The sequence below is a fragment of the Ostrinia nubilalis genome, chromosome 15 (assembly GCF_963855985.1).
Source record: "Ostrinia nubilalis chromosome 15, ilOstNubi1.1, whole genome shotgun sequence".
NCBI lineage: Eukaryota > Metazoa > Arthropoda > Insecta > Lepidoptera > Crambidae > Ostrinia > Ostrinia nubilalis.
The window spans coordinates 190,008-261,633 of record NC_087102.1 but is presented as its reverse complement, the minus strand read 5'-3'; the positions used below and the strand labels follow the sequence as shown (position 1 = coordinate 261,633).

The 71,626-nt window shown below is 37.7% G+C and overlaps 6 protein-coding genes and 1 non-coding gene across 10 annotated transcripts; 1 reads left to right on the top strand and 6 right to left on the bottom strand.

The window, feature by feature from the left end:
• Positions 1-18,853: 18,853 nt before the first annotated feature.
• LOC135078619 (uncharacterized) lies at positions 18,854-56,978 on the bottom strand. Of its 4 annotated transcripts, none has more exons than XR_010258647.1 (6): positions 56,441-56,978; positions 54,372-54,550; positions 53,817-54,017; positions 53,446-53,618; positions 50,822-51,331; positions 18,854-18,937 (listed from the first exon to the last, which is right to left on the bottom strand). XR_010258647.1 is itself a non-coding variant. In XM_063973148.1 (5 exons), the coding sequence occupies exons 1-5, from the start codon at positions 56,651-56,653 to the stop codon at positions 51,019-51,021; spliced, it is 888 nt and encodes a 295-aa protein (XP_063829218.1). In that variant the 5' UTR covers positions 56,654-56,668; the 3' UTR covers positions 50,821-51,018. The 4 variants fall into 4 exon arrangements, 1 of the variants encoding a protein (XP_063829218.1); XR_010258646.1 differs by having other exon boundaries at positions 56,632-56,978; XR_010258648.1 differs by lacking the exon at positions 56,441-56,978 and having other exon boundaries at positions 54,372-55,124.
• LOC135078405 (uncharacterized) lies at positions 25,638-27,166 on the bottom strand. Its single transcript, XM_063972973.1, has 3 exons — positions 26,800-27,166; positions 26,518-26,712; positions 25,638-26,064 (listed from the first exon to the last, which is right to left on the bottom strand). The coding sequence occupies exons 1-3, from the start codon at positions 27,040-27,042 to the stop codon at positions 25,726-25,728; spliced, it is 777 nt and encodes a 258-aa protein (XP_063829043.1). The 5' UTR covers positions 27,043-27,166; the 3' UTR covers positions 25,638-25,725.
• LOC135078404 (uncharacterized) lies at positions 27,781-29,361 on the bottom strand. The gene is made up of 3 exons (XM_063972972.1): positions 28,982-29,361; positions 28,713-28,889; positions 27,781-28,196 (listed from the first exon to the last, which is right to left on the bottom strand). The coding sequence occupies exons 1-3, from the start codon at positions 29,207-29,209 to the stop codon at positions 27,891-27,893; spliced, it is 711 nt and encodes a 236-aa protein (XP_063829042.1). The 5' UTR covers positions 29,210-29,361; the 3' UTR covers positions 27,781-27,890.
• On the top strand, positions 31,196-45,508 carry LOC135078621 (uncharacterized). Its single transcript, XM_063973149.1, has 3 exons — positions 31,196-31,525; positions 32,321-32,480; positions 44,877-45,508. Exons 1-3 carry the CDS (start codon positions 31,201-31,203, stop codon positions 45,145-45,147), a joined length of 756 nt encoding a protein of 251 aa, XP_063829219.1. The 5' UTR covers positions 31,196-31,200; the 3' UTR covers positions 45,148-45,508.
• On the bottom strand, positions 39,934-43,784 carry LOC135078617 (uncharacterized). The gene is made up of 2 exons (XM_063973146.1): positions 43,205-43,784; positions 39,934-42,288 (listed from the first exon to the last, which is right to left on the bottom strand). Exons 1-2 carry the CDS (start codon positions 43,621-43,623, stop codon positions 39,969-39,971), a joined length of 2,739 nt encoding a protein of 912 aa, XP_063829216.1. The 5' UTR covers positions 43,624-43,784; the 3' UTR covers positions 39,934-39,968.
• Positions 46,432-46,504, bottom strand: Trnaf-gaa (transfer RNA phenylalanine (anticodon GAA)). Its single transcript has one exon. It is a non-coding gene; the product is annotated as a tRNA-Phe (tRNA).
• A 487-nt stretch (positions 56,979-57,465) lies between the features above and the next one.
• LOC135078615 (uncharacterized) lies at positions 57,466-62,008 on the bottom strand. Its single transcript, XM_063973144.1, has 2 exons — positions 61,837-62,008; positions 57,466-59,806 (listed from the first exon to the last, which is right to left on the bottom strand). The coding sequence occupies exons 1-2, from the start codon at positions 61,935-61,937 to the stop codon at positions 57,520-57,522; spliced, it is 2,388 nt and encodes a 795-aa protein (XP_063829214.1). The 5' UTR covers positions 61,938-62,008; the 3' UTR covers positions 57,466-57,519.
• Between the last annotated feature and the right edge of the window lie 9,618 nt (positions 62,009-71,626).

Here is a 71,626-nt window from a genome sequence, read left to right as displayed (position 1 = left end):
TGCCTCTACAATTTAAGAACAACTAATATTGTTAAAGCCACAAATTAAGACTGGACGATAAAGCCATGGGTCGATGTACACTGCCCAGCTAAAGCATGCACTTCATTAGGATATGCCCATGAAAAACTTACACATGTAGCAAAGATTCATATTCATTTATTTACTTATTAAGCATCATCATGACTTATTACCTAACCTTCGCCCATTGCTATATCTTAAAGCACTGAAGCACTGTGTATCTTTACTCTTTTTGCTGCTCTCATCAGTCACGTAGAGCTATTCTTTCTAAGTTTTAGTAGTTTGTAGTATCTTTGGTACACGATTAAATGGCTGTTAAGGATGTGCTGTGCTTCCAGTTTTAGTTCGCTTGTCTCTGTTTGTTTGTTCACGTCGCGGTCCCGGAGGCGCGCCGCCGATGGCTTTTATAGCTTCTGATTTTGTTTTGCTTTTCCCAGATTAGTATTTGCATGGGTATAACAACTCACGGGCGTATAATGGGATGTACGGACAACGGCACATCGAACTGAACAACTGGCAACTTATATTGATAGTAATAGATGCGATTTTGCAACGAAAATGTCTGATGTGGAACGACTGTACATGTGAGTTGTTAGTAAACGTATACTTCATGGTTATTTGGTTCGCGATCGTTATTTCGGATACTCAAATAACCATTGTAATGCGTGTTTTAACTGGCGAAAATGGTTGGTTGGATTTGTATTCGGTTCGTTAAGCTATTTTGGACTCTGAAATAACTTCTAAAGCATTTTAAGCGGTTGAGGAAATTAATGTTTTGCTAAAATGCGGTTTTTTGGCACTGCTATAATAGACAGCTTAACTGTTTACGAATCACTTATCTGGGCTTGTAAGTTGAATTTAGTAAAGTGATTTTTAAGTACTTACATATAATAAGGATTGAAGAAACCATGTCGTATGCGATTTGAAATTCTAATGCTATTAAAATACCCCCCAGTGCCTCAATACTATTAAACATTTCTTATAGGCTTTCATTAGATAAAATCTTAAACGGCTATTGTTTTGTGCGTAACTTGGAGACGTAGCGAATCGATCACGATTTCACGGCCCAGATGAAATCGAATTTTGCTCATATATTTATTCTTAATTATTAATAAGTCGCAGAACATGTCTTCCCAGGAAAATAATACTAAAGTAGTTATTTTTATCAAGATGTCTATCGCGTACAGCCTCGGTTTTTCAGGCTGTAGATTTTTATTGAAAAATAGAACCTATTGCAACTACATAAGATGGTACAGTCTGCAGCTGCTATTTAGCTGGATCTGCCGTGTTGCTAGTTGAATATTCCGTTTATTCTATCTTTAGACAAGTCAAGACAGCAATTTCGCGATACATCATCCGAGCAGGATGTACAGTTCGCATAATACCTAACATAATTATAGGCAACAGTAAAAACAAGTTTGTGATTACCAAAGGAAATGTTCGTCATTAACATAACGTAGCTATTTTCAGTAAGTTTCCTCTAAGAGACAAATAGTTTAATAGATTCTAAAGCACACAGCAGTGATCGTGATCGTGGCGTAACCATACTTTTTTAAACGGGACTATACGCACCTTTGCTTACCATCCGCACTGTAAACCCTTTGGAGCCTGCCAAAGAATTCCAGGAGAAAGTTAATTGCGGTATGAAGCGTTCTCTGCCGGATACCTTTTTTTTTTTTTTTTTTATGTGATAGGAGGCAAACGAGCAAACGGATCACCTGATGGTAAGTGATTACCGTCGCCCATAGACACCCGCAGACCCAGGGGCGTTACAGGTGCGTTGCCGGCCTTTAAGGTAAAGATACGCTCTCCTCTTGAAAGCTTGCAGGTCGTATCCGTCCGGAAACACCGCAGACGACAGTCCATTCCACAGTTTGGTTGTACGGGGCAGAGAGTTTCTAGAGAAACGTACTGTTGTGGACTGCCAACCATCTAAGTGATGGGGGTGGAAGTGCTGTCGGGTAGATCGGTGGCGAAAAGTGGCGGCAGGAATAAGTCCGGATAATTCTTCGGAGCACTCCCCGTGATACATGCGATAGAATATGCACAGTGAGGATACATCTCTACGCAGCGCCAAGGGGTCAAGCCGATCCGAAATGTCCTGGCAGTCAACGATTCGAGCTGCTCTCCGTTCAATGCGGTCCAGAGGGAGAAGCTGGTACTGGGGCGCACCTGCCCAAAGATGAGAACAGTATTCCATATGAGGCCGAACCTGCGCCTTGTAAAGTTGCAGACGATGGGCTGGAGTGAAATACCGTCTCGATCTATTGAGCACACCAAGCTTCTTCGAGGCTAATTTAGCCTTACCCTCTAAATGACCACGGAACTGGACTTCGCTCGATATGTCGACACCAAGGATTCCGATATTGGCTGAGGCAGTTAGGGGAGTGCTCTCGAAACAGTGGGATACGACAAAAATACCTTAGAGAAGGATAGGACAGTTTTTTTAGGTGTAGGTGAAGAAGGAAGCTCTAATATTAGTTAGCTGTCTTAGTGCTAATACTATATGCTTGGGGGCTGGGAGTGACACCCAGTATGTTTAAAATGTTATCAAAAATAGATCGGTCGGTTATAAAACCCTAATCCATTACATTTGTTCATCTGTGCCTCTGCGTCTTGGTGGCACAAAAATCTACGTCTGAAATATTTTACAGTTTAAAAAAAATGTACCGAATATTAAATTAAAAGTCTACTACACCAATCCCTATTACATTAACATTTACGTCCACTCGGTGAAAAACATTCGCGAAACTTTTTCTGTAGCAGCAAAAAATACAAATTTAAAAAACTCACCGACATTCACTGTGCAGGCCTTTATGCTCAGTGACTTAGAGTCGAAACTGGAAATACAATGCGTTGGGTAACGGTTGAATCAGAAGATGGTAGATCGCTATTGAAGAGTAGGCACACAAGTATGACATAATGCAACAAAAAACCAAAGTCAAGGCTTCTCGGCAAAAAGCTTGGCCATAGCAACCGGAGAGTGGCTTTTACGCGCTCGGGGAGTATTACTGGAGTCGTGATTGATGACGCAGAGGAAGGCCAGTTCGTTCTATCAAATCGGAAGATTATTTGATGTCTTAGTGATTGGGTTTCTTGAAAAAAGTCACGCACCCTCTCTCTCAATCAAAGATCAATCTTTCTTTGGAAGAGTTAAGTTGTCTTCACGATTCCGGCTTATTTTCTTGCAAACGTAGCTTTTACGTGGCGTCTTGCATCCTTTATCTCTTAATTTCATTTATCTTGCAATCTGGAAGAAGTAGATGGTAATGATAGAGAGGATCAATCCTAACCTAAGTTACTCGTGGCTTGAACGCAAGTGGAATAGAATAGAATACTTAATTCATTTGATGGATCTCTTCCGCTGCAGATCGATGATGGTGACTTCAGAAATAGATGTCAATAGACCGGCAACACGATCGTCCACAATAGCATTCTCGATTCTGTGCGATGATTATGTAACACACAAGGCGATACATTGTGTCGGCGATCGCTCCCCTGATTGCGGCTCCGCGAATGTTATCACGAATTCATTATCAGGAGTATGCTTCGAGAAAACTAATGTGCGAATGCGAGTATGGTTCCTGACAAAGAGATGACCCCACATAGATATTGGCGATACAAAGTAAGTGCTCGATGGGGAATTTTCCATAAGGCTACGTTGATTACAAAGATAGTCTTAACGTGTCTACGAGTATGTTACATACACTCAACATCAAATAAACCGCACCTTCCGCGACGCGAACTTTAAAGATTTTCTTCTGACACAATTATGGTACCCCAACAATATTGGTGTTATTTGAAAGCCCAATAAATATCCTTAAAGAAAAATACATTTCATTTCTAAATAAATGATTAACATATACCATAAATGTGACTTGAAAATAGACCTCACTTTGGGCTCACCTCTGGGATCAATTAGACCAATTTTTATGGTTATAATACCAAATAAAGATCTCACGTGTCCTCTTTAACAGATGGATAGCGATTAATCCTAACTTAACAGTTTTATAGTCATAAAAAATGGCTATAGCGTAACTACCTATTTTTTGAAGAAGTGACTCTGGATCCTTGTAAAGACACATTTTTGGGGTAAAAACCTTTCCTTTAATGAAATGAAGTTTAGAACTAGGCTTTCAAATGGTACCAACGTTGGTGGGAAGTGGGGATGCATACGTTTGATAAGTGCTTGTCGCGGGAGGTGCGATTTATTTGATGCCGAGTGTATTAATAACATTTGCACCATGATAATTATAATATGCGTATCGTCGTATTAGAGAGACTTTAGGTCTGTATATTCTGTGCTTTAGGGCTTAAAATAAATTTGAACGATGTCAGGCCCACTTAGTAAGGTCGGCTGCTCAGATTTTGACCCAAGCATTTGAGCAGACATTTAATGTCGAACTAAAATATAGGAATAATAACAACTAAAATTAATGTCCCAAGCGTAAGATTTGTTGCAGTTTGATCTGACTTCAATCAAAAATGTGTTTACTAAAATTTTTACGACTCGCCTATGAAGCAAGGGCATAATTTATTGAGTTTACATTTCACCGAGTATATCTATCAGATGTTTACTCGTGCCGAATATGTTTAATGGTCTTTGCTCGTACCTACTCGTGCACGTGTATTTCATTTCGTTAATTTATCGTGTTTATTCCATGCTAGCCTGGGAGTAATAATAAAACCTGTAATGCCAGTATTTTTGATTTACTTTTGCCCGATCTATCCTGAAGGGTAGAAGCTGGATTTGTCTTTTAACATTTGAGCTACTGGTTGGCTACAGAAGAGTCAATCTCACAAACAAATGTTTTTGTCCGATTGAAGATTATATTACGAAAGTACCACCTGTGTGTGCTGGACACAGCTGACTGCATCTGACGGACAGTGTCGGGTTCCGTCACGTGCGTGATTAATACCACGATATCAATAGCAATTTCAAAAGTCACGTTAAATCCTAATGTCTCTTAATATTTGAGTAGGATAAAGCAATGAACCGTGGTCAAGTGAACTCTCACGACGCGAAGGTCCTGGGAACTCCTGGGATCCTAGTTGGAGTAAATTAACTTTTAGTTTTTATCTCAGACTACACACAGTTTCAATGAAGCAAAAATAAATTATAGAAGCATTTTATTGACTAAAATTTATTAACTACTAGCTTTTGCCCGCGGTTTCACCCGCGTGAAATTTAGTTTGTCACAGATCGTCATAAATTATAGCCTATATGTTATTCTGGGTTAATATAAACAGTAATTAATACTGTAAAGTTTCATCAAAATCCGTTCAGTAGTTTGTTAACATCCAGACATCCATACAAACTTTCACATTTATAATATTAAGTAAGACTTATTTAAGTGGAAAACTAAATTTTCTTAATATACAATCCGGAGACTTTCCGTCACTGAACTTTCTTTGAATTCAGAAATAAACAAACGTATCATTTAATTCGATACGCTCTTCATTAGATTGAAATGAGCGCTGTAACCGGATCGGGAACGGAACCCGGGCCCTAATTGAAACGGGATCCGCTGCCACTCAGCCCGCGTCACGTATGCCTCGTTATGGACACTTGTGAGTTGTGATGGATTTTATTTATTTCGTTTTAATTCGAACGCCTCCACACTCTGGTCAAGAGAAGCACTCAATTTGAAGTGAATATCTGAAGTGATAATTAATAGGTACGAGTAGATTTAGCCACAGAACAGATTAATGTACGGGTACAAACTACAAATGAACAAAAGCAATAAAACTTCACTTCATGTTTCATAGCTCAAATGTAGCCTTTTTCATGCATAACCTTTTGACTTTTGAGTGTTTGTTCAATGTGCAGTCATCTATGGCCCGTTTAAATAAAACTAAATTGTACATTCAAATATGACTGTACACAAAAAATTTATTCAAACCTGTGACTGGTCTGAATATTGAAATTCTACCAATAGCAGGAACGAATCAATGCTGGAATTTGAGTTTCGTTTTAGAAGTCAAGTCTTAAATAAAAAGTCTAGATTTAGCACATCAAGCACATCTTACTACACATTGTCATCAAACACGTTTGTTACAAAATAGCCCCAATCACAACTACTAAGATGTCACAGCGTCTAGCTTGATGATGTGGTGGTGTCGTCTATACTTACTTGACTTGACCAGCTGTCCCCGCGACTTCGTACCGTGAAAATAGTTTGATTTCCCGTTTCTGCAATATTTTTCTTTAAAGCCTTCTTCAATAAATGGGCTATCCATCCAACACAAAAAGAGTTATTTTAATTCGAACCAGATTAACGCGTTCAAGCAAACAAACTCTTCAGCTTCATAATATTGGTATATTTATACTTGATTGGCAGAGTTCGGAACACGAACAATCCACGAGCATGACTGTCGACATCCAGCGGAGTGGGATGATGAGCCATTGTTTGATTGTATGGTAACGAGATGCCAGATAACATGGCAGATCCACTGATAGCCCAAATTGTGACCGCATGGACTCATGCCTCGCGTATTCTAGGAAAACTCCGGTTGTAGATTCAAATACCGCAAGGGGCAGGGTGATAAATATGAGATTTTATAACCAAAACATACAAGAATGAAATCATACATAATGTACCGAATTCCTGCGATTTTATCAGCCGATCGAAAGCCGGCACGAATCGATCGCGCGGTTATGTCACCGCGCACTTTCAAGGTGAAGGTGGAGACTGAGGTTTGAATCTATTGTTTATATTAACTGGCTGTGCCTGCAACTTCGTGTGCGTGACAATCTCCAGTCAAGCAAGATTTCTTATTGATATAGAACTACGTGCCCTAGAGGGGTCAAATCTTATACTTAAATGACATTGAATCCAAGTAGGTACCTACTTTATGTGAATAAAATTAACACCTACTGAGTTAGTTTTCGGGTTAGCAAACCAGATTAAAAATGGTAACTAAAACTGTGCTAAAACCATGTTTGTAAAATTGTAACCATAGACAGTAACCTACCTACTACCTAGTTAATTCTAAAGGAGAGGAAGAGCTTAGGGGCTCAAGCGCTCAGCATCAACAACTTATTAAAGGCTCTTTCCACAAGAACCTTAATAAGTAATTTTAAATTGCCTTATTAATGTGGATGACAAGAAACCTGCTTGGATTTTGCTCCATTTGTTTCTTGACTAAAGTTGAACTTGTAAAGATGAGTAATGCCTACTGTATTTAATTTTAACAATAAAGGTGACCCAAACATCAGCAGTGTCCTGAGGACGACGGCTGTCACGAACTCAAGTCTAGGTTTTTCCGTTCATTATGTTTTGCATACGAAAACAACATAGAAGAACCCTTAAAAAAAGATTTTCTTAGGATAGGTAGGCTGCAGCAAGCAAACAACTGCAGATCTTTGCTGTAAAAGATAATCTTTATATTGTTTCAGTTACGGCGTGATCATGGCGCTTGCAACAGTGCCGAAATATCGGAGACTCGAAATCGCTCACCTAGCAGTATAATGACACATCTACATTTTTCTTATTTTACAGAAATGAGGGTCAAAGATTTTACAAATGTTTGAAACGAAGTTATGAGTTCATTTTACATTTTATCATGGATTTTATGGTTTTAGCAACTAGTATAGACCTTAATAGATACTTAGGGATAAAAAAATCCAGTTCAGGTTTCCAGGAGTTACTTCATAGCAGTCAAAGAAGAAGAAGAACCATGCAATTGTGCCGTTATACTTTTTGACAACTACCAAAAATGACATATATGCCCCAAAGCCATAATTAAACAGGATGTGAAAACTAGAAATAAAGACAATTTGGTTGATAGAAAACAAAAGTTTTTATTTGAAATCAACATACAATAAAAAGTTTAACTAAAATATTATAATAACCTATATTTCGATACCTCTGGGCTCAAAGTACGACTTTTCAGGAGAAGCAAAAAACGATTTTTTATTTTTTTATTCGACAATAACTTTTTTGTTTTTTGAGCTATTAAAATATGACCTAAGAAGAAAGTGCTTAGAATTCACAGCATTTTCCGAGGAAGTATTGAAAAACTGGACTAGGGTAGTTTTTACTGAGATAGATTTCCTTTACGCCCTCAAAATTACAATAAAAAGACCTTTACGCCCCGCAAATATTCGTCCTAGGCAAGTTACTCAGGGCGTAAGTCTATTTTTATTTTACAAAACTACAAAACCAAGGTAATAAAGGACAATTTACATAATTTTATAGGTTTTCATAGGTCATAACGGAACACCCAGGTAAGGTATTATGCAAGGGAAAATTGATAATTTGGCTTAAATATTTAATGTTTTATGGTATTTGATATGTAATATACCATTTCTTCACATATTTTTAATGAATTATGGTATTTTTTAATGAAATAAAATGATTTTTCGTGGCCTCAAAATTTAATGCACACAATTTATGAAACTATTATTTAAGCAAGCAAAAGTTTTGATATCTTCGAACTAGAAGATGCCATTTCCGATATAAGAGCGAATTTAAAAATAAATGTTATGACGGTTTTAAATAAAACTTCATAATAATGTCTACTTTACACGATTATAATTGATTTTATTTATTTATTTAATCATTATTATTGTTTCGAAAAACTACAAATGGCGGACTTAATTCCATAGGGCAGTCTGTCATTTAGTTGACCTTATGATACTGCAGATAGGATAGAATTATTAAGGACAAACGAAAACCAGACTATAATTATTCTAAATTCTAAATAGATTAAACATTGTTATTCATAATAGCTTGAAATTATGTCATTGTACTTGGTACAAAAGTAGAAAGGTTAGGTAAGAAAGATTACAAGTAGGAAGTTTTTTATTCCAGTAAAGTACATCCACTTAATTTGCTCTTACATAATACAGTTTTATAAGCCAATTATTTTTAATATAAAAATAAACTTCGAAAAAAAGTGCATTCACGCTTTTTAGTATAGTCTCAACTGACACTATAAAATATATTTTCCCATGTTAAGCGTAACTTTAGAAACTATACTTATTTATTATAATTGTTACAGTCAACACTCAAAAGATCGTTAGTCAAAATTACTAGGAAATCATTAAAAACAATTGTAAAGCGTAGCATTTGTGTGATTTATGCATACAAAACATACATACACTCGAAAAAACACAACAGTCGGGTAATAATGACACCTTATGGTACTACACTACGGTGACTCCTTTACTCATCTAGCTTTTTTATTGTTCAAATTTGTATGATGACTATCCTAACTTAATTAGGTAATACGTTATTAATTTATAGCATGTTTTCATTTTGTTAGATCTTCTTTTAATTATCTTTTACCTGACAAATACCTAGTTTCGTCAAATATGAGAAATAATAAAAAGCATCATTACTTTACCCGATGTGGATAGATGTCATCATTTTTTTATGTACAAATCACATAAACGTTACACTCTTAAATAGTTTTATTACATATTTTTGATGATTTTTTAGTTCTTTTGTTTGTTCTAAACGCACATACTTAAATACAATAAGAAACGTCTATAAAATTTACCTACTCTGTTGTTTTAATATCCTCTCTTTGTAGATTTTTAAAATATTTGTTTAGATAATCTAAGGGCGTAAAGGACAAATTATTTAGACTTGGGTATGAAAATTTGGGTTGTATAGGACAATATATGTATTGTACTACATGTACTGTACCATGCTAACTGTACTAAAAATCAAATGGTATTTACATCCCAATTTTCACTATGAATTCTGTTTAGCTTATCAAATATGATGGGTCGTAAAGGCACTTTTTTTGAGAATTTGGACAAACTAAATATACAGATCGATAGAGAATGAAATTCTGAGTACAACTGTATAAAAAACTCATTTTCGGTATTTTGTCCTTTACGACCTTTGAGCCCAAAGGTATCGATTTGGCTCGTGATTCGTTAAGAAATAGTCAACATCAAACTATAACAAATAAAATAAAGTTTAATCATGTATCTTCTCTTGTCAAATGTACCGTTTTTCTACTAACTTACTAAGTTAATAAAATGTCACATTTGCCACTTACGCCAACACAGATTTTGAAGTGATTGCACCTCGCGGAGCGCCCCGCACAACTGACAAATAAGCCGTTGTTATGCGCGGAAGCAGGGGGAACGTAGCAAGTGGTACAATGACACTGAACGCCCTCTCTCGACAAATAGTAAAACTAACACCGTGGCGTTTTACCACTTTATAAATTATACACTCTTAAACACTTAGGCCGTAAAAACTCAATTTCGCTTTTTTGGTAAATGTGCCATTATACTGCTAGGTGAGCGAAATTAAGGTAAGTACCTACCTACCTGCATGGTAGCAACTTAGTTAATGTTAATGCTTTTCTTTTCCTGTTTAAAGTTGAGAAAAAACAGCAGTTTAACAGGAGTGTTCCGTGTTGTTGTAGGTACCAAACACCACAAGTTACTCATGTCAAAAACAATCATGACTTGGTATTAATTAAAGTAGCATTTTTGTGACAATAATGAAAATAACCAGTGAGAATATTTTATAACAGAATCATTTTTTGACAAATTGATTTGAAATCCTTATTGATACTACCTTTACGTTTTGGTCGTTCGCCGCCTACACAACTGCATTTACGTGTGTCAAATTGTATCATACACATCGTCCATTTGCGACGACACTGTGATATATCAAAAACAGTGGTTTTACAGAAATCGACTTTTTAACTTTTGAATGACCATAACTCTTAAAATAAGGTTAGGATTACCTAATTGTGTATGAAACGTTTAAAGATTAACTATTAATGAATTTAAATATTTATAGTAAGACATAACTTTGCGTCTAAATTGATGAAATTATAGCGATTGAAAAAAAAAGAGACAACTTATCACGTTGTTCTAGTAAAAAATAATATTTTGAAGATGGTAAGTTCAGTTGTCACGTTGTAGATGATATAAAAAAATATATTTATATAAGTCATTATTTAGATAAAACGTTGATCTTGAAAAATTTTTTTTTATTTTACTAACATTACAATCAGTAAAAATGAGGTAATTATTGGAACAGGCGAATATTTCGCTTTGTCATGTTAAATTTCACTTATAAAAATATTATCTAAGTAGACAGACAGTTGTATAAATACAATATTTAAGTTCACATTAAGTTTTCTTATTCTAAAAACTAATACTTATCAAAATAAACGAAAAACTCTCAAAAGTAAAACCTCGTAAACTACTACAAAAAAACACAGTAAGAGAAACTGTACTAAGTATAATATAATGTATGCAGAAAAAAAAATTGTAGGTACCTACTAGGTTAGTAAATAGATGTTTTTAACAGACTAGTTATGACAATTTAATCCTAAAACTATCAACGCAAAAATCGCCGTCTCCGGCGCATAAAATGGCAAAAAAGCGACATTTTGGTATCTTTTAGGGTCTTTTAATTTTTTATACTTATTTAAAATTAAATTTATAAAAGATATTTAAATAATTTAGTATTTGACCAGTGTGTGTTGCCAGTGATGGTGTATGGCTCTGAGACGTGGTCGCTTACTATGGGCCTCATAAGAAGGCTCAAGGTCACCCAAAGAGCGATGGAGCGTGCTATGCTCGGAGTTTCCCTGCGTGATCGAATCAGAAATGAGGAGATCCGTAGGAGAACCAGAGTGACTGACATAGCCCGCAGAATCGCTAAAATCAAGTGGCAGTGGGCGGGGCACATAGCTCGAAGAGCTGATGGCCGCTGGGGCAGGAAAGTTCTTGAGTGGCGACCACGAGCTGGAAGACGTAGCGTGGGCAGGCCTCCCACTAGGTGGACCGACGATCTGGTGAAGGTCGCGGGAAGTACCTGGATGCAAGCGGCGCAGGACCGGTCTTTGTGGAAATCCTTGGGGGAGGCCTTTGTCCAGCAGTGGACGTCTTTCGGCTGAAACGAACGTACGAACGAACGAATTAAATAATGTATTAATAGTGAAAAATAACAACCACTATTATTTTATAAATAATGTAGCCATTTTATTGGCGTAGTTTTTCTGCAATAGTTATACCTATAGCAATATTATTATACAAAACAATGTTGCGCCCGCCAAAGTAAATTTGGGCAAGATGCGATAAAATTCCATCAATTGCTGATGATCTGTAATTATATTAAAACATTAAAATACCTTTTTTTGCAGAAAGCAAAACATAGCCAATACAGCTAAGTAACATTGAATAATTACATAATAATAAATAAATAAATATCTGGGGTCATCCAACGCATTGCTATTCTAGCATACTTCTACTAATAGATAATTTTGTTAGCTATCGTCTTAGATTAAGCTAATCTAAGGCTATTGTATGATAATATAAAATATTTTGCTTGTTGTGTCTGTAAAAACAGACAGTCGTATAAGTATGTTTTATTTGCACTGTATTTCTAGTATTTGAACTATTCTTCAAAACGAATGTATGTTTATCAGTCTATATCTACTCATATTAGTTCCGACGTTATTGTAGCTCAAAGAGACCCTTTCACAGCGCTCGCATAGCGCTGTTAGTCATGTTGTCGGATTAGGTTGTGGAATTCCTTCAGGCAGTGCATCGCCACAAAATATGTTAACCTTTGCTTTTTTGCATTGCTAGTCCCCATCTGTAATGATATCTGGAGTTTAGTATTACTGTTTAGCGTATACAACGTGACAAGTGGATATACCATTCAATTTCAATAACATGTATTCTGCAATAACAGAACATCAACAAATGACCCACAACATATTTCCAATATAGGAAAAATTTTCATCATCTACAACGTTACTAGTTAAGATGTCCCGATGATACTTCGATTTTCTTACAAGAATAACGTGACATATAAATAATTTATCTTTTACTTTGCTTTTTGTTTTAGAAGAACACTGTGATAAGTATGACGTGCCACATTGTCGAATAAAATAATTTTTTTTTAAAAACTTACCTTTGTCATCAATACCGCGGTATCCTCGAGATGTCACGTTTTTCTTAAAAACGAAGAGCACCTCACATCTCAAAGCGCAGGTGGCAACTGAACTGTCACAGTGTCGAAGCCAACTAGATCGCCGAACGAGCCAGCGCTATAACGTAATATTTTGTCTCTTTCTCTCATAGTATTGTTGTTTTTGGAGTAAAAAATACCCTGTTTTTGGAGATAAAAGAACGCAAGATCGCGGTTCAGAATTTCGGTAAAACAAAAAATCGTATATGTCGAGATGTCACAGTGTCGTCGCAAATGGGCGACATGTTAAAATATAATCCTCGACGTGTTTTTGCCCCTTTTTTACCCGAGACGATCTGTCATTGCGTCTCGAAGTTTTTGTGCGCTGCAATGCAAATTAAAAGAATATTAACATTCGCCCACATGCATATTCATTATGTTTAATTTAACAACAATTATGACTTATAAGGTTTCCTCGTGATCAATGTGTTTTTAAATACTTATTTTAAAACATTTTATGTAGTTGATTTGATCACTAACATTTTACCTATTCAAGGAGGATTCAAAACAAAACAATTTCCTTTCAGTTTCAGCCAGCTTAAAACCTCAGCTTTACCCTAGCTAGTTTATCTTTCTAAACCGTCGACTTATTAAATGCCCCAAATTTCACAAAATTTTCCTTAGCTCTCTTCTACCTCTGACTGACTAAGCGGAAAAGTAAAATTCAAGGGCATTATTCGTAAAATTTTATACAAATTCAAAAGAGGCATGGCCGCTCACGCTTCAATCCATTCGCATTGGACAAAAACCCTTATTTACATAAACCAGAAGTGGTGTCAAATAAGCCGAGCCCACAAAAAGTGCTTAAAAAAAGGGCAAAAAGCAAGAAATTGTATGCGATTATGCGAACTCACCTAAAGTTAGTCACGGATGGCTGAAGCCGCGGCGACAGACAGTCTAGCAACACCCGAGAGCGGGACAGTGATACGAAACCCCCACGCAGCTGAAAAGGACAGCCGCCACGACCTAGCTGCAAAACGACGTAAGTCCATTTTGTCTCGCTCTGATAATTACTGCGCAGAGTGGTTAGAGTGAGACGGCGATACCAACCGTTGTTGTCAAGCTGAGCTCGACCACAGTAAAATGTCCAATAAGTAGACTCACTAACCAAGAGGACAAGAGCATTGCATATTATAACATCACTTGAACAGATTTGCACCGCCTAACTTTGACCGTAACTTAGACGATAATCGGTGCTTTTTGTATGAAGTTTGATAGATTTTTGACGTTTGTCAAAGTTAAAGTAAGATGGTGCAACCCAGCCTTAATGAGTGATACATCTAATAATTATAACTACATTTTCATCATTATAATATTTTTCAAGCCACTAGGTGGTGTAAGCCCTATCAACAAAATACCAAGCTAAATAGGAAATTCTCCTTATATCGTAAATCTGCCCGAAAATTTTTCCGGCCAAAATCATTTTCATGTGATCCCAGTGGTTGGCCTACCTAAATCATTTCTGTTGTGGCTTCATGCTGTGAAAAAGAGTAATTAGCAGGGAGAATGGGAGTAATAGAAAATAACACACAGATTAGGTCATCATCCATGTTCATTAGAATAACAACTACATTATTGTTGGACCTTTTGTGTAGGTAATAGAAAATGATAATTAAGCTTCATTTATTGCTTGTTTCACAGCTATTCGTGCAGCACAATAAACGGTATTTAATTGTCATGTTTGAATTACTTGATAAAATTGTGCTTCATTACTAATATTATGAGGATAGCATGTTATATTTGAAGTTGTTGTAGACTTGTAGAGAATTGACTCAAATTCTTAGCTTCATCACATAATGAATGGTTGAGCAAAAGTTCAGAATCCACCATACAATAACCACTAACTCCTAATATAGCATTATGCATGGGGCGATGTGGGCGTAGTCTTCCCTTTTCTCAAGATTAAATACAAACAATCCATACACCTGCACGTTTAAAGCCGCTTTTGTATGGCGATTTTATAATGCACTTTATATGGCAAAGGCAGATAAAGGACAGAAGGAGGTCGTCTTAGCACTTGTTGCCATAAAAAAATAAACCAATTTTACAGGTAATACCTTTTCTTTTGGGGCCCTAATTTTTTCAATGCTGTTTCAACCAATTCTGAGTCTTATCACAGTGTATTACAGTAACTTTTAAGTAAGTGTTTGGTGGTTGTATTGGTTTTAAAGAAAAATAACGTTATTTGGGATTGAACAAAAGTTTTTTTGGCAGGCCCTCGCGATATTTCACGATCACGCATGATTACCTCTATCGGTTAAAATATTTTTTGCCTTGTCGTCATGTCGGATTTAACCTTGAAGATTTAACGTTTTTAAATACTAAATTCGTATTTATTCGTTTTGTTATTTTTTGTCCTTTCGAAGATCAAAGATGAGTAATGGCAGGTAGCTATAAATATTTATATACATAATACCTACTTACCTTTTATTTCTCAGAGCATTGTAGGCAATGATATTATAGAACTATAGATATGTTACGTTCATAGAAATTACGATTTTAATCCGTGCCGAGCTATTCCAAATTGCACACATTGACAAATGTAACTGATAAGTGAAACAAAAGATATGAAATAGCACGCAAATGAAAGAGATAGCTATAGTTTTAACGATTCTGCACTAACTAATCTATGTCCGCAGCACACGCATCCTTATCGCTCTAACGTCAAAACAAGATCGCTTTCTCTTTCTTAACTTGAACATGGCGCATGGCGTCTTGATTGTTTGCATAAATAATTGAAAATATAGATACTAAATAATTTTGCATAATCACATGTGGTAAGGGATCCCTTGTATTTTGTTTACTTTAGAGTCATAATTGGTAAACTTTCGAAACACACCCATGCACACGATGGCATTTTTTATTTATTTTGGTAAGAACACAGGAACTTACGGTGTGGTACGCACGCGATTGCGCACGACGCAGGCCACACGAAGACTAAACACAAGACGTCCCAATTGGGACGTATTTGAGTATTCACAGCGCGAGCGCTTATAACATATCTGCTTTTGTTTTTATATAATATCATTGATTGTAGGTAACTGTGGAGTTAAATTATCATAAGTACCTACCTGTTACCTACTTTCTAGCGTAGAATACTACCCATCAACATTTAAGCGGGATTTAATTTATTTGCAGTAGGGTAATTGCGCCGGTTTTCCGTCCAGCTCCTGTTTTCGTCCATTTGACCGACTTGCCACAAACAAATACGGAAAATTAGAATACAAACCTAACTTTCCGTGCAAGTTTGGACTTGTTACAATCTATAATATCTAAGTAACAGTTCTGCCTAGAGATGAAACGGATAGTTGTTTGGCCGGATACCGGATACCGGATATCCGGCCAGCTGCTAGGCCGGATAGCCGGATATCCGGCGGCCGGATAGTTTTCCCATTGTCTCGTTACATGTCGTGACGATTTTAGCGCCGCAAAGGTGCTTCGAACGCGATCAGTGGGTCTATTAGTAGACTAGACTAGTCACACTTCGAAAATCGAATCAGTCCGAATAGAATGACAGATTTTGCCACTTGTCTAGGGGGCAGATCAATTCGGACGATTTCGGTTGCCATCGTGAGTGTGTGATTGAATAGCGAAAATTCAATTAGTTTACTTGCTGCATAATCTGACTGAACTGCATCATGACATCAGACCATCAGTGAAAAAAAGATCGCCTATTTTATTTGGCAATATTTCGACTTAACAGATTAATTTATGCATTCGTCATTAGAGTGAATCATCATCATCATCAACAGCCCTTTACAGTCCACTGCTGGACTATGAGCCTCCTCCACTATAGTAGAGGGTTTTGCCATAATCCCCACGCTTGGCAGGCGGGTTGGAGATCGCAGTTTAAAAGATTTATGTTTGTCAGAGAGCGCTGCTGCCCGTTCTCTGTTTGATGTGTAGTCCCTAAGTCGCCTCTTACGACACCCGCGGGAAGAGTAGGGGTTGGTGACAAATGTATTCTACTCTGCCGTCACCACACGGCCATTAGAGTGAATAGCACAGAAAAATAAATTAGCTTTTTAAAGGCCTCAATATAGCTTTTTGTAACTTTTTGGACTTTAAATAAAAGCCGTCATTATTATAAGCCATTTTATTGATGTTTACTTCAAAGATTATTATTTTATTAATAGGAAATTGTCGTAGTTTTTTAATATCCGGTATCCGGCCGGATAGTGAGTTACTATCCGGTATCCGGCCGAAATGTAAGCCGGATATCCGGCCTACCGGATAGTTACCGGATATCCGTTTCATCTCTAGTTCTGCCTGCATGAAAATGAAATTTGACAAGTAATAACTCCAAAAAAATCTACGGAAGTTGCTGCTGCACACAGGTGAATGGAAAACGTCGTCAAGTTAGAAAAAAAACGTGCCGGTAGGGAACTTTCATGGTATGTTTAATTACTGTTTTAGCTACTTTACGTAATGTTTTTGGCACGTATGTCTAATTATTAGCATAATAAACACTATTTTAAGGGTTTATTAAAGTTTTTGTTTAGAAATCTTAGGTAATTAAGTGGACTAATACTAGCATAACAATTTTGCAAGATTTTGGTTTTCGTCCACGTGGACGGAAACCCTGACACCTAGTTAATATTTTTAATAATCATTTTACTTCAATGGACCTACAAAATACAATGTTTTTTCTTCCAATATGATCTTCATTGCTATTACATTAAACATTTTAGTTTACGTCCACTTTTTAACAGTGATAAACCTATAATGTGGACGAAAACAAAAAACAGCTTTAAACGTTGTTGTGTTTTCGTCCATGACGTCATGAGCAAGCACTGGGGTGGACGAAAACCAAAATTAGCTATAATAATAATAAATAAATATAAATAATAATAATTTGTCCTTCGACCTATTGCAATATTTGCCTAAAGGACATCATCCATTTTGGTCCAAAATCAAAAGTGCCGGCCAAAAAAAAAAAGTGCTGTATTCTGATAGAATACGTCCACCTTAGCATTTATTACTATGGCACCAAAGCTGTAGCACCACTGTGCATCGTAGTATTTGAGCTCTAAAAATATATGAAACGACTGACTTTGATATGTACGTTTCATATATTTTTAGAGCTCAAATACTCGACGCACAGTGGTGCTACAGCTTTGGTGCCATAGTAACAAATGCTAAGGCGGACGTATTCTGTCAGAAGACAGCACTTTTTGTTATTGGCCGACACTTTTGATTTTGAACAAAAAATGTATGAATCGTCGATGAATTTTAGATCTCAAATACTCGACGCATAGTGGTGCTACAGCTTTGGTGCCATAGTAACAAATGCTAAGGCGGACGTATTCTATCAGAACACAGCACTTTTTTTTTTATTGGCCGACACTTTTGATTATGAACAAAAAATGTATGAATAATCGATGACTTTTAGATCTCAAATACTCGACGCACAGTGGAGCTACGGCTTTGGTGCCATAGTAACAAATGCTAAGGCAGACGTATTCTGTCAGAATACAGCACTTTTTTTTGTTGGCCGGCACTTTTGATTTTGGACCAAAAATATATGAAACGTGGATGATGTCCTTTAGGTAAGAAACTTATTTAAATCTTTTTGATATCATTTCAAAGCTAACAAAATTACCTTTCAAATGATATTCCACAATCCATAGTTACTGTATTGTAGAATTGGTTTTAAGTTAATAATTCAACTGCACCCTTTTTTCTACACAGTGGTCGAAAACTAGCGTACACTAGGACGAAAACTGATTTTTTTGGACGAAAACTAGTGAAATCGCCTCTTTTGCATAAAATGTTTTTTATAAAAAAACCCATGGTATTTACTTATTGTCATATAATATTAACGTAAAGTAGACTATATAAGGACTAAAATGACTATATGATACATATGAGTAAGGGTATTTTAAGATAATTATTCATTTCGCATCACAAAGTTGGCAACTCCGATAATTGGACGAAAACTAGCGCACTTACCCTACCTACTTATGCTATAGGTACACTTATGCAGTGCTTAGCTTATTAAATTGACTTATGAAGATGTCTTTTTACACAAGTCTCAAGTTTTCCACCCAAACAAGATTAGACATAAACGAGTTACGATGACGGCCCTTTTTCATTGTATACGAGTATTTGAGTTGGTTCATTAGCGAAAGTAATTTCCTGAAAAATTTCTTGACTGCTCCATATCATCGAAGATACAGTTGTTGCACTTAGTAACCTACTCAACCAAAGAAATTAATTATACTCGTAGGTACCTTAGCGTATACGAAAAGCTGATAGTTTGTTATTTTTAACATTCTCCAATTAAAAATCCGACTAACGACCGTAAAGGTGCCTACGTAAAATAAAATGTAATCTACCAGCAACAAAAAACTCTCTAAACCGGTTCACAAAATCACTTTGTTATTTTATCAAGTAACAAGTCAAATTCTTATTTGCCCACTTCTTAACTTATTTGGTTTCACTTAACAATCCTGCTGGTAAAGATCTCACATTTACAGTAATTGTGCCCAGTGTTTATTTTATCGCGAGTGCTTGCGTTTGCGCAGGAAAGAGATGGTTATCCTCGGGCACGGGAGCGAGTGAGACAACAGCCAGATGAAGGGCGGTGTGCGCGAGCGCATGTTTTTTTGGGTCACAGGTTCAGTGCTCGCAAAATGCGATGTGGACAGGGTTGCCACATCTTGCCACATCTAAAGTCAATTACATTGTATAGTAATTCATCAATTTCATGATTAATTGAAATTGTTTACAAATGGTTGCGAACGAATTGTATAGATAGCCAGCATAGCCAGTGTCCAATTGTTGTAGCAACTACTTAAGTACCTGAAAACTCCACAATCTCGACATGCAAAGCATGCATGGGAACTGATAATGCCATGAATGAAGGGAGCATGATAGTGGCACCTGTGAAAGATTAGAAAGACAAGTCAACAACAAAGTTAACAAGTCCTTTTGTAATAATTTAAAGAAGTACAACTTCTGTTTAATTAAGTTGAATTGAAAGTTTAAAGTGCTGAGCAGACGAGCGTCCCAGCTACATTTAGGAACACAGCAAAGCTAACCTAAAAAACCATAGAAAAATTCAATTTCAGTAGAAAAGTGGAGCACATCATGATCCATAGCAACCCTACGCCTATTGATTGACTACCGAGTCCGAGGCCATAGTTAAACATGTGCTGCGTATCGTGGATGGGCTACAAAGACTTCTTTAACTACCTGTCATCGCTAATTGATATGTGCGGCTGGTCCGTTTTAGACGAGAAGGAAATCTGGTGACCTTAGACCCATACCTAGGACAACATTTAACACTATTTAGGCCCTCGACGTGGTCGTTTCAGCCGAAAGACGTCCACGTTAGGCCATATGCAAGCTATAATCGAGCCGTGAATTTGTCGAATCGGTTGATTTATTTTCTGTGGTCATCTTTACTTTTCACTGTCAGTGCGCACCTCTTGTAGGCCTCCACGCTTTACTTGATGGTAATCCACACCCACGCACTAAACCGTGTAACGTCGATGATAAGATACTTTACTTCCATAAAAACCAATCATCCTCGACCAGAAGCACAAACAAACAATTACAAATGGGTGTCACGTTCCGCTGCCGGCTCATTTGAATTCTATACACCCTCACACAATGGTCTGGAAGTATTGGTAGTTAATGTTACACGCGCCAAGAGTCACCTTCTGGAGCTGGGTACGTTTACACGTGCACATTTCTTGGATATAAAAATTGTTGCTTCAAAAACAAACACCTACAAGGCCATGGGATCAGGCGTCATAGGTGTCGGGGAACAAACATTAATTCAGTTCCAATATCAAGTCTATTGTTCAAGATGCTACCTTTTTCTGTTTTACTACTTACACATACCACAGGAACTTGAGTCCCAAATAAAATTATGAGAGAACTTCTTTGCCTACAAGATTTCTTCATCGTAGACGTAGGTACCTACCTAAACTCTTTCAGGGGTACCCACCTACTTAAATAGTATCATTTGAATGTGAAATTACAGTGTAAAACAAGTCATGTATAACAAAAAGGTTACCTACATATTTTGGAATTAACAAATGTAAATAAATAAGCAATAAAATTAAAACGTACAACCAAGGTAGTACTGCTGATATTTAAAAATTGAGTGAGTGAGTTAATTAATTGGTAATTACCTACTGCAGTTGAAAATAAACAAATTTTTTTTAATTAAATTTAATATTATTACAATTGACCAAAACAAACCTTGGTTTTGGGCACCTTTCTAAAATTAAGTTTTTGTTACTAACTGTGCCCTAGTTTGTTGTTTTCTTGGCCATTTTCTTCCGCATCAACAGTTTCGTTGCCATATGTTGCCCTTGTGAGTAAACCATTATTTTTATTTCTCGATACATTAACTTCTCTTAAATTTTCTCTTATTGTTGTGTCTTAATCCAATTACCTACTCGTACCTACTTAAATTAAATATTATTATTACACTTACCTAAACTTTTTATGCCAAAAAATACCTACGTTCTTCACAAATTGTTTAATTTAAACTTCAACTATTTTACGGACTCGCCGAGCAATGAATTTTAACAGACGAAACCCCATTTCTTGTGCTTTAAAATGGACTCGTAAAAAGTATTAATGTTTATTTTATGGTTCGCGGCGAGATAGCGCTACTCATTCATAATAATAACATTACGTAAGCGGCCGATGTTGGGGCAAATTGCAGCGAATTTGTCCAACGTTGGCTGAAGAAAATAAATTGATAGAATTTCTATAATAAGCAAAGTTTTAGTTAAGTTAATGAAAGCAATACAACTAAGACCAATCTAAAGCTTAGAAACTGAAACTGTTTGAGCTATTTGGAACATTGAGCCAATTGGAAAGTCAGATAGAACTAACTATACATTATAGGATATATTATAGGAGTAGATACATAGTTCATTAACTAACAACCGCTGTTCACTATTCATAAACAGGGTCAAGTTACTCAAGTAGTAAATCTTATCTGTGATACGATAAATATTGTGTTACACAATATGTAATCTAATCACAGATGCAATTAAATTTCTTTAAAGAATGTAATCCCCCTACCCCTCGCGGTAAGCTATTTACCTAATTATAATAATTATGCTTCTGTTACGAAGTGTGTTTACTAATATAGCCTGACCAGGAACATAAAAACCCTGGCATAGAGGCGCGTCAATTGCATTTGATAGTGCAACACTGAGTACAGTCGTACCTGTGTTAAATTAATAGGCTAACTTTATGTATCAGGATTCAGGATTACGGGCTAATTTGATATTTTCATAAATTAACGAAAAAAGATTATATTATAGGTAACCTGGTTTAAATAAATTAAATGAAACCATCAATCGAGCTAGTAGGATTTATATTATTATTCATCAATAATCAAATTCAGAACTTGAATATTCAACTGCAATGTCTGCTCATGAACGCTTCAAACTCGGTACTTCTTTCCCAATTCCATAAAATTCAACACTTACAAAGTGACAAAAAACTTTAAAATAGGTAGTTGAAACAAACCACAGCTAATTTTCATAGTGGACTGTACTATACGATAAACATGTCAGTCAATTTGACAACCTTTGTCGGAAACATTATTCAATGAAAATATTGTCCGAACTCTTAGTATTTCTCTTCGACAAATACTTTAACACATTGTGAACCACTTTTCTTTCACGACTATAAAAATATTTTAGCAATTTAATTCACAAAATCAATTGCACACATTTAAAATAAAGTTTGTTTACACTTTGACAGCAATAGACTGACATGCAAGGTGACATGTTAATGAAGTTTTCAGTAATTGTTGCCATTAAAAGAAATTAGTACCATTAGTTTTCCGCAACATGGCGAGGGTTTTTATGTTCCTGGTCAGGCTATAATAATATGTATAGCCTGACCAGGAACATAAAAACCCTGGCATAGAGGCGCGTCAATTGCATTTGATAGTGCAACACTGAGTACAGTCGTACCTGTGTTAAATTAATAGGCTAACTTTATGTATCAGGATTCTGGATTACGGGCTAATTTGATATTTTCATAAATTAACGAAAAAATATTATTATAGGTAACCTGGTTTAAATAAATTAAATGAAACCATCAATCGAGTTAGTAGGATTTATTTTATTATTCGTAAATAATCAAATTCAGAACTTGAATATTCAACTGCAATGCCTGCTCATGAACGCTTCAAACTCGGTACTTCTTTCCCAATTCCATAAAATTCAACACTTAGAAAGTGACAAAAAACTTTAAAATAGGTAGTTGAAACAAACCACAGCTAATTTTCATAGTGGACTGTACTATACGATAAACATGTCAGTCAATTTGACAACCTTTGTCGGAAACATTATTCAATGAAAATATTGTCCAAACGCTTAGTATTTCTCTTCGACAAATACTTTAACACATTGTGAACCACTTTTCTTTCACGACTATAAAAATATTTTAGCAATTTAATTCACAAAATCAATTGCGCACATTTAAAATAAAGTTTGTTTACACTTTGACAGCAATAGACTGACATGCAAGGTGACATATCAATGAAGTTTTCAGTTACTGTTGCCATTAAAAGAAATTAGTACCATTAGTTTTCCGCAACATGGCGAGGGTTTTTATGTTCCTGGTCAGGCTATACAGTCAATTACAAATCAACAATAACACATAATATCCAGTTGGTTATATCAATGTGGGTTATAAATGTGACATTGGCGTCCTCAGTCGGACATTCAATAGGAATATTACCGCGCCCGCCAATGTTTGCCCAAGCATGCCCTAGGACTTAGATTAATAAAACCTAGATGGATAGTCTTCATACAAACGCTTCGTCAAGAGTGAGGCAAAAATCTTATGTCATTAGTGTCAATTTTGTTGGGGAGTGTAGACAGTGAAGGCGATTTTCCCGAAAGTAGGGAAATTTTTAATACGTTTTTAATTATTTTATAACTAACAAAAACAAAACGCATCATGTACTTACTTATTTATTGAATTCAAAGTACCTACCTAATTACAATAAGATAAATCGACTGAAAAGTCTCGATTTCATAAAAAAGGAAGTGTATTTGTACGGCGAACAATTGGGAAATAAATTTTCTTGTTACTGGTATCATTCCCGTATTTAATTTTTGAAAGCCAAATTCAAGCAAAATACGCGTCGAATCGTAGTACTTACTTATGAAATGTAACACTGGTCACTTTCTTTAGTTTTTCTGATGTATTTAGACACCCTTTCACAGCACAAACCGTCTTAATTAATTAAAAGTCGTCGAACGTGTTTACCAATTTTTCACTTTGACAGTTCATGTGACGTTTACGAGTAAGCCATTCTGGCTTACTAAAATCTGCCTCACCTTTCGTGCACTGACTATCTATCTAGGTTTTATTAATCTAAGCCCTAGGATAGGACCCTAGGTCTAGGTGACCGCAGCGGACTAGCAGGTTGATAAACAAACGTTCTAAATCTAGAAATTGACGCCAACTCCTAACACCAGTGTACGTGTATTAATCTGTTTGCGTCAGGAATAAAAAACTTGTTTGTTCTTAAACCGAACGATTCTTCATCAAAATACAACGAAGTATTTATTAATAATTTAGATACAATACAAGTGGAGAAATGATTTTTACTTTAAGAATTAAAGGAGCAATTAGGCACAACAACTCAAACAAACTCAATACCTATTATGATTTAATATTTCCAGGTAGGATCCGGGCAAATATAAACAATAAGGTTTTAATTAGGTAGGTAAACGTTAAACAAACCCTTACTTCACCCTTCGTGTTTTACGAGTCTTCGAAAACCCTTTACGGGATCCGCACTTTGTTTATATCCCTCAAGGAACGTAACAATGTTACCATCATTATCCATATCTCATGCAACCGGCAACGAACAAAAAGCCATGCCAATAGAAATACAATTTCACTCGAGTTTACCCAACGGAGTGTGGACACCTCACAACTTTACATCCAACGCCGAATCATCCAGAAACGAACTTTAACTTCGAGCAGTAGATGCCACAACGAAAGCATTCGAAATCCGACAATGCATGTCCCTTTTCGAACCAATGATTTATCACACCAAATTCAGACGTATGGACAAAAGAATAAAGTCAAAATTGAATTGTGTATAGCAAAGTGTACGTTTTCAGTTATCTTCTAATTTCCGTCCTCGGGGAAAAAGAACAAATCGACCTCTTTGGAGTTTGCTCTTCTATTTATAGACGGGAGGTTTTAATTTCGGTTGGTACTGCACACACATTATTTTATAAAATTATAATTTTATTGAAACAGACCATTTTAGATATTTCTGTTCTTTGTTTTGATTTGATAAGACTTTTCTAATGTTCGATCTCTGTCACTAAGATCACTATTAATTATCTAGTACGCGTTAAATTACTACTAGTGCAAGAAACTCAGTCATAATTTTTTCAAAGGTGAGGATTTTCAATATTAAAAAAATTTTCCTTTCATAAAAAACCAACTTCAATATTGTGATTTGAATTTATGAATAGGCTTACAATATTCTGTTGTAATGGAACAAATGCACTTTTGTCTTTTACACAAATGGGAATCCTTATGAAGTTTTAGGAATGGCAAGTTCAATTTTTCGTATTTTCGTTAAATCATTCGTCACTTTTTGCAACTTGGGTAATATTTAGGGCGTAATATTCAAAAGGCTTTCTTAAAGCTACTTAATTTAATATTTTTTTAAACTCTAAAGAATCACAGTCCAGTTTTTTTGCCGGCACAATCGCTCATTTCGAAACTACAATTGCACGGTGCTTGTTTCCTGCAACTTCCCTAAACTAGCGTAGTATATGGCGTCGGAGATCAACTTCAGCGCTATTGCCTTCTGCTTCACCTGCAGGCCCGCCAGCTGCACGCCGAAAGAATGGCCAATGATTTCGTCAGGGCCCATAGGCAAGCTCATCTTTCTGTTGGTTACCAATTTTTCTTTGGTTTTTGCTTTTGAAGATTTTCTGGGCATGGGCTGAGCATATGAGATGTATATTTTCTCCCCGGTCTCCTGGATGCCATTGTCGATGTCGTCGTTGGATTCTACCGCGTAGTGCTCGTTCCAATCGCTATCCAGGGGGTTCTGGTCCTAGAGGAATTTAAAAACAAAAAACTTCTTATTACTTCTATAGTAAAATTATATAGAGGGAATTTGTATTTTTGTATGTTTGTAACAAATAAACTAAAAACTACTGGACCAATTTGAAAAATTCTTTCACCATTAATATCCTATTTATTTTGTGGTAAATCAATAGACATATTTTTTATTTATAATTTTTAAAATGTGTGCGAAGCTGGCTAATTTTATTAAGTTCTCAAAACTGTAATTGTTAAATAAATATAATATTTAAATTTAATATTATGAAATCTTGATAATCATACAGAACTAAACTATGCTCACAAGGAGTACTACCGAGATCCTAGATGTAATCGTATCCGTTTCATCGTCGTACCCGCCTGTCAGATGTCGGATAATAAATATAAAGTCGGCGAGTCGGAACACTAATTTAATCAGATTACATAATAAAAACGAGACTCTTACCTCTTCTTTGATCGTATTGTTTGATTGATCTTCTTCAACAGATCTCTCAGACTCGGTGTCGGTGTGCTCGGCTCTGCTCCCGCGCGTGGTGTCCAGGCGCACCAGGTGCTCCAGGAAGCCCAGCTCCTTGTAGTGCCACACCGTCGGCTCGTACACGTCCTCAGGCTCCTTCGCGGTCAGCTGCGATGTCTTCACCTGTCCAAATCAAACCACACACATTAAAACAAGGCTGAATCGTTACTTTTAGAAAAAACCCAAATTGCTGAGTAAAACCATACTTACCTTCTTCAATTCCCTCATATATGTATTCCTAAAATTGTCAATTTTCTTCCTCACAGTGATTATTGTGGCATGGCAATCGAGTTGTTGATAGATTTTTAGCAAATCTTTAAACGCCTCATACCTTGCTTTTTTATTGAAATATTGCTTGTGTTTTTTGTCCCACAATAGCGGCATGCTCTTGTAAGTCTGTAACAAGTTGCGGAGTATTCTCCTGTTTTTGCCGCCGGTTGTGGCGGCGTGCATGGCGCCTGGCGGAGACGGCTGCTCGGGGCGGCGTCGGCGCGCGACTAGCTCTGCTGGCTGGCGGGAGCGGAGCAGCCGACATTTGATCGTATCGGCTCAGAAAACGCGCGCGTCGGCGCGTCGGGCGTCCGTGTCTGACGTGAATTAATTGAATACACACAAATCAGACCGGATAATATTTAGAGAGAGGACTAAAGTCGCCCGCTTTTACGATATTTTGTCGTACTGACCTTGATAATTATTTCGATTAGATTGACAGTCAAACGTTAAAGTTACGACTGTCAAACAGTAGGAGAGCTAGGTACTTATTAGTCATAGAGGTAGAGAAATAAGTAGGATAAATTAAAATTCAGTATCTTTATTGTTCTTTTCTTTATTCATAACTTAGCATCTATTACAGAACTTACACTTTATAAAAATAATTAAGTTTGAAGTTCCTATTATAGTAGGTATCTACATTGTTACTACATTATTTAGTTTATACATAGGTACGTAGGTATTACGATTTTGTCAAACTGTTTGATGAACGTCCTAGTTCTAGCAAAACCCTTTGGTCTTATTTCGTTTTATACCTACATGAAAGTTACGTCAGTTATTTATTTATTTAATTGTATTACATTACATACTAAAGCACCTACACTTACAAAAGTAATAGGTACCATTATTTTTTACCTTTAATGAGTACCTACCTACCATCTTAACATTTTCATTTAGTAGGTACTTACTATTTTCTTAACATTGTAATAAACTTGATATCCTACATAACAATAAAATTAAAAACTATTTGGCAGTGAAATTAATGAAGTTCTTTTAAAATTAACTTAAGATCCCCGACCGAAAAATATTTTCTACAAGTGCAAATAGCTCGTTTCGTCTAGCCTTCCCAGATTCGCGTAATAAATTGCGTCCGATATCAACTTCATTGCTATCGTCTTCTGTTTCTTGTCGAGGTCCTTCAGCTGCACGCCGATGGACCGGCCGATGACGTCATCGGGATCCAACATGGCCGCGCAGCCCGATGAGCAGTTGACGCTGTTGTTTCTGACGTTGGAACTCGCGCTGGGTTGCGTGCAGGTGATGGATGAGCTTTCTCCTTCTCCGTAATCCTCGCTATCTTCGTATGTCGCCTCGTGTTCGTTTGGCGTACTAACATCCTGAAAAATTCATTTTTGGAGTTTATCTATTTAGGATATTGGACAGCCTCATTTATTTATTTATGACAAATCTTCTCACCATGTAAACAATATGGACCTACAAAATAGTTCTTAGTGTAGTTAAACAAAGGCAAACACGAAGAATTTCGAATGATTTTTAAAGAGTACTTAACTATGTTCCCAGCGATGTTAATATTTTTGAATTGATTGTAGTGTTAACTACAGTCAACCATATAGACAACAAATGGACCAATTTAAAAAAATATATAAGGAGATTATCCAAAGGAAATAAACGTGTATTAGGTAGTATGCCTGTAATAAGGCGTGAAAACAAGCTATTCTTATAAGAGATAACCAATGAAGGAAGACAGACTTAAGTCACAAAACATTTTATGATAAGCTGTTGTTAAATTAAGTATCAGCAAAATTGAGTCGTCTTTTGTTTTTTGGTTAATTTTTTGTTGCCACTTTTTTGTTTTATATCGTAATCCAAATATGCCAGAGATTTATTTATACCTCAATTTTGAAGACCATCAAAGGTTCAGGGCTGCTTGGCGTTTGTTCTTCCCCGGGCGGCGGCGCCGACGCGTCCGCGCACAACACGTGCTCCAGGAAGCTCATGTCCTTGTAGTGCCACAGCGTCGGCTCGTGCACGTCCCCGGGGCTCCTCGCCGTCAGCCTCGATGCCCTCACCTGTACCAATAGAAAACATTTCAGGATGATCAAAATAATAAAAAAGTCGAGTAAACTCAGTAAATATTAACTGGAGAATTACTACACTTTACCTTCTTCAATTCCTTCATGTACACACTCCTCAAATCGTTTATTTTTCTCTTGACTGTCTGCACAGAGGCGTCTTCCTCAATTTGTTGATATACCTTTCTTAGAATCTCAAACGCTTTACTTCTTTCGGATTTGTTTAAATAATCCCTGTGTTTCCTATCCCACAGTTGGGGTAAGCTTTTGTAAGCCTGTATGAAGTTGCGGATTCGTTTTCTAGTCGGCGTACTCATGATAAAGACAGCGGGGACACGGTGAGTGACTAGCCCGTACGCACAAGTACACAACTAGTCGCTGTTGCGTGCGGCACTGTTCTAAAAATTTTAATTTAGCAATGTTGTGACCGATTTTTGGCCGGACTGGCACGATCCGGGCCGAGCGTACGTTCGGCGGCTACTCGCGAGTCGCGACTGCGTATACCGTCCTGCTCGATGCTCGCGTCGGATACCGGATGGGTTGTAACCGGATACGAGAAACGGCTCAGTCGGTCGCTCTCTCGCTCTTTGTTATGACAGAGGATCCGGTGCACTCCTAGGGTTGCCATGTTTGGCTTTTTAGGAACTTGTCCGGCCAAATATTGCCTTGTTCGGCCTGTCCGGCTTTTGTTAGGCTTTTTATACGGTTGTCGCGCCAGGCGAGTCGAGCCACAGAATCATATGAAGCGCACGCATCAGGGTAGCAACCGATGATGAAATTACTCACTCATGAACTAACACTAATTGCTATGCACGCCGCGCCCGGCCGGGCTTGTCTCTCATACAAAATTGTCATATGACATTTTAAATTTACAATTATACCTGTCATAAAAAAGCGAAAAATATAAAAAAGTATTGATTTAATGAAATAATTAAAATGGAAATACTTGCGTATTAACTGCAAGCTGCTATAAAAAATAAGATTTCACTACTAACACTTTTGAAGTTGAACACATAAAGTTGAATTTTTTTTTTCGTTTAGATTTACCATTTTACACACAATTAATGAAAAATTGTACATAACAAATATTGTTTTAAAAAGAAAAAGATTTCCTGTCATACCTACTACTTTTGTATAGGTATTTTCAAGAGCCCAATTTAACGACTTTGGTCTCTTTTAATGCCCGTTCCCCCCACTATGAAAACAAAATTCCTGTTATGTGTTGTTGTTTGTTACCATAGATAGGGGTCACTAATATTTAGGGATTGATGGTGAAAACGGTCATAAGTCCACTATTTTTCAATTTCGGACCAATGTGCGGTGAACCGACTGTTGTCGTATAGGTATGGTTAATGTGGATAAAACTTTTTTTTTCTAAAAAATCACCTTTAAGGTTAAAATATTTCTCTTAATTTTCACATCGTTTTGACAGTAAGATTTTTACCTCACTTTGGAAGAAGCGTTTGTATGAAGACTATCCATCTAGCTAGACTTTAATCTAAGCTTGCACACAAGGCGTAAGTAAATATTCAAAATCACTATCTTCACATTCCATGCGAAAACATAGTCAAACCAGTGATAATAAAAATCTAAAGCGTTTATTGAATAATAACACGTCCCCAGTCAGCTGTTTGCCGATCGACTCGCCGGCCGGCTTCGCGCTGGCAACGTCGCGGGATCCCGCGTGGCGGTCGCGGCGCGCTGGCAACGCGGCGCGCGGCAAAGAGTAGCGAATACTGCGCGTGTTGAGTGTTGATAAGTGATTATGCCTACCGGCCTACGTCATTGCCGCGAAGCAAGATTATTTATTTTTATTTTGAATACAATATTTAAACATAGTAAATAGGTAAGTAAATGATTAGATAACTGAAAGTAAGTACAGAATTATTAAGTATTTCAATTTAATTGTAGACCTCTACAATGTTTGTTCCACAATGTCTAAAATGTTTAATTAATAATTATTAATTGTCGTCAGCCTATTATTGAATTTCAATTACAACATCGTCATATTTCAATTAGTACCCTAACTATGAAAAATAAACAGTTTTATATCCTCCTGTAAAGTTTGCACAAAATTGTCATTAAGGAGTTTAAAAATTAGGCTGACGAAGTGTAAGTTGCAAATGAATTATGTTTAAAAGATTAATGCCCATTTTCACACTCAATCCCTAATTTTTAAGTGATGCCTATGAGAACAAAATTCTTGTTAAGTATGTGTTAGTGTTACCATAGGGGGCACTTAAAAATTTGCGATTGATGATGAAAACGGATATAAGTAGCATTGTAATAGTTTTATACCTACACCGTTATGTCATCTCTACGCATTTCACCATCTCTTAAGCCACCTCGCCCACCTCGCGCGATGAGCGATACGCACGAAGCGGCAACATCGCTTGCGATTCGACTCGCTCTCTCGTCGCGCAGTATCGCCTCGCCTGCGCTTTGGGAGGCCGTGTTTGTAGGTTTATACGCAATGACCACCACCAACATGTCCAGTAGACAGTTCAGAGAACGGTTGATAGACGAAGTGAAAAAGTACCCTGTTTTATACGACACAAGACACGAAAATCACAGAGATATTGACATTAGAGACCGCTGTTGGTCGGAGATTTCCGAGCGGCTCGGTGGAAACAGTGAGTAGCATTACATTCTTATTGCATTGGAGTTAGGGTTTAAAATTCGTGTAGTTGAGGCTGTGGACAATCGTGCAACGAGTTAGCAAACATGTGCGAGCAGCTTTGTGTTGTGATATTATTGTTCTTTGTATGCTCACTCGGTTTGATAGCGCAGTGGGCGCGTGGCGCGGTCTGTCTGATCGTATTAGATTCTCGGGTTTGATATCCTGGTTACTTTATTCTTTGTGATATTATGATTTTTTTCTATTTATGGAATAAACTTAATTTATTACCTCTTTTTTAATTAAGAGTTTATTTTTTCTTTTACAGTTATGCATGTTTTCACCATCAATCCCTAATTTTAAGTGATCCCTATGGTAACACATAAAAGAATTTTGTATTCATTCATAGGGTCTCTTAAAAATTAGGGATTGATGGTGTGAAAATGGGAATAATGCCCGTTTCACCATCAATCCCTAATTTTTAAGTGACCCCTATGAAAACAAAACTCCTTTTATGTGTTACCATAAGGGTCACTCAAAAAATAGAGATTAATGGTGAAAACGGGCATAAGGAGGTGGCAAGGAAACGAATCGGGAGTCTTCCAGTGACTTGGCCCACTTTTAGCTTCGCCTAGTGGAAGATTTTTTTTTTAAGAATTCAATCCAGGCACTTGGCCCGTGGACCAAGCTAAAAGTAGGCCAAGTCACTGGAAGACTCCGTAGTGAGTAGGTACCCATTTTTTTAAGTACTAGGTACTTTATTTATTCTATACCTACACAGAAGGTATTCTACCACCAACTGTTACTCCAGGTGAGGTCCTGAAGCGGGAGTGGAAGATCCTCCGTGACTCGATGCGGCAGGCGCTGAAGCGCACCAAGCGCGGCGCCACCACCAAGGCCGGCGCGCCCTGCAAGAAGTGGCGCTTCGAGAGCCGCATGGCCTTCGTGCTGCCCTACATGACGGTCAGGAGGTCAGTGCTCATCGTCCTTTACAACACCTCAGCCACACTACTCTCAGCGCACCAAGCGCGGCGCCACCACCAAGGCCGGCGCGCCCTGCAAGAAGTGGCGCTTCGAGAGCCGCATGGCCTTCGTGCTGCCCTACATGACGGTCAGGAGGTCAGTGCTCATCGTCCTTTACAACACCTCAGCCACACTACTCTCAGCGCACCAAGCGCGGCGCCACCACCAAGGCCGGCGCGCCCTGCAAGAAGTGGCGCTTCGAGAGCCGCATGGCCTTCGTGCTGCCCTACATGACGGTCAGGAGGTCAGTGCTCATCGTCCTTTACAACACCTCAGCCACACTACTCTCAGCGCACCAAGCGCGGCGCCACCACCAAGGCCGGCGCGCCCTGCAAGAAGTGGCGCTTCGAGAGCCGCATGGCCTTCGTGCTGCCCTACATGACGGTCAGGAGGTCAGTGCTCATCGTCCTTTACAACACCTCAGCCACACTACTCTCAGCGCACCAAGCGCGGCGCCACCACCAAGGCCGGCGCGCCCTGCAAGAAGTGGCGCTTCGAGAGCCGCATGGCCTTCGTGCTGCCCTACATGACGGTCAGGAGGTAAGTGCTCATCGTCCTTTATAACACCACGCATGGCCTTCATGTTGCCCTAAATGATGGCCAGAAGGTCAGTGCTAATCATCGTTTATAATATCTCAGCTACACTTCTCGCGAAGTCACCCAAAGTTAGAAGTATAGATGACTTCGAGCAACCTCGCCTCGCCTCCCCCGACTTCTGAATTTCGATATTTTATATTTTTGCGTGAGTCAAAAGGGCCCGAAGCGGTGCAAAGTTTGATCACGAAGTGTCTGACTACATTACTTGGGTAACTTCGATTCGCATCGACACATCGTCCTTGCCTTGTTAGAATAAGCGAAAAGCAAGAATGCATATTGCATGCAATAGCAGCAAAACGAGTAGTGTAGCTGAGGCATAAGAAGAATATAGTAATTTGCATCGCACTTTCCCATTATCCTCTCTAAAGTAAAGAACAAACACTAAATACTGTCGAAATCGGATAGATATCTAATCTAGCATAATAATTATTTTCTATGTTGAAATAGGTTTCTTTAGTTATTTTATTATTTATTTATGGAGGCAATTATTGTTTATTAGTACTTATGTCATCTATGTCCTTTAATCGCGTGATATCTCCTAAGAGATTTACGAAAAAATAATAATATCTAACCTAGTAGGTTTATTATAGCTATTTAAAACTTTTTATAAGGAAATAAGATTGGCACAGCAGAGTACTAACTTTCATTTGAAATAAGTAACATGAAGTACCTACTTATGTTTATTATAGTAACTCATAACGTATTTCTTATAACCACAACCACAGAATAAGTAATAGTCCACAACACTGCCACACTGACCTAGTCATAGCTTACTAAACTTATTGTTAGAAAATCAACGAGACCTTTTTGTAGCAAGCAACGTTAGCAATAAAACAACTTTGAATCATATACTTGTACGTATTCACTTTTAATGCAATAACCATGAAATTAATTTATAAGAATCATTAATTAATCACTCGAACGATTTAAATATCCGGAATGGAGATATTCTTCCCAGCATAACGGTTCCCGCGGAAAAAGCTATTGTTGCGGTCAATAATCATCCAGGTCCTCAGCCTGATGAACAACTTTTGTAAAAACTTCACCGGGAAGCAGGGACAGGGCAGGGAGGGCGCCAGCAAGGGCAGGTGGATTCGCAAAAATTTGTAAATGGACGCCTCGATGTGGCTGTCCTCTCCGATCTTCTGGATACCCTCGCGAAACAGGCCCTCCATGGACGCCACGTAATTGTTGAATTCTCCAATCGAAATAGGTTCCGGTTTGAATTCACTCTCAGATTCTTCTAAGCCATACAATACCTCATGAGCTGCCACATACGCACTCAAAATTTCACAATTGGTGTGATAATCTGCACATTTCTTTAAAAGAAATCCACAAAAAAGTTGCATTCTAAATTCTTTTGATGTCTTTCCCGCACTAACCATCAAATTTGGCAGCTCCTTCTCACAGTTTACTAAGGTTTCCCTAATCTGATCAGCCTTTCCTAGATGATTGCTCAAATCATTTAGTTTACAGAGTAATGTGGCTAAATTGTCGGAGGAACTGCTCAATTTCGCAGGTTTCAAAATATGCCCAAGATATAACTTACGAAACCTTTGCACAAATCGTGGAATAACGGGGACTTGGCCTTTAGGTTTAATTTTTTTTATAAACCTTTCCATCACCTCCAAGCTAAGACGTCTTGTCAGTAAGATCTGTTTTTGTGTCTGAAACTCTTCGCATAGACTCATGACGGACTTAATAGTTATTTGGAACCCCTCAACAAACGCCGGCGTGGTTGCCTTTTTAACTCCTGTTTTCCTGTTAATCAATTCCAGTGTTTTGAACAAATTCATCGTCTCCTCCAGTTCCTCAACCTGACTTTTTCCTCCCTGAAATACTATCTTGATATTCTCTCTACTGGGGCAATTAGGACCACCAGAAATGTTTAGTAGATTGAACAAATTATTCATTAACAATACAAAATCTACGGTACCTGTATCAGGTTGCAGAACTTTAAATTCTATATACGATGCAAGGCCCACTGCCACTGCGCTACTGAACAGTTGCATTGCATAAATAGTCTTCTTTTTATCTGATTTTGTTGGAGTTATATGAGAGTCTGTTAATTTAGGGGCAAATTTTACTCTCCTCTTCTTCTCCATCTCATAAAAATGTTTGATATGTCCAAAACTCGCTACTTGATGACAATTTCCTGTATCAAAGTGAAAGTCGTGGGTCAGAAAAACGTTGCGGAGTTGTCGTATCATGTAAGGTGTATCGAAAACGTAATAGATCTTGGAATCATTAACATAAAAGTATGGCCTCTCAGCATTCACGGATCGAATATTAAGTTCATCTAAATGCTTGGACTGTTTACATACAAAGGCTTTTATTCGAAGTCCACTGTCAAGTAGCTTTATCAAGATTTTATCAATCCATCTTGAAATATCTTCACTGGATTTTGTATCAGAAATAAATGAAAACCCAATCGGTTGCATCCATTGAACAAATAAACCCCTCGCGAGCACCACCACTGCGTATCGTGCAGGTGTCAGCTCTTGAACTCCATCTATCTCATGTAAACCAACAATCCTGTCTTCGTTTTTGTTGTAAGACAACAAAGTCTTTAATGGCATTACATCCACCATTACTGTACAGTATTTCTCCATTTCATCCATGTTACTGACTTTATTTTGTAAAGGTGCGATTGTATAATCATTGACTTCACTAGAGATCGGTAGCAGTACCTTATTTATAAGTGTAGTAACGGTTGGTAGTTGAAAATCCTCTTGGATGGATTTATACGCTGTAGGACTGGTGTGGTATAAATTCAAATAAAACGTCAGAATAGGCAAATTCGATTTGTCATTTCTATCTGCCAACAACTGCAATTGGTCTTTGGCGAGTTTTGAGAGCGGAGGCGATAGGAACTTGTCACAAGATTTTTGAAATACCTCCATATGGTAACGGAGCTCATCTGCATCGATATTGTCCAGATCATTTTGGCATTTGTCAATTTCCATAAGAAGCTCTGAATTTTGTTGTTTATCTTCGGCAAAGGACGTGCCTACTTGTGTGAGATTGTCTTCCTTAAAGTTCCTCGTGGTCTGCGCCCAGGAGCCGTTCATGTCCCTGCCCGCTTGTACCGCGACCGCGCTGGTCCGCCTGTGCCTCGGCAGGTGCAGCGTGGGCACGGCGCCGATGACGCGCTTGCGCCCCATGGACGTCACCACGATGTCGGAGCGCCTGAAGTGCCTCTCGCAGACGTACAGGGTCACGTCTTGGTACAGGTCGTCGTCGCGGCCCAGCGCCTTCAACCATACTGATCGCCTGGAAACAAAATAAGAGTTATTCTATACTATACATACTCTAAGAATAGTGTAGGTGCCTACCAATGATATTATATAAAAACAAAAGCAGATATGTTATAAGCGCTCGCGCTGTGAATACTCAAATACGTCCCAATTGGGACGTCTTGTGTTTAGTCTTCGTGTGGCCTGCGTCGTGCGCAATCGCGTGCGTACCACACCGTAAGTTCCTGTGTTCTTACCAAAATAAATAAAAAATGCCATCGTGTGTGTTTCGAAAGTGTACCAATTATGACTCTAAAGTAAACAAAATACAAGGGATCTCTTACCACATGTGATTATGCAAAATTATTTAGTATTTATATTTTCAATTATTTATGCAAACAATCAAGACACCATGCGCCATGTTCAAGTTAAGAAAGAGAAAGCGATCTTGTTTTGACGTTAGAGCGATAAGGATGCGTGCGCTGCGGACATAGATTAGTTAGTGCAGAATCGTTAAAACTATAGCTATCTCTTTCATTTGCGTGCTATTTCGTATCTTTTGTTTCACTTATCAGTTACATTTGTCAATGTGTGCAATTTGGAATAGCTCGGCACGGATTCAAATCGTAATTTCTATGAACGTAACATATCTATAGTTCTATAATATCATTGGTGCCTACTTATTTACGTAACTTAACGTTTACACGCGTGGTAGGGTAGCTCATGTTTTAATTATTATTAGTATGTATTTTATTAATCGTGCTGAATGACAGTTTTACACCATGCACGGTTTTTCATTTGCTAAAACAAAGTTAAATATTAGATAGTATTTCTTTTAAGAACTGAAATTCGAGCAAGGCCAATAAATGAAGCCATTAAATGAAAAGTACCTACGTGATATTAAATTTCTGCTCAACAGTCGAAAGTCAAAACTCGAAACGCTAACTAAAAAACTTCTACTTATTCATAGAACCAATATGAAAACGCATTAAATTATTAAATTAGGTACCTACCTGTCATAAGACTTTCTATCATTTTAAAAACATTAACGGAGTCACTTATTTTCTGCAAATATGTAGGTAGGTAGGTAGGTTCTCGTACGTTTTCTAAAATGCTTATACACAAATTGTTATTCGAGTCGAGTCCTTATCTAATACCTATCAATAAATAAGATGACAAATTATAATATTAAGTTGTTTTGTAAACCTTATTAAAATGAATATTAACTTTAATAAAATTATGTGTAATTAATTCACAACGAAATAGATTCCATCCAAAATTAATGTAATTGCATTGTTTGCTATGCATTAACATTATTGCTCAAACGTAGTGCGGGACTAGGGGAGCGTTGTGGTGATATTCTGTCATCATTTAATTCAATCTGTCTACATAGTGCTTGCGTTTGTTCGAGGAGAATGGCTCCCCTACGCGTTATTCAATCAATAACAACCTCAGTAATATAGCCCATACATAGGCATTATCCCGACGAGAACATTCCCGTGAATACAACCACAGTAGATAAATCAATATCTTACTGTGATACAACTCGTATGTAGGCAGATTATAGGTACGCGCCCAAACATCCAGTGAAGGCCGAGTTAGACCTGTAGGGTTACCACACCACCCCTCGGGACTAGTCGCAAGACTTTGGGGCGGACTTGCCTGGTTTTATTACATGCAACTTATTATTTAAAAAACGTTATCAAACGCCTCACGCTTTAGTTTCTTTAATAGGTATAAAGTATAATTTTTAATTTATTTTTGTCAACATTATTAATTTTAAACTTTCGCGTTGCATTTAAAACAGTATCACCTATCCGCGTATCGCGTTAAAACCTGTTTTAAATTCATTAAACTATATTAATCTTACAAACATTCTTAACATGAACATTTATTTATTCTCACAGCTAATGAATTTTGCTTCTAATAACCTTGCCTTTGAGTCTAACTTTATTGAACGCGATTGCAAAAAAGTATGATTTGTGTAACTACATAGTTTCCTTGCGGTATTATGGTAACCCTAGCCCTGGAATGAAAAAGTACCTTCTCTTCTAACAGTGCGATTTTCCCCTAACAGATTTACAAAAATGTAGGTATACTTATTTACATTCCCTAAACTAAATAAACAGAAATAGTATTGTCAATGAGAAAATGGCGCCAATTAACTTACTGGTGGGGCTCCGTGGGTACGGGGAAGTATGAGACGTCCTGCTGCTGCCACTTGGGACTGGCGAGGCAGCCGACCACGTTGCAGCAGCGGCGCGGGTTGTGGGCGTGCCTGGCGATCCACATGCTCGCTCAGCGCGCCGGCTCAGATGCGTCCGCTCCGGGCTGCGGGGAGACGCCGACTGAGCGGGAGCGGCGGGGACAGCCGAGTGCAGACGAGCGCTGGGAGTTCTGGGTTCGATTCCCAGGTTCATTCATGTTTGTTGTGATACAGTCGGACTTGGGACCGTGAATTTTCATAACTACCACTGCAGCGATTTTTGGGACGATAAAAAATATGTATTTACTACATTGTTCGCAGTTATTATTAACTTGTACTTAGGCATAAAAGTTATTATTAACTTGTTTAATTAAATATGAATTAGGTACTTACCGGTGTTCCTAATAAATCTACTTATAATAAATCTGTAGAGAGGTCAATTCTGTACATGAAACATATTTTCAAAATAACTATCAGGGGGTGATTAGTGACCGATACTGATGCCAAAAATGCAATTAGTAAAATTTTTGTCTGTCATAAGTAAGATTTACACAGTTAGTTCCACAGTTAGTTTATTTACCTCGATGTGATGAATCAGAACACTGATTTTGTAATGCATAAAACAAAGAACAAATATTATGAAGTCATAAAATCTTACTCTTTTTTGCAGCAGGCCTAATTTGAATTTTTGGATATTTTAAATAGAAAGGCAATGAAGCTTCTCATAATAGGTATTATAATTTTTATTTCATCGTTCAGTTCCAACGTTCGATTCTCGTTCAACGGTATTTAGGTACTTACGGTATTTTTTCAAAGGTTTTCATGGTATCATTTTGCAAAAGTGCCGCAATGTACAGGCGACAGCACATCATACATCATATAGGTACTTTAATGTCGCAAAATAGCACTTGGCTTATTAAAGCTGTCATAATGGCACATCGTATACCTAGATGTGGTCTGTAGATACAAACGATGGCGCTTCAAGCAAGCTGGATACTATGGGATCTTATGTACAGACGAGAACATAAAAATCATCAAACGCGGTAGTGGTGTCGAAGCTCGTAGTAATACTCGAGCTATTGTGCAATAAGTCTGATGTTGTTTGTTTGTAGGCCTACTTACACTACTTAGGTGTTATAGGGACGAATTTGCAACATAATTATTAATAACATAACAACATAGTTTGATTGTTGTCGTCTGTACATCGGAGGCAAGGTTTTATGTCCAAATTTATTCGTTCTTACTTGTAAATAATTGTTCTGAATATGACATAAAATCAATCATAAATCAAACCCACGTACCTACCTACTTAGTACTGCTTACCTACATAGTATTTCAGGTAAAGTTGAAATAAAATAGCGATGAGAATTATAGTTTTTATTTCTTTCGCATATTAATTAATCAGTAAAAATTATTGACGGAATGATAACATTTTTACAGTCAGAATCATCCATACAATAGACTTTGTTATTGTAGTTGACTATCATGAACAGCCTTAATCTGATAAAAGCCTTTTTGAGGTGTTCTGTTGGGAAGCACGGACATGGTGGAGAGAACTCCACGCGTCTTAGCCTCTCGAACGTCACCGCGACTATCTTACTGTTGGTTTCCAAGCTTTTGATAGCTTCGCAAAATTCTTTTTCCATGATTTCTATGAAACTCATAAAATTCACCCGTATGGTCATATCTGGAGTTCTCTTTGTTGAAACTACTCTGTTGCTAAATGATAAAACGAATGCTTTAAATCTGTCGCAGGTGCTATGGTGGTTTAGACATATCCTAAACAATACCATCCAAATATCTTCAATATTAATTTGCTCAGCAATTTTTAGATCTGTGAAGAATTCAGTTGGAATATTGATAACTGATGTTGAACTGTCCGGCACTACCTCTTCCTCATGATGATGCGAATCCACAATTTGTTGTGAATCATCCACTTCGATAAGGTTACTAATACACCTTGCCACATCCATCGAGCTGTGTCTACCCTTCGTCGGTTTCAGTAAATGGGTCAAATATAAACCATTGAAAATATCCACAAACTGCGCGCTGTTCGGCGTCTCGGCATCACCACCAGCCTCAGATTTGACGGGCTTGAACATTTTCTTAGACACCTCAAGATTTAGGTTTCGTGTGAACAAACAGTCATGTCCTTCTAGTCTTAAATCTTTAAACAAAAGTAAAAGGGATTGAATAGTTATTTGGAAGCCTGTAATGAATTGAGCATCTTCACATTTTTCAGCCTGTTCTGTGATTAATTGTAATGACTTAAAAAATTCGCTAGATTGTTTCAGCAAATCTATTTGAGTTTTATTTCCACGAAAAGGCTTCTTGAATAGCTCTCCTGCCATACTCGAAGAGTTCAACGTATCGAACAGATTGTTCATCAGCAATAGGAAATCGATAGTATCATTAACGGGTTCAACTAATCCCATGAAATGAAGTTCGTTCGAGGTTGACAGGGCCAAGGCCACTGATTGGCTCAACAGTTGCGCCGCGTAGCGCACTTGGCGGTTCTCTGCGTCAGTCGGGGAGAGGTGCTTCGGGGATAATTTAGGAGCAACACATAATTTTGGAGTTTGAAAAAGTAAATAGTTTCTAACGTGTTCAATCGTTGCTACAACAACGCCACTTTCTTTTTGATATTGGAACCTGTAACTTAAAAACTTATCACGAAGTTCTATCAGCATATCAGGGACATCGAACATGTAATAAATTTTAACATCATTTACGAAAAAATATGGTTTGTCGACTGATATTGACCTTAGTTCAACTTCATTCAACAGATCCGTTTTAGAATTAGCCACAAAAGTTTTCACTTTAAGTCCAATATCGAGGAGTTTTTTTATATATTGGTCTATCCACTTTGACACCTGTGAATGCCTTTTTGATTTTGATAAGAATGCAAACGCTATAGGTTGAGACCAGTTAACAAATAAACCCCTCGTTAGAATTACTACTGCGTATTGAGCTGGTTCCATTAACTGACGTCCGTTAATGTCATGTAAACCCACAATTCTATCTTCCTCATAGTCTAGGCAAGCCTTTATTTTTACCAAGTCTACTATCACCGAGCAGTACTTTTCGCGTTCCGTCATGTTACGAATTTTGATCTCGACAGCTTTCATTATTGCTTCGTTATATTCAGTAGTCCCTGGAATGCGAACTCTTTGTAATGTTCTACGACGGGGTAAGTGCATATCCTCGCTTAGTAGTAATTCGAGCGCTCGTGGGCCGGTATGAAATAAGGTTAAACCTAATGCTACGCTATTTTTTCCAAGACCTCTGTGCTTGATGGTATTTTGTTCTTTGATGATTTCCGAGAGGCGCTCAGGTAAAAATTTATCGCACCACTTGTCGAATGTGTTTTCTATGTTTTCGATTACCTTATTGTCCAGTTTAGCCTCAAAGTTGCCGAAAATGACCGGCCGAACCTGAACAGATTGATGCTCCATGTTCGTGTAGTCGGTCTGGGAGCCGCTGTCTGACGTCACAAGCGTGGCCTGCACGCCCTTGTGCTCAACTGGTATTTCTCTTGATAAAGGCATAGGCACTGCGGTCCACTTTAAAATCTTTTTATGCGGCGTATTCACGATGTAATCCTCTGTCTTAAAATGTTTCTGGCATAAATAGACTGGATATGATGCTGGCTTCTCCGATGATAAAATCTTAGACATTAGTTTTTCGTCACCGATAACATCTAGCCATTCTTTACGTCTGAAATTAAAAAAAAATTATAAAAAGATGCAATGTGGTCATGTGTCATAACTGGGTACCGTTAATCAAATAGTTAACTTCGTTAATCGTTAGTCCGTTACTAAATAAACGTTACATTTCGGAAGATTTGCTAATCGTTAATGCGTTAACACGTGATAAAAATTGCATTTTTTATATCGTTGTGTTAGTGATCTGCTTACAAAAACTATTGTTTTGACAGCAGATCACTAATCATTATCAACGCGTTTTTCGCGACACGCCGCCGCGGTGCCTGCGGTATTTTTTGGTAAATAGTAGGTATTGGATTAACGAATAACGGACTTAGGAGAATTTAACTGTTTTTAAAGTTAATTCGTTAATAGAAATGTTAAGTTCGTTAATTAACGATTAGCGGATTAACAACTATTAGTCCATTTAGCGTGAAACTTGTAGTAGGGTGTGCACGCGCAGAACACAAAGCAGTTCTGGACATACGAGTATAAGTACGTTATTGTAAAAAATAACTGTCTATATTAAAAAGAAATTAAGAGCATCATATAAATATCTCTAAATCTCGTCTAATTAGAATTAGTTAAAAGTTCATGTACGTACGTGTAAGTATGTTAGGATGAAGGATCGTATTTCCCGAATGATGTAGTTAAATGACATTCTTTAAAAGTAGTACCTAGTAGTACTGCATTAACATTACAACTACTTGCAAATTGCTATGCAAGGTGCTGTCGTCTGTAGACTGTAGTGTCTGCCTCTGTACCTACTGCATTATATTAAATGTTGCGTTAGAAACCCGTATTTCTTAAATGTATTTACCCGACTGCGCCATAAGGAGGCTTATGTTTATTTGTATATTTTTTTTAAATTTAATCAAACTGACTTAGGACATAGAAAAAATTAAATGAAAATTTTGAAAAATACACACCTCACCATTGCCATCGGCGCCTTGAAAAAATAATGTTCTTGGCTGTAAATGTAATAACACTGTACTGTGTCACAGCCAGGCATGCTACATTTTAAATCGATATTGGATTTCTGAGCGTAAATTCCAAATATAGTTTTTCTTGCAGTACGGGGTTTCTTTGAAACACTAGGCGTGAGGAGATTATCGTCTGATGAACTGCCATCGTTCGAGCTGGTACTGGAGCGATTAGTCATTGGCGCGTCTTGTTCAGTTGTCATCGTTACTTCTTGAGACTCGGACGCCATGGATTCATTTTGTGAATACGTCTCGTTTTTAAGTTCAATATTAGGAACTGGGAAGTGTTCTGGTTCCTCGATTTCTTCTTCTTCATCGTCAATGGTGACATCACAAGTATGAATATTTTCTTCTTCCGGGTCCATTTTGATGATATTCTCATAGGATTCTTCCCTGTTTTATAAAAACCGCTTTTTTTAATCAATTTGATGATCCGTTTAAAAAAACTTGTGCAAATCGGCACAGATTCTGCGTGTGAATACGACGCGTCCGCTGCGGGGCGCGGGGCGCCGGCGACTGACCGCGCGCTCCGAGTGGGGCGAGTGGGAGCGAGAGGGGCCGGCTGTGGCACAAACGGCTAGCGGCGCGCCTGTGTGTGTGTGTGTGCACGTCTGTGATCCTCGAGCTCGACGCACGCATACACAATACGCGTGATGTCACAAAGCTTCAAAAGATATTCTTAAATACCTAGTCGATTTTGTGACCGACACAAAACAGGGTGACCAAAACAAATGTTTTTTTACTTATTGATTTAAACAAGTTTCTACTTACTTCATTTAAAACAATTTAATATTAAGGAAAGAAACATGCTATGAAAGATCTTTTCAACAAGTAGGTAACAGACTTGGTGAACATAAAAGTTAGAGGCGTCGCGTCGACGACCATTCTATATTTAGCACATGGATATGTTTATCAATTTATTATGTAGTTAGGTATACATGTAGTATACTAATTGTGGTAGGTACTAACGTCTTAAATTTACAGGAATCATAACTGTATTGCTCTAACTACTTAACTAACCACCAGTAAGAGCTTCTTCGTTGTGGATAAAAAAAAAAGTATCAAATTAAATGTCCTTAGTAATCAAATAATGTTATTAGCAGAATTAACGTTGCATAGCATAGCATAGGAAGGATAATATAGCATGTATTCTTACAATTATTATTAGGTACGTACCTATCTACCTAACCTAGTTAGGGTAGGGTTTTATATCGAATGAAATCATTAGGTACCTACGTGAGAAATATTCTAATGCATTAGGTAGGTAGGTACTTAATTGTTTAATTAACGCAAACTGAACACAAGTTTTTAATCGATAAACGATTTTTACTATAGAAACTGTAGATTTGATTGATTTTTCTGTGTTAATATTTTCGCACATAAACCGATATTAGCCTATTAAATACCTAGGTATAAATTGTAAAAAAATCTGGCTCAGTTTAACCTATTGGCGAAATGGCGACAGTATTTATTGTTTTAATTATTTTAATGTTATTTTTGGGATGGACTGTCCCCATTAGAATTTTATTATGAAAACGAAAACTAGAAACAGTTTCAATCAACTGATAAACTTAATATTAGTGTAACGGTCCACTCATTTTCCACGTTGAATTCTCAGAAACGAGCGGCAGGTGAAGGACACAGACGTGAAGCTGGACGAGGGCGAGGAGCCGCCGGCGTCGGACCAGGAGTCAGAGGCGTGGGAGCCGGCGGGCGGCGGCGGCGGCGACGACGCGTTGGAGCTGTTCTTCGCGAGCGTGTGCCAGAGCGCCAAGCGCCTGCCGCGGCCGCTGCAGCAGCGTCTCAAGCGGCTTACGCTGGACGCGCTGCTGCGGCTGGAGGAGGAGGCCGACGCCGACGCGCAGCCCAACGACACCAAGAACTTCTAACAGCACACGGATCAACTGTCCGAAGCTGTACCACAAAATAAATAGGATCGGAGGACAGTCTACATTTTAAAGTGCGCTCGGACATCGCACACATAGGTTGACAACGCTCACCGACTCGATATTGTCGATTTGACACGATTCGCAAACCTATGTGGGTATGCAAACGAAGTAGATACATACAGGTAATTGTCTTCTGTTCCTATTTATTTTGTAAGTATCTGTACGGTACGGAGACCACAAGCTGCATGCGACATGTCGCCGCCTACCTGCTGGTTTTGGCGAAAAATATAGTGATTACATCACAGAAAATGGGCCGAGTTGGGGTGGAATCCTTTGTAAATAAATAAACCTTGTACCTATATTGTTATCGAAATATTTCAGGCATTATCATAATATGCCTATGATCTCAATAAATCGTGTGACGTCACAATTCTATTAGGCCCAATGTGGCCCCCTTCTCAGTAGATCTGCGCCGGACTATGGACCTATTTTCCATTAGATATCTTACAAGCTTACATTCACCATCCACAAGGACGTTGGCTGTCGCTGCTGCTGCTATAAATTTATCTTGGTACATTTAGCCGCCAATTCTTCCAAATTATTGTTAAAAGTAGTCAAGTTTTGTAAGAACTCCATTTTAACAAGCCTTCAAACGTTACATATTGTGGAGGTTGCAACCATTCTGTGTAGATTTAAGTTAATGTAAGTAATAGTTAAAGAATATAATAATTATCATGATAATTAACTCAGCGGTACTTTTTTAATTCATCATGATCTGGTTTTTAAGTAATCATCATACCTACCTAAGTACATACATACTCATATTCATATGAATGCAGTTACTAATTATTGTTAGTTACTGTAAAAATATGCAACGTGTTAATTAATAGAAAATAAATAGGTAGGTACGTACTTCTCGAGTAAGTTCTAAGTCTAAGTTCTCGAGTGGCGACCACGGGCTGGAAGACGTAGCGTGGGCAGGCCTCCTACTAGGTGGACCGACGATCTGGTAAAGGTCGCGGGAAGAGCCTGGATGCGGGCAGCGCAGGACCGTTCATTGTGGAAAACCTTGGGGGAGGCCTTTGTCCAGCAGTGGACGTCATTTGGCTGAAAAGAAAGAAAGAAAGAAAGGTACGTACTTGCCGGATGGCCGCTTAAAAATCGTAATAATTCACAAAAAATATTAAGTTTGGCACCGCGATCAACTCTTGGTCATTAAAATATTTGAAGTTAAAATAGAAAATGGTATTCAAAAATAGATTAATTGACCAAAATATACGAAAGTGCCGAAACCCGGGATCGAACCAGGGACCTTTAGATCTTCAGTCTAACGCTCTCCCAACTGAGCTATTTCGGCGATAGCAACCATTGCGAAATTGCTTTATTGACTCTTTAGGTATGATTTTAATCGTCTTGAACTTGTGAATTATTTTTACTCAGTGGTGATTATCATTATTATTTTTTTTATATTTATTTCTAATAGACAGATTGACTTGTCCATTCGCATCGATAATTTTATATGAATCTTTTGGACAATTTTCAATCGTCATCCTGTATAGTCGCCATTTTATACCTAAATAAACGTAATATCTTTTTTACTTTTTACAAATTATTAATATTTTTTTTTTTATTTATTTATAGGATAGTCCAAGTAAGACCCATATTAATGCCATTTTATCACTATCTAATGAAGCAGTTTTAATGTGTGTTTAATTACATAGACGTTTATGAGCGAAAGCCGTAATCAAAAACTAGGTATGATGATGACCTAGTGTTTATCTTGATGTGTTATTTTCTTTACTTACAAGCATTCAACGTTATTTAGGTGAAGAAGGGAATAAAGTTACGTTGCCACTTTGAACTGAAAATTATATATCGATTTGAAATTTAAATTTTCTTACAATCCTTCCTTCCTTAGATTTTTGATTAGTTTTTTTTAGATTATGCATATTGAGTAAAACTAACCCACTCGGATTTATTTCAACTAACAAACGAAACTTTTTTTTATTTCGTTCGTGATTTTAGTGGCTTATTTTTACACTTTTACAAGCAATATAAAAAGACAGTTCAACCCACGCGATATTATCGAATTTATCTGCAAGCATAATATTTCTTGTCAGCGCACCCTCAATAATCGCAATAAACGGCCCAATAAGTGGCTATCACCCCTATTAAATAAGCGAGAACACCCTATATGGATTAAAAACTACCATTGTATTTTCAACTTTATTTTGTGTGGTTAAGATTCATTTTGGTATGATACTTTAGACATGAGAGGCACACCTGCATTTTTAGGTATATTCCGAATAAAAATAACAGCTACTGGTAATCCATGAGGGTCTTATTTCTTGGTCGCCCTAAATAATGAGCAATCGTCAAGGTTATGGTTTTAGTAACATTAATGAATAGGTAATGATGGGCAGAGAAAGTTTTAAGTCCTCTCTAAAAATAATGAAGCTTCAATCTTATAGAATTAATGTCAAGCTGTCAAGTTCCGGCGCCGCGTCTTTCCGTTCTATACATGGCCAGAACGCACCCATAGGAAACTGCTCGTGTATATTTTGGAGTGCTCCTTTGTAAATCTGTTCCTACAAACTATACACGAATTTTGCGTACTGGCTGTGTATAGTTCGCATTGTGGATGCTTGCGGCTTCGATCCAAACTATACTACACTACTTACACTTGACATAAATAATATTATGAATTTAGTTTGATTTTGATGTAGTACCTAAAATATGGAATTCTATTTAAAGTGAAATGTATTTCATGTAACACATTATTATTTTACTGAATCAATATGAAACTATTTTTTTAACACTTGTAAGTAGTTTTTAACCAACTTAAAAAAAAGGTTTTCAATTCGATTTTTCTGTATGTACGTTACCGCAGAACTCCGTCAATTATGAACCGACTTTCAAAAATTTTTTTTTGTTCGATAGGGTATACTCTTGAGGTGGTCCCATTGTCACCAAGTCAGGGTCTGATAATGGGATCCTAGGGAAATCGAGGGCAACCCTCAAATTTTATAGGCACGTATATCATTTTTCATGTTTTATCTTAAGTCCTGAAAATCATCATCTCATATTGATGAGCTTCACTTATATTTACCACTTTTTATAAAATTAATTATGCAGAAACCACAGCAGAGAAGAACACTAAGATTATTGTCTGTCATTCGTTGCACTGGTCTGGCCTTTCGAAAGAGCGCATGTCACAAATCAATTGAAATCCAACCTTATCAAAAGGCAATATGATTTAAAGCTAAAATCTCGTTTTACTTACATTATTGTACTGCTACTCATCACTAGGTGACACTAAACACATGATTCAGTGTATACAACATCTAATGCAAAGTAATAAGGACCATAGTTGAAAATCACTGGGCAAATTACAAATTCCGAAGTAATAATTCCGCTACTCTACAGTAGATGTCACTAAAAATTTAATAGATTAAATTGATTATCTATTGCAAATGATTTAAGGTTCATAATTCAATGATCTCGGCGATAGAATGAATGTTGGGGTAATACACTTTATAAAAGGAGTATCGATATTTTACAAATACTATTTTGTTTGCTATTTTAGATAAGTATTGAGCTCTGTCTAAAAGAGTTTTCCATTTCCTTTAAAATTATGTTAAATAATAGGCCTGAAATTATTACTGCAATTTAATTGTCTGGATCTACGTATGGTCGAAAAATCGTTTGCAAGTTTTGAAAATTTACATTTATACGTACAAACGAATAGTGAAAGTTAAATAAAAGCTATTAATAAAAAACTTAACATAAAAAAGTTCAACGTAATAGGAAATGATTTGAATATATTTATAAGACACAAAAATTGAACTAGGAAAATTTATCTTTTAAGTCTGTCGTTACATTCTGAATTCTTATTCCTCGCTCATTTTGCTACTGCACCATAATAATTAAAATACATCACTTTATCGATAATTTGACGGGATCTACTTTAGGACATCCCTGGCTGAGTAGCGTAGCGAACGAAGCAGAAGTAAAAAAAATTTACATGCTTATCACATTTTTTAAGATAGTCTATTTCTAGTGAGTTAAGAGAAGATTATTTTTTAAACGTGTGTGTAACACACTATTTGTCGTGCTTCCTTTACTAATTTTAATAAAACAATAAATTTATTATGTTCATTTATTTTTTACATTTATTTTATTTTATTACTACCTACTTATATTTATTTTAAACTTGTATGCACATAAAACAGTGTACATAAGGCGGACTTAATGCCTTTCGGCATTTTTAACTAAAAACCCTCTATCAAAATAACGGCACGTGCCGAAAGATGATTCAGTGTTTAAAGAAGATACGCGGATATTAATTACCATGTAATAGAAAGAGAGGTCAATAAATCAAAATGTCGAATAATACAACTACATACTCACATATTGTAATAGCGCACTCATTCCAACATTTTACGTCACGCATGATCAGTCCGTATGCGTACTGGCTATGTATATTACGGAATACGATCATTTACCTACGTCACTACAAACTATACACGGGTTTTTGCGTACTGGCAGTGTATAGTTTGGAGGAGCTTAGTAAAAAAAGTATATTCCAAACTATACTCGATTAGTTTCACACCCTTGCGTTCTGGCTATGTATAGATTGGAAAGACGCTCCGGCGCCCGCAGCAGGGAATCGAACCCGCACTCCATTCCCTCGAGCACTGTCAGTTGTCACACCCATGCCATGTCATAATCGGTCATGCATAGATTATAAAAATGTGTATTATGCTTGTTGGATTACTTAAAGCTGGGAGATAATCGATGTATTTTTTTTAACTGGCTACTTTTAACTTAGTGTTAATTGTTGAATTATTTTTGTATTTTATTTAAGTATTATTGTCTTATCGTTTAAAGTTTTAAATTTCAATCACTTCGAGGGGTCCACACCACACCGTTTGCTGCTAGGTATGTCGTTTAACTGGCTGCTGAAGAACCATTTAAAAAAAAGCTCGAATTGAATTTTACAACAGCTAGGTATTTATTAATTACTTGCGCACCACAATCGTATGTAAGTAGGTACATACTTTCTGGAATGTCCTTGTATGTCTATTGATCTGGTTTGACGAGCACCCCTACTCACAACCACAATTCCTTTCGGACAATTTACATTGCGGACTGCCTAAATCAATTACCGTAACTCAGTCAGTTTGTCCCTCCGTCCACTTCATGTAAATAGGAACAGGATCTGTCCGCCTTGCCCAATGCTCGGAAAATATACAAAACTTGACCATATAACCATCATGATATTTATTGCACATTTTTTTATACTTATCAAAAAACCCGCTCAGCTTTTCTTCATTTTCATTGATCCCAGAGCTGAGGCGTAAGACAACTCAATTAAAGCCTACTTGAAAAGTTACCTGAAATAAGCCGTGTTCGTTGATAAAATACAAAAATAAATAACCCCAGATAGTGGCATCAGCAGCGAGCCCTCTTCGGCGTCTGTCTAGGACGGCCACAATTAGCCGGGACAATACGCCTTTGTCCTGGACGAGCTGTCCTGCTGGTTGACGGACAAATAACAGGGGAATACACATAATATTGGGCTGACGTAAATTATTCACAAGGGTGTTGTGTTGTGATAGTATGTAGCTTTTATTTTCACCATTTTAATAATATCATAAAACCGCGCATGTACGAAAGCTGCAAGTGATGTAATAATATACTTACCTATCTAAATTATAATGTAAATCTGCGAGGTTTTTGGTGTTTTACAAATAATAACCCTGTATAATAAGACGATCTCCTGACGAGCTCAAGAACTAGCTGGATAAAACAATGCTTCTGGAAGGGTACGTTCAGCAATGGACTGTAAAATTAATAAAGGTGATGAGATCATTGCTGCTGCGGCGGTAGGTTGCTATCGGTTGTGGTTTCCGCTGTTGTTCCATCGGGAGTAGTGGCATTAGCGCCTTGTGCAGAAATCGCTGGTGTCGTGACCTTTGACCTTTCCATATAATTGGTGTGAATCTCGATCATGTGCTCCACGATGTACGTAACATCAACGTTCTTCTTCACCAAGTACGTGTGGTATATTATGTGGATGTTCACGTTTCGCTTTTGGTCATGACGTTTCGTAAAGGTGCATATCACTTGCATTTCGTACAAAAGTGTCTCAAGACGGCAGTATATGTATCCGATACGATACCTGAAAATTGTGAATCTTGTTTGTGTTATCACTGCCTCGAAATAGTTTAGCCTAGTAAAGTCAAAGTCAAAGTCAAAATTTCTTTATTTGTTTAGACTAATAAATAGTTCTTACAAATCGTCATTTTGCTCTTAAGGAGCCTCTACATGTCTCATAATCTTTTTACCCTACCAGCGCTTCGAGACCAACATTTGGCAAGTGCTGAGAAGAAGCGCCGCAACAAACTCAGTCACCACTGTCTGCCGGTTAATATGAATAAATAGAAAAAGCAGTAGTAGGTACATTTGATTCAGGAGCAGTTCACTGAATTTACCACGCATTCTTGTATGATGTATCTTATAAGAATGGGTATACAAAATTGCGTGGCATATTAAACAAGGTAGTAACGTGCTAATATCTAGACTTACAAATTAAGATACTTAAATACTAGGAGAAATGATTCGCATTAATAAATTTGAATAACTTGGATTGACCAGTCCCCGAAAGCAGCGCCTGTTCACAGACATGACGAGTGAACCAGCCATCGCTTCACTCGACCATATTAGAGGGAATGTAACGACCCGCCTCACTACGCCACCACCCCAGAGACATTTTAGTGAGAATGACAATTCCAAGTTATCTCTTTAAAAAAAAACTAATAATAATAAGCTAAGTAACAGTCCAGATTGAGAAGCATGACACTATAACATTAGAGAAAATTAGTTAATACATTACTTTTCATAGCACGAATTTAAATTCTTTTTAGTACGAGCATGAGAGGACCATAATCCTACTCCCAGGATGACTTATCATTAAGAAAATCACGAGTTGTATAATAAGCTTTTTTAAGCATGTGATCTTTAACTATACCTTTAAATTTATTATACGGTAGCTCTTTATATTTATCAGGGACTTTGTTATAAAAATGGATACCTTGTCCCATAAAAGTGGCAAACACTTTATTAAGTCTGAAAGAGGGTATAGCTAATTTATTTTTATTTCTAGTGTTTATTTGGTGAATATCACTTTTCTTTTTGAAATCATTAATATTTTGATGAATAAAAAGAATACAGTTCAAGATGTATTGTGAAGCGGCCGTGAGAATGCCAATTTCTTTAAACAACTCTCTAAGGGACGCCCTTGCTTTCATTTTATATAGGTATCTTATCGCACGTTTTTGCAAAATGAATATTGTTTCAAAATCTGCAGCTTTTCCCCATAGCATGATTCCATATGACATTAGGCTATGAAAGTAGCTAAAGTAGACTAAGCGAGCTGTTGAAACATCGGTTAATGACCGTATCCTTTTTATTGCAAAAGCTGCTGAGCTGAGCCTTCCCGCTAGAGTTTCTATATGGGGGCCCCACTGGAGTTTTGAATCCAGGGTAATTCCCAGAAATACAGTCGAGTCTACCATGTCAATTGCATTATTATTAAGTTCTATTTGAGTACTAACTGTTTTTACGTTGGGCAAAGAGAATTTTATACATTTTGTTTTCTTTGCATTGAGTTGTAAATTATTTGTAGTGAACCAACTTAAAACTCTTGTTAGTGCATTATTTACATCGTCAAAGTTATTTTTACTTCTATCAATATTAAAAATCAAAGATGTGTCATCAGCAAATAACACGATTTCGCAAGAGTTTCTAACAAAATATGGTAGATCATTAATGTATATAAGAAACAAGAATGGACCCAGAATGGACCCCTGCGGAACTCCCATTTTCACAGGTGACCCAGATGACAAAACACCATTTATGTCAACTTTTTGAACTCTAAAGTTTAAATAAGATTGCATCAAATTCAAAGCCGAGTCCTTTACCCCATAGTAGTGCAGTTTGCGAATTAGAGTTTGATGTTCTACGCAATCAAAAGCTTTTGAGAGATCACAAAAGACCCCTAGTGCATTTTGAGAACTCTCCCAAGCCTCGAAAATATGTTTAAGTAGTGCAACCCCAGCATCGGTGGTGGAACGACTGTTACGACGACAACGTAAATAAATGTAAGTAACGTATGGAACCTACAAGTTTGTAATTCGCGAGAAACTACCAGCAAATTCTATACACATTGTATTAAACAAAAAAAGATTGTCTAGGATTAACTCTTTATCTAGTCTTCCACAGCATCATCATTACCTGATATCACCAGAATACTTGTCAATGATCTTTTGAAGATCCCTCATACGATACTGCGCGGCATATATCTGCTGTTGCATGGCCTCCATCACGCGCTCCTTGATATCCCGGATCGACGGCTCGTTCGGGAATTCCCACAAGTACTGTCTTCGAACCGCTCCTGATTGCGGAAGCTTGAGAAAAAAAAATTCATGATAAGACAGAGTCGTTAAGCTTTTTCACTCAGTGACTACAGCGAAATAGGTTTTGTTTTTTTCGATCTAGGTTAGGTTATCTGCGTATAATTTTATTTCAGACATTTTTTTTTAGGAATTAGCAACACTGTGTGATTGTATGTCATTAAATTTTAAAACATTATTCAGTAATTTTACCTTTCCACGTGTAATCGGGAGTAGGCTCTCTTTGGTCCCGGTCTGCAAGTTTCTTCGGGCGTTCCTATACTGTATGTTTCTCCGTGTGTTACTGCCCTGAATTTTGTCCATTGTGAATTTGCGCACTTGTCTGCGCGATTGTCCAGACGACAGGGGTTTCTCGTCGCCCAGCTCTATGTCCTCCTTGTTTAACCCATTCATCTGGGCAGATATTTTAAAAAGTTAAGAAAAATTAACTAAAATTGTAACAGAGGGCAGGGCACATAGCTCGTAGAGCTGATGGCCGCTGAGGCAGAAAAGTTCTCGAGTGGCGACCATGAGCCGGAAGACGTAGTGTGGGCAGGCCTCCCACTAGGTGGAACGACGATCTGGTGAGGGGCCCGGAAGGTGCCTGGATGCGGGCGGCGTAGGACCGGTCTTTGTGGAAATCCTTGGGGGGAGACCTTTGTCCAGCAGTGGACGTCTTTCGGCTGAAGCGAACTGAAATTATGCTAGTGTGTTGTACTGATCCTCGACATTCTTGTCTACCTGTCGCTATTGTAACCATGAATGAACCTGTAAAACTTGGAAAGTATATTCGACGCTCTCCTCCAAGTACTTCTTGGCGTCGGGGTCCTCCGGGAGCGTGAAGTCGGCGGTCATCCGCTTCTTCAAGACGCGCGCCAGCTCTTTGTCGTCTTCGTCAAAGTTTTTGTCTCTGAGTTGGATGAAAGAGGCAGTCGCTGTACCTATACCTTAAATTGATTTTTCAAATCATTATTTGGTTTGTTACATTAATATTTATGTAGGTGACAGACATATTACCAGTGATGACTTATGGTTCGGAAACGTGGCCTCTCACCCTGTGATGCCTGTGACCAGAAGCCAGAAGCTCAAAGTTGGAGCTATGGAGAGGGCTATGCTCGGTGTTTCTTTACGAGATCGAATCAGAAATGAGGAGATCCGTAAACAAACTAAAGTCGCTGACATAGCCCGACGGATTAGCAAGCTAAAGTGGCGATGGGCAGGGCACATAGTATGCAGAACTGACGGCCGATGGGGCAGCAAGGTTCTGGAGTGGAGGCCGCGTACCGGAAAACGCAGCGTGGGACGTCCACCCACAAGGTGGACCGATGACATCATAAAGGTGGCAAGAAAGCGCTGGACGCAGGCCGCTACCAACCGGGTAACATGGAAAGCATTGGGGGAGGCCTATGTTCAGCAGTGGACGTCCTATGGCTGAGATGATGATGATGATGAGGTGACATATTAACACCGATTTTCACAATAAGTTTCGCATACCACCTGAATTAAAATGATTACTGATATAATTTGTAGAGATGAAACGGATATCCGGCAACTATCCGGTAGGCCGGATATCCGGCCCTAATTTACTATCCGGCCGGATACCGGATAGTAACTCACTATCCGGCCGGATACCGGATATTAAAAAAAACGACAATTTCCTATTAATAAAATGAAATACATTAATCTTTGAGGTAAATATCAATAAAATTGCTTACAATAATGACGGCTTTTATTTAAAGTCCAAAAAGTTACAAAAAAGCCATATTAAGGCCTTTCAAAACTAATTTATTTTTCTGGGCTATTCTCTCTAATGACGAATACATAGATAAATAGTAAATATCTGTTAATGTCGAAATATTGCCAAATAAAATAGGCGATTTTTTTTTTCACTGATGGTCTGATGACATCATGCAACTACACTGGTCATCACAAAGATCGACCCTCCCGCGACAAGCACTTTCAAACGTATGCATCCCCACTTCCCACCAATATTGGCACCACTTAAAAGCCTAGTTCTAAACTTCATTTCATTAAAGGAAAGGTTTTTATCCCAAAAATGTGTCTGTAGAAGAATCCAGAGTCACTTCTTCAAAAAATAGGTAGTTACGCTTGAGCCGACTTTTATGGCTATAAAACTGTTAAGTTGGGATTAATCGCTATCCATCTGTTAAAGAGGACACGTGAGATCATTATTTGGTTTTATAACCATAAAAATGGGTCTAATTGATCCCAGAGGTGAGCCCAAAGTGAGGTCTTTTTTCAAGTCACATTTATTGTATAATTATCGCGTTTATGTTAATCGTTTATTAAGAAATTAAATGTGTTTTTCTTTAAGGATATTTATTGGGCTTTCAAATAACACCAATATTGTTGGGGCGCCATGACTGTGTCAGTAGAAACGAGTTTTACTGTAAAACGTAGGTGGGCCGATTTTTGTGATGACCAGTATAGTTAAATTTTCGCTATTCAATCACACACTCACGATTGCAGCCGAAATTGAATTGATCTGCCCCCTAGACAAGTGGCAAAATCTGACATTCTATTCGGACGGATTCGATTTTCCAAGTGTGACTAGTCTATTCTACTAATAGACCCACTGATCGCGTTCGAAGCACCTGTGCGGCACTATACTCGTCACGACATGCAACGAGACAATGTGCCAACTATCCGGCCGCCGGATATCCGGCTATCCGGCCTAGCAGCTGGCCGGATATCCGGTATCCGGTATCCGGCCAAACAACTATCCGTTTCATCTCTAATAATTTGTAATATTTCGGTTTGTACGGAATCAAATGGCTTTCTGTAAAATGACAGGTATCAAAGACCAACACACACACCCAAAGCTTGGTAAAATACATAAGTATGGATTTGTTTTCGGTAAAATAATATGGATTTTTAAGCTCAAATTTTCACTAATATCGATCAAAGGTCGTGTGTGCCTTAATTTGCCTTGTTTATCAAAAATCCGGTTTTAACATATTTTTTTCAGCGAAGTACTAGCACCAGTTTTTAATAATTTCCAACTCACATAGTGCTAAAAACAACCACATATTGGCAGCGACCCTCCTTTTATAATAAACTATGTTGTTCGTTATCGACAATTAATTAACAGTTATCGCATAAGAACTCTATTAATATGGCAAAATTAATTTAATTTAATATGTTTCGCGCCATGTTTGTTGGCCAGTAAAAACTTACGACTGCGAATCGTAATCGTTCTCGTGTCTTAATACTCATCATCTTAATACCTATCTAGAGTGTATAACTATGGGATGATTCTGAATCTAGTCATACGATGACATTGATGACTTTCACGCTGACCGGATAAAAACAGTGGATAGGAGAGGCTTGACTGAGGGGAGACTTAGGCTAAGAACTCACGGCGCGATTCAAAATGGTCGCCCGCCGAGCGGGACCCGCATACAACTGCGCTGCGCCGCCCGCTGCGGGCGAAAACCGCGTCGTGAGTTTGTGCATTAGTTTTTACATAGTATCTGCATTCTACAGAAGCTGCGGGCCCGCAACCGCCGCGGGCGCGGGTGAAAATCATGAGTTCTTAGTCTTAAGTATACTTAAATGACCAGCTAGAAGCTTACTCACTGATGTAGGTAAGTAAGATTCACACGTACTAGGTTACTTACTAGGTTAAAGCACTGAATAAATAACTTTCACACTATATCATCACTTAGGCTGAGTTCCACCACCTAACTTTGACCGTAACTTTAACGATAACCGGTGTTTTTGTATGGAGTTTGACAGATTTATTGCAATTGCACCTATTCCTACTAGTACCATAGTACATAGGATTCCAGTGTTTACCATAATGTGCTGTCGTTTATACTTTATATAAATAAAAATCATCTTATCTCGAAAGAATAATTCTTTAATCAATAATAATGAAATTCGTGATACATAATTAAGAAAGGCTGGGCTTAATGTACTTGAAATAAGGCAAACTGCGATATGAAGCAAACTGTAATGAAGTAGTTTTAAAAATTTTGTTATTCATCTTAAGGATTTGTGATAACCTAATCCTGAAATACAATTTTGTTAGGTAGACGACTGGGAAGCAGTGGCACGGGCGCTGGTACGAGTCGCCGGTGAACCTGCTGAACTGCATCAGCTTCAGCATCCAGAAGGAGCTCATCATGTGGGTGTCGCAGTGCACCTTCAGGTCGTTCTCTAACTCGGCAATCAATCGCAAGAAACCCTGGTCTGGAATCACTTGATCGGGTTCAGAGCCCATCGTGAATTGAGGATACCGATTCAAGCAACTGGGGATTGATTCCACTTTTTTTCTACCCATTTTTTTGGGCAGAACACAGGTAGAGTGTTTTTCGAGACATTTTTTAAGCACAAATGCACTTATTGCTTGCAATTGATTTTTACTCGGTATTTTGAAATCTTTATAATCGGATATCTTAACAGGCATATTTACATCTGAATTTTTGAATGTCGTGATTGTATTTTTAAATGCTCCAAGTCCTTCGTTCTCGTTTTTGAGTGCCTTTTGGTCCTTAGGTACTTTATGAAGGTATTCAAAAAATACTCCACTTAATGCCTCTGGACAGTCTCTATACTTAGGTGTGTTTACGAGATACCTACAAAAATTGGTGCGAAATGTATCAACTAACCTCCATGGCAATATCTGTCCTGATTTGCAGTTTTTTTTAGAAACCAAATCAAAAAAAATTGTCATTGTGTTAAAGTTGATGTTTTTGGTGAATAACTTAGGATAGTTTTCTAAGGTTAAATCTTCATTTAACAACAGTAATGACCTGATGGCTATTTGAATATCTGTTACAAACTCTAAGTTATCTGCATTGTTTTCAAAATCTCGGAACATTGCCAACGCATCATATATTAAATCCATTTGATTATCAGAACCGGTAAACGGTCTTTTAAACTCACTACAGTTTGGAGCGTTAGATGAACGGGTAAAATCGATCATCCTGCTCATTATGCTCAAAAAAAGTACTGTGCCACGCGCTTCTTGCTCCATCTGCCCTGAGTCAACGTACGCGGACATTCCCGCAGCAACTGCCTCGCTGAAGGTATTCAGAACGGAAGAAAATGGTATTTCGTTTCCAGTGGGCCTGACGTGCTCTGCACGCAATGCAGACGCAAGTCTATATTTTTTTTTACTGTCAAGATCATAAAACTCCACTATATTCTTCCATTTGGCTATCCAATCATGACTATAAACGTCATGCCTCATGAAATGCTTGTGAATTTTTTTTATCGTAATCGTGGGATCTTTCATGTAATATATTTGTTTTGATTCGACGAAAAAGAAAGGTTGCTCTCTAGTCACCTTGTGAACGGCGGAATCTTTTGTGATTGCGTCAGCGCTTAGGTTAGAGATGCAAATTCGAATATTGAGGCCTACATGTAGCAACATATGAATTGTTTTATATAACCATGAAGAAATCACATTTTTGATGTTATTTTCGTCCCCCGCCGGTAAAAGAACGTAGTCGATCGGAAGGATCCAGGGCTCGTAAATGCCTCGCGCGATGAGGACTATCGCTCCACAAGCCGGTTGAAGACTTTGTGTCCCACAATTATCAGTAAAGCCATAGACCTTATCTTCCGAGATGTGATAGAAATAGTGCGGTTTGACATCCGTAAAACCGACCAGTAAGACGGCGTTCTTCTCCAAAGGTGACATACACTCAAATTTGGCATAGAGGATCTTGGACAACTTATCGTGCTCGCCTATAAACGTCGTCATCATTACAGTCATTAAACTTTTTTTATCCAGCAAGTTCATAGACGGCTGTAACGCCAAATAGCTAGCGGGGCAAGTGTAGTAGAATTTTAGGCAGAAATACTTGAAGTCGCTATCGTATTTTTCACCGGCGAACTTAAATTTAAAATCGACCTGCTCTTTGACAATTTTAGCGATTTCTTTGTTGAGAAATTCGTCACAAAGGTTATAAAATGTGTCCCGATTTAATTTGCAATCTTGGCGCGTATCTGTGTAGAAGACATCCATTGCGAGATTTTCATATTGCGTACCTCTGTTGACCGTTAAGGTTTTGTTCTGGGCCAGGTTCACGCAGGGGGAGGCGCTGTTCTTGAGCCTCTTCAGGTCTTTGCGGAAACAATCGGGTTGGAAGTGTTTCTGGCAGATGTACATGCGCCGGAACGCCGCCAGCTCCATGTCCTGCCGCCCGGCCAGCGTCTGCCATCTCTCGGCCCTAGCAACAACAAGCATACTTATTTTATTGTATTCTAGTGTTAATAATAATTATTGTAGGTACTCCTTGTTGAGAAGCCAAATAAGTTACCTATAGTAATTGCTATTAGTTTTCATTACACATCATAAATAAATACCATAAGACTAATTTTTTTTATACAATAATAAAAATATATTTTTTTATGTAAAGCTTTAGTTCGACAATATCATAGATAATAATTATTTACCTATCTATGAAAATATTGATAAATTTTTAACCCTTCATTTGATTTTGTTCACTGGGATGAACATTCAATTGAAAAAAATAATATGCCGAGTGCATACGTCTTAATTTCTGGTAAGTTTTTTTTTTCACTAGAAAATATACTTAAGTTTTGGTAGAAAAATATTTTTATGTGCTAGTCACAGTCTGAAAGTGTTAATTTTAGCCAAAATGCCGGCCATAGCGAAGACCAGGCTTTAGTGTCAAGGTGTTTATTCAAGCTTTACATGTTTTTTATTATAATTGAGTAATGACAGTGGTTTTAACGTATTGCATAGTGTTCATGCTTAATAACTTGATTGATTTACAATGCTCATTTAATAAATAAGCCATGTTATACCAGGTCAAAGTCGAGTGTTCATCCCAGTGAACATTGCCAAATTACTAATAATCTTTGATTGTTCATCCCAGTGAACGTTGTCAAATAAGCTATGAAACGTTTATTTTTGCTTAATTTTATTTCAGTGGACTAATTTCTTTATTTAGAGTAATTTTTTATTTAGTTTGGGATGTTGGCAGCTTAATACTGTATATTGCATGAAATGTAATATCAGAATAATGTTTAGTTACTGGTAAAAGTGGACATAATTGTTTTCTAAATTTTCATGCTAAATAATTACATATTTTAATTTAGCGGTTGTTTGTAGATTCAAAGTTTGTAGTTCCAAAAAATATTTTTGATTAAAATCATTTTTACTTTTTTATTTAAACCCTGAAGAATATATTTTGTAAATGTGGGAGCTGTTTTTTTATTATTTAGTGCGACTTGTCCACTTTTAAGTTATATGAAAAAAAAATTATGATTTTTTCTTTATAAACATTAAACATTGTTTTACCTCAACGATCACACAAAATTGTATGGTAATAGTTAATTTCTTACTATTTTGTGCACCAAAAAGCATTTGATAATATAAATTTTACTTTTTATATGAATAATTGTTTTAATTTAATGCCGCTACCCTAAATTGGCAATGTTCACCCCAATGAACAGTTAAAATTCTCCATGTATTTGGCAGTGTTCATCGGGATGAACATTGTTTTTTTTCTATTTGGTGAAGTTCCGATTTTTTATATATTTTTTTCTGACCTATAAATAACCCTAAGAACATAAATCCGACGATGTATTTTTATTTTTTGATAAATAATGATTCTGCCAAATTAAGGGTTAATGGCCTTATTTTATAGCATTTGCCTATTATGTTCCGTATTAATAAATCTTAGTTTTAGAGCCTATTCTATGAAAACAACCAATCAAATCTTCCTTTTATTATTAGTGTTAGATAATGTTAAATTTTTTTTAGAAAGAAAGACACCACACCATCGACAGATGCGGCGACTAAACGCAACGACAGGGTGCGGCCGACAATAAATTTCAAATGTGTTTAAAGCTCACACTTGGCGTCAATGTTGCGAAGTCGCGACGACAAACAAGCTAAATGAAACTGACAAGCGTAAGAGTAGGTAGGCGCACACCGTTGATTTTTAGTTGGCCGATAGTTGTTGTGCCCGATTTCAAATTGTATGAAGAATCGGCCAAATCGAATCGGCGTAGTGTGCACACTCCCCCATACATGCCCATACTGATCAACTGCCCGACTAAACTATCGGCCGACGAAAAATCAACGGTGTGCGCCTACTCTAAGCGTTTATATTAGTCGCCGAGCTGTCGCCTAGTGTGCGTCTACACTAAAGAAGGAACGTTCAGCCTTTTGCTTTTGTGACGTCACTCAACGACAATGAACATTTTTAAGCGAGAATTTTATTCTTACGTGACGGGATTCGCTGGCACTCGGAAGAACTTGAAGGAGTCGTTGCTCTCGTTGGCGGCGCTGGAGCAGCCTTGCACGCCGCACGTGAAGATAAACGACATGGCGCCGACTGCGACCGAGCGGGGCAGGGCGACGCGGGGGACGCGGGGCGGGTGCGACAGCGGGCGACGCGGGTGCGGGGCGCGGCGCTCCACGCGGTCTGACGAGAGTGACGCGCGCAGGCGCGGACCGGCCGGCAGTGTTGCCAGCCGGCTACAACAAAAGTGCCTAATGTTGCTAGTGTTGTTCAACTTCATAAATTCCAATTTCCAGCGTATAATGTATGAATTATATTTACTTTTTTTTCATAACAAATTATGCAAACAGAACTGACCTGATAAAATATTATGTAGGTAATTTTAAAAATAAACTGTGTTTAAAAAAACCGACTACAAAAAGTAAACCGAAAAAAGCCCACTAAAATGTAGATAAATAACTACATTATTTAATTTATCAGGTCAGGACAAAATTTTATGACCATGAAAATGTTCATAACACAAAAAAATAAACTACCTACTCAACCAAATTTTAAGGGACCAAATGGCAACTATTCTTATTCGAATAAAAAAAGAATCATCTATCCGTTCAGAAAAATTGTTACCTCAGCCACCTTAGACAAGTTGCACTTTTTGATCGAATCAAAAAGTGATTCGAATCGAGAAAATCGAATCCGTCATAACTCCATACAAAGTTGGCCAATGGACCATTTTTTCGACTGGTTTGCGATTATGATGTGCATTTTGTCTAGACTCTAGACAAAAATAGACCCCTGATCACCTAAATTAGTTATGTATCGCTCATGCAGCGCGCTGAGAGTAAGTAGGTTTCAACAACTACACAATTTTAGTAGGTAGGTACCTACACTTATCTTAGTATCTTTTTAGGAATAATACTTACTTATTTATTATACCCTATCCATAGATTAATAAAGCCTAGATAGATAGTAAGCGCACGAAAAGTGAGGCAACTTTTAGTAAACCATTCTTTGTCCACTTGAAAAATGAAACTTTTTTTTTAAATTAATTGCTTATTAAATAATTGTTAAATAACAAATAATAACATTTTATTACGAAAAATGTGGATAATAACCCCTTAATTTCGGAAAAAACGCCTTAATTTATGATATTATATAAAAACAAAATTCTATAATATCATTGGCCTTAATTTAATGCTTAATTTCAACATTTTTAACAACGTTTTGACAGAACAAGATTTTTACCTCACTTTCGACGAAGCGTTTGTATGAAGACTATCCATCTAGGCTTTATTAATCTAAGACTCCGTCATGTTCCATTCATCCTACATAGGTAGGTAGTTAGTTCATATTTTACAAAATCGCAATCATAATAACCCATCTAATTCAGAAATCTCAACCCCGCCCAGCCTAACCCCCGCGCGTGGTGAGGCGCGAGTAGCAACGCGCGAAGGGTGCTCCGTCCCCCGCCCCTCCCGAGGGGGCGGGAGGGTAAAAATAGCTAGCCTCGCTCACTGCCAAGGTCAATCGATCGGGCCTCCTTAGCATTACACATGTACAGTTTTATAGCAGTCAGTGATAAGGTCGATACTACGTAATGGTTTGAGGATTGCGAAGGTAACTAAGTTTTAGGTTCTTTACTGCAAATGGCTGACAACAACAAACAAAACTATATTACCTACTAGTAAATAGGTAGGTACCTTTATCTGATAGATTTATACCTAATTACAAGCGTTGTAAAAGGAATTACAAACATACACAAGGTAGGAAGGACTACACTATGAATTAATAGACAGTCTTTGTTCTAATCTAATGTGTCTATCGGAATAAAAATATTTATCGGAACAAAATTAAAATTGAAACCATTACATCATGTTAAAATATGTAAAAAAAAATACTAAACAAATCAATATAAATCGTATATTTGTAATGTATGCTCCGACAAGCCGGCAATTTCGCCGCGACTCTGATTGCAAGGGGTCCTTAGACCGGGGAGCCACGAGAGGGTTATCACGCCCTCGTTAGCCACTCGCCGCGTAAACACTCGCATTCAAGCTGCCAACTTAAATCCAAGTCATTCATCATCATTATCATAGTCTGATTAATTAACTAAGATCCTGTTTTATTTCTTGCCCATCCGTCTGATCTGAAGCCGAGGGAAGGGAGTCCTCATGAGATTTACGTGTGGCAGCTACTGAGTGTGTGAGTGAGTTTGTTAAAATCTCGTGTTGTAAGCAGGTAATTGTGTAAGTACGAATATTATTCAAATTATCAAACACAAAATGAAAAAATATATCCTACCTGCGAAATAATAAACACAGTCTTGTTTTAAAAGAAACGATTCCAGAAACGGATTCATTTCAAGAAACAGATCATACAAAAGTAAAATCAATTTGCAGTTGCTAAATAGGTAAATATTTTAGCAAACAGCCACCGCTTGTAAGCTTTATTGAAGGATAGCAATCGATACAGGACAAACGGATCAGCTGATTGGTTGCTGCCCGGACCAGTCGGCCGACCAGTCGAGCAGTCGCCGAGTCCACGGATCGCTCCCCAGAGCGGCTGCAAGACGGGCCGAGCGCACTGCGCAGGTCAGGGTATCGACTATGTGGATGGCGTTAGGAATCGAGGCAAACTCCACTTTATATTGAGTTTTCTAAAGTTTATTTTCAACTGTTTGATGCGATGTAATTTTGTTTGAGACAATGTAATATTCAGTTTACCTGCACACGATTTTGCGTTTTCTCGCTTTCGTGATAAGGGTCAAATATTTGTTGCGTAGATGTCTAGTTAGTACGATAGGTTCGGTAGGTAGGCAATTAATATCTTCTTGTAACAAACGTAATCTCCCTTCGGTCATGTAGGTACGAGGTAGGTTATAGGTATTATAATTCACTCATTTCGGCGGCCTCATCTCGGCGCTGTACGACAAGCATGCTCCTGTGAGAGTGGTCAAAGCTAGAGAGAAACCAACACCCTGGGTAACAAGTAACCTACAAAGGATAATGAAATTGCGTAATGCCGCACTTGCGAGATTTCGTAAAGATAAGACGGAAACCAACAAAGCCAATTACAAAGAACTCAAGTCCCTGGCCACCTCGGTACTGCGGTCTGAGAAGCGCGCTTATTTCAACACTCAGATTAATAACAAAGCCCACGATCCAGTATCCTTATGGAGGAACCTCAAAAACAGTGTCCTGCCCGACTCTCGGCCAAGCAGTGACTTGCCCCACTTCCTAAATAACCCCAATGACATCAATGATCACTTTCTGTCAGTGCCGGGACGCGACCTGGTGGATCTATCCAACCTGACATATCTTGAATACCACAGGCACAGTCTCGGCTCATTCTCTCTACAACCGGTCTCTGTGGACAAAGTGGGTAAAATCTTGCTCAACATGAAATCCAACGCGAGAGGAGTGGATGATATATCGTTGGACATGATCCTTTTAACGTTACCGCATGCGTTGCCGTTTGTCACCAACATCGTCAACAGGTCCATAACCACCCACACGTTTCCGACCCTCTGGAGAACCGCCAAAGTTATCCCGCTTCCCAAGACTTCTAATCCCCAGCAGTTCAAAGATCTGAGACCCATAAGTTTGTTGCCATGTCTATCTAAGGTTTTGGAAAGGGTGGTGCATGAGCAGGTCACTTCTTTTCTTGAAGAAAGGGACATACTACCGACCCATCAATCGGGTTTCAGTAGGGGGCGAGGTACAGCAACGGCGCTCCTAGACGTTGTGGACAACATACTGGCTGCACAGGATCAGGGCAGGGCTACAATACTTGTTTTGTTGGATTTTACACGCGCATTCGACTCAATCAATGTACCCTTACTCCTGTCGAAGCTTTCCTACTATGGATTTGACAGGGACACTGTTTCTTGGTTCGCGAGTTACTTGCGTGATCGGTCGCAGTTCGTGGAGGTGTGTTCCGGTGATTCTTACCAACAGTCCGCAAAGCGGGCAATACATAGGGGAGTCCCTCAGGGCTCTATCCTGGGGCCGCTGCTCTTTATTTTATATAGCGCAGACGTGCCACAAGTATTGAAGTCATGTCGTTACCATATGTATGCTGACGACCTCCAGATTTACTTGTCATTTGACCCAAGTGATACTTGCAAGGCCGTCGGTGAGCTTAACTCCGAGTTGGACAGGATTAACTCGTGGGCCGAGAGTCACACACTCACACTCAATCCCACAAAATCCAAATATATGATATTTGGAACAAGTAGGCAAATTAAAACTGTGGAAGGCCTTAACCCCCTTTTAAAAATCAACGCGCAGCCGATTGAGAGGGTCTGGACAGCAAGAAACCTGGGTGTTACTTTTGACGCTGGTCTTCGCTTTGAGGATCATGTCAATGCATTGGCTAGGAATTGCTTATATAAGCTGAAGACTCTGTACAGGATTCGTGATGAGCTCAGTCAGGATCTTAGATTAAAACTCACCGAAACGCTTGTTCTCTCCAAGTTGAACTATTGCCTTCCAGTCTTTGGGCCATGTTTGTTGGAGCGCTCTAATCGAGTTTTGCAGCGTGTCCAAAACGCATGCATAAGGTTTTCCATGCATGTCCCGCCTAGGACGCATGTTACACCGTTCATCAACCAAGCCAACTTGCTCAATATGAAATCCCGACGCGACCTGCACTTTGCCTGTTTGCTTTTTGGAGTTGTGAACAGCGGGGCTCCTGAATATCTTTTTGGGAAGCTTAATTGGAAACACTCGGACTCAGTTTATAACACTCGTGGTAGATCTTGGAGGCTCTCCATACCACAGCACAAAACTGCTGCTTTTAGAGGAAGTTTTAGGTACCTGGCTACGAAGTGCTGGAATAACCTTCCACCACCCATTAGGCAAGCTATAACCAAGTTTACTTTTAAAAGTAAACTTAAAAAGCACATACTGGCATTCCAAAAAATCTCTAATGGCCAGGTATAGTCGACCCCTCTAATTTGACATTATTTATAATACTGACCTGCTAATCCTATTCCTGACATCTAATTTACATAATTTAATATATCATTTTGACATTAAACTAATTTTCACTTTTTATTTATTTAATTTTTCTTTATCATTTATCATTTGTGTTTTAATGCCCTTGCGAATTGCTGCGGCGATTACCGCCGCTCTCCACTTTCGTCGGCCGCCGTCTGAAAATCAGCGTCCAGGCATTAGCTTGTGACACATGCTGAGACGGAGACCTTTTGCTGCCGCAACTCTGCTCACATTTCATAACATTTCTCATTGTTATTTATTTTATTTTTTTGAATGTGCATGTTAAATATTGTATTATGTTATTTTGTTGAACTATGTATGTGACTTTGTGTGCAGCAAATAAATGCTTACTTACTTACTTACTTACTTACTTACTCATTTAGGGTTGTGTAATGTAATGAGGCTGCCATTTTTCACGCCTCTCATTACGGCTTGAAACGTTGCGTGTCTGTGGTTGCGTTGATGTCATTTTGTGGTATTATTGAATTTGAAATGGAAAGTCCTGCTTCCAAGTTTAAGTTCATACAATATATGTAATGAAATACAGTTTAAAACAACTCAATTCAAAAATAAGGGCGCCTAGTTTTTTTGTTTGAGATCAGTTGAATTCTGCGTTTCAGTATTGGCTTAGAACTCAGATCATAGTCCCTTCTATGGTCTGAGGTTTAGAACCATAAACAATTTATTGAACCTTTATTATAAGCTTAACATTAAGCTTCTGCTTATTTTCATGTAATGCATAGCGTTTAGCGTACCTAATTAAGTCTTGTTAGTAGAATGTGTTAGCAACGTCTTTTAACTTCTTCTCAGCACTGGCCCATTTATTGTCCCGAAGCAGTGGTAGGAGGGTTAATACGGGAACGTGTAAAAGTGCTTTTTAAAAGCTTAATTGCAAAAATAAACGATTTTTTATGAGTTTTAACGTAACAACACAGTGATTATGAAAATGGCACAAACATTAGGTATATTAATTTTCTGTTCTGATGAAAAAATGTTTTAGTTTTTTTGGGGTTAGTCCCAACGGCCCCGGTGGATCTGCCCCGTCAACGGGGTGGATGGGAAAAAGTGTTTCAACGTCCCCGGTAGTCATAGTCTTAGCGTTCAACGGGGTGGTTGGAACACATCAAGTGTCAACCACCCCGGTATATCGTTTAACGGGGCGGATGGATCAAATCAAGTTTCAACCACCCCGGTATTTCACTAATCGTGGCGGATGACACAGATCTAAAAGGTTCCACCTCGGTATTGCATACCGAAAATAAAACCTGTTAATAAAATAAAAAATAATAATATGTAAATAAAAATCAGTTTTATTTAACAGTCATTGTTTAAAAAATCTTCAGCATAAAAAAGTAAGTTTAATTGTCACAAAATATTATGGTCATAAACTTAAAGATTACGTTTAGAATCACAGATGCGCAATTGCATTAATCAGTCAATATTTATAACACACTAATAGTCTAATGTGATAAAAAGTAACTCTAAAATTGTTACAAAATATTATTATTTAAGAATCATAGATACGTATTTTTTATTTGTTTGTATTGGACTGGGTATGTAGGGGTTAGTTTCTACGTATAATAAGTATGTATTTACAAAAAAAAAGTATTTAAGTATGTTTATATCCGTTGTCTAGTACCCATGGTACAAGCTTTGCTTAGTTTGGGACTAGAAGCGCAGTGTAAAATGTCTAAGAATATTTATTTATTTATTTTATTTATTTAGTTACATTAATCAGTTGTTGATTAACAATAAAAGTAAGTTTAACTGTCACAAAATATTATGGTCATAAACTTAAAGATTACTTTTAGAATCACAGATGCGAAATTAATAATAAGACTCCTGTAAACGTTTACACTGTTGAGATGCTGACAGATTTTCTACTTGTTTTGAAATCACTTCATAATAGGAGGCGTCGCTGAGCAGTGTGTTTAACAACTCTATGATATTCGGTTGCTTTTTTTTTATTGTTTTATTAAGCTTTTTGTGCCATGCCATGCCTCAAGCATATTAGTAGTCCGGTGTCTCTCTCCAAATACGCACCAGATTGGAATAAACTCGTCTCGTAACCACTGACTGAGCATTTGCGGAAAAGCTTGCTTTTTCCATCGTCAGGGCTCTGGGCAGCTATGTACCACCAACCGTTAAAAATTTGATTTTGTCAAGTGTGCTGTACTGCCTCATTTGCCTCAAAATCAAATTTTTAATAGTAGGTAGTCTGTAAAAAAAACGGGTCACGATCATAGCAAATGTTCTGATAGGGATATAGACATGCGATTTTTGGTTTTACAAAGGTAATACGATATAGAATAATACAAAGTAATAAAAACCACCGGTTATAGAGGCATTTTTTGGAGAAAGGAGTTGTCCCAAAATGTATGGAGCCTAGGCCCACAACCTGTACACCTACCAAAAAGAAGGGCTTTTAAATGTACAACAGTTTCTTATAATTCAATTTCTTTTAAATGGCTTAGTTTATTCGCTTAAAACAAAAGATTGTTAAGAAAATAGCAATACTCAACCACAAAAACCATCATGGTGGACGAATGTCATTTTGATGACATCTGTCACTTTTGACATTAAGTCGTATCTTGGTGGAGAGTGACAGATGAAATCTGACAGCGACTGACGTTTAGTTAGTCTATGGTTCATCTTTTTTTTTAATCTGACGCCATACGCCATCTTGTGTATGCATTTGAGAATGATAATTCATGAATAGTTTTTGATTTTGAGCGGCTAAATTATATACTAGATATAGTTATTTATATTTTTCCCTTAATCAGTAGATTTTTCTTGATTTTTGATATGGCGTACAACCTCTGGGCCGAAATTGGGACAACTCCTTTATCAAATAACCAAAAAAACACGAATTTAAAAGCAGATTTTTTTCAAAAAGTATCATTTTTTATTATTTGTTGGCCTTTTTTGTGTATTTGAAGTATTTTTTTAGTATCGCCTGTTATTTAGCATTATTACTGTTTTTATTTTATCAGGATATACCGCTTAGTTTACAAGTTATTACGTTTTCTTTACAATAAGTAATTGGAAGAAAAAAAATTCTATAAGAAACTAAACAAAAAATACTCAAAAAATTTTTGACCTCTTTTTTGTCGATAAAAATAGGTCTAGTTTTATCTATTTTCATATGTACACTTTAACGTGACTCACACTGTATTTTGTAACAATTTTAGATTTCCTTGTTACTATTTGTTAGTGAGGAGTTTTAGAGTTACTTTTTATCACATTGGACTATTAGAGTGTTATTAATATTGACTGATTAATGCAATTGCGCATCTGTGATTCTAAAAGTAATCTTTAAGTTTATGACCATAATATTTTGTGACAATTAAACTTACTTTTTTATGCTGAAGATTTTTTAAACAATGACTGTTAAATAAAACTGATTATTATTTACATATTATTATTTTTTATTTTATTAACAAGTTTTATTTTCGGTATGCAATACCGAGGTGGAACCTTTTAGATCAGTGTCATCCGCCACGATTAGTGAAATACCGGGGTGGTTGAAACTTGATTTGATCCATCCGCCCCGTTAAACGATATACCGGGGTGGTTGACACTTGATGTGTTCCAACCACCCCGTTGAACGCTAAGACTATGACTACCGGGGACGTTGAAACACTTTTTCCCATCCACCCCGTTGACGGGGCAGATCCACCGGGGCCGTTGGGACTAACCCTTTTTTTGTGAGTTAGTCTATTGCTTCAGTAAATATTTTGACTAGGCGTATTAATAATTACATTATTATTGCTATGTATAGATGTAAAAGCACTTGAAACGCTCCTACCCTCGAGAGCCGCGCGATAACTCACGGCACAAACAAGGCGATAAATAAGATGTAGGTGTCTCAGGCGCAGGCGCTGGAATCATAATATGATTAATATTATTAAGGCTTCTTATTTTATACATTTGCGCTTTTCAGCAGTGGAGGTGCTAAATAAATTAAATTGTATCGAGGAATTCGAGGATTACCCCATGTCCTTTTTGTTGCAAAAATATCGATATCTCATTAACAGAACGGTTAATTACTCGTAGTTTATGACCTTACGTAATTACAAGTGTTGTGATTGGTAGATAAGTCTAGTAAAAATTAACTTAATTTATGGTCTAACTAAAGGCTGAGTTGCACCACCTAACTTTAACGGTAACTATGACGATAACCGGTGCTTTTTGTATGGAGTTTTACAGATTTTTTACGTTTGTCAGAGTTAAAGTAAGATGGTGCAACCCAGCCTAAAGGGTCAAATGATATTTTTGATAAAGGGTTAGTTACACAAACATATAAATAATATCATGTCCAATATGCCCATATCTAATTATTGAGCTTAATTTTGAAGGAATATCTCAAGGGCTAGCTGAAGACTGTTGAAACTGTTTCTGTCTGTCATAAAGCTGATTCATTTTTTTAGTGGGCATGATGAATGAAAGTTTAAAACAATTCCGAATTAGAAATATGTAGAAGAATTATTAAAAATACTTTATGACAATTCTAAAGAACGCCTTCAATTAATTTAGCTGCAACCACAAGTCAATGGGGTCCAACAGCTTTGCATTGGCAACGTAAACGGGACTATTCCCACCTCTTATTCCCACCGCTGCAACTCCTGTGTAGCCAGGATCTACAGCTTGACCGCCATTAAAACCCAACCAGTGAAGGTTAAGTTTGTCCCGGGGAAAGTTAAACTGTCATTGGACCCGCAACCAAATTAATCAGGAGAACATAGGAGGAGTTCGAAGTTAAGGTTCGACTTGCCTC

What these genes read in the sequence shown, in the direction of transcription:
- LOC135078621 (XM_063973149.1), top strand. Translation starts at nt 31,201, where the DNA reads ATGTCATCTCTACGCATTTCACCATCTCTTAAGCCACCTCGCCCACCT. An exon ending in CGAGCGGCTCGGTGGAAACA is followed by an intron (nt 31,526 to 32,320) that starts GTGAGTAGCATT and finishes CTGTTACTCCAG; the next exon opens with GTGAGGTCCTGAAGCGGGAG. An exon ending in CCCTACATGACGGTCAGGAG is followed by an intron (nt 32,481 to 44,876) that starts GTCAGTGCTCAT and finishes TTGAATTCTCAG; the next exon opens with AAACGAGCGGCAGGTGAAGG.
- LOC135078617 (XM_063973146.1), bottom strand. Translation starts at nt 43,623, where the DNA reads ATGGACCCGGAAGAAGAAAATATTCATACTTGTGATGTCACCATTGAC. An exon ending in GCGCCGATGGCAATGGTGAG is followed by an intron (nt 42,289 to 43,204) that starts GTGTGTATTTTT and finishes TTTTAATTTCAG; the next exon opens with ACGTAAAGAATGGCTAGATG.
- LOC135078619 (XM_063973148.1), bottom strand. Translation starts at nt 56,653, where the DNA reads ATGTGGTTGTTTTTAGCACTAT. An exon ending in GTGGTTGTTTTTAGCACTAT is followed by an intron (nt 54,551 to 56,631) that starts GTGAGTTGGAAA and finishes AATCAATTTAAG; the next exon opens with GTATAGGTACAGCGACTGCC. An exon ending in ATACTTTCCAAGTTTTACAG is followed by an intron (nt 54,018 to 54,371) that starts GTTCATTCATGG and finishes ATATCTGCCCAG; the next exon opens with ATGAATGGGTTAAACAAGGA.
- LOC135078615 (XM_063973144.1), bottom strand. Translation starts at nt 61,937, where the DNA reads ATGTCGTTTATCTTCACGTGCGGCGTGCAAGGCTGCTCCAGCGCCGCC. An exon ending in GTGCCAGCGAATCCCGTCAC is followed by an intron (nt 59,807 to 61,836) that starts GTAAGAATAAAA and finishes TGTTGTTGCTAG; the next exon opens with GGCCGAGAGATGGCAGACGC.
- LOC135078404 (XM_063972972.1), bottom strand. Translation starts at nt 29,209, where the DNA reads ATGAGTACGCCGACTAGAAAACGAATCCGCAACTTCATACAGGCTTAC. An exon ending in ACATGAAGGAATTGAAGAAG is followed by an intron (nt 28,890 to 28,981) that starts GTAAAGTGTAGT and finishes CTATTGGTACAG; the next exon opens with GTGAGGGCATCGAGGCTGAC. An exon ending in TGATGGTCTTCAAAATTGAG is followed by an intron (nt 28,197 to 28,712) that starts GTATAAATAAAT and finishes TGAATTTTTCAG; the next exon opens with GATGTTAGTACGCCAAACGA.
- LOC135078405 (XM_063972973.1), bottom strand. Translation starts at nt 27,042, where the DNA reads ATGCACGCCGCCACAACCGGCGGCAAAAACAGGAGAATACTCCGCAAC. An exon ending in ATATGAGGGAATTGAAGAAG is followed by an intron (nt 26,713 to 26,799) that starts GTAAGTATGGTT and finishes TGATTTGGACAG; the next exon opens with GTGAAGACATCGCAGCTGAC. An exon ending in ACAATACGATCAAAGAAGAG is followed by an intron (nt 26,065 to 26,517) that starts GTAAGAGTCTCG and finishes AAATTCCTCTAG; the next exon opens with GACCAGAACCCCCTGGATAG.